The sequence below is a fragment of the Trachypithecus francoisi genome, unplaced genomic scaffold (assembly GCF_009764315.1).
Source record: "Trachypithecus francoisi isolate TF-2019V2 unplaced genomic scaffold, Tfra_2.0 Lachesis_group1, whole genome shotgun sequence".
In the NCBI taxonomy this organism is placed as follows: domain Eukaryota; kingdom Metazoa; phylum Chordata; class Mammalia; order Primates; family Cercopithecidae; genus Trachypithecus; species Trachypithecus francoisi.
The window spans coordinates 1,347,254-1,410,293 of NW_022681454.1; the positions used below are offsets into that span (position 1 = coordinate 1,347,254).

A 63,040-nucleotide genomic window follows, 5' to 3' on the forward strand; every position below is an offset into this window, starting at 1 on the left:
ATCATACCACTGCACTTCAGCCTGGGCGACAGAGCAAGACTCCGTCTAAAAGAAACAAAAACCAACCAAACAAAAAACCCATTAGGGAAGGGTAGGTGTATGTAAAATAGGTGTTGGGTGGGGACCAATCAGAGGAAAGAATGCCAAGCAGGAAGACAGGTTCCCAATCCAGTCCATGGATTTACCTGGGACTTGTAGGTAGGCTTTAAACTGTCTTCAGCTTGAAGGTTACATTTCACTGGGTAACTGCTCTGCCTCCTGCCGCTATTAATGGGAAGGGAGGATCGGACATGCCTCAGTATCCCCTCCTCCCTTTGGAGTTCAAGCACAAAACTTACCAGCATTAACATTAAAACAGAGATCTTTTTTTTTTTTTTTTTGAGACAGAGTCTCGCACTTTCGCCCAGGTTGGAGAGCAGTGGTGCAATCTCGGCTCACTGCAAGCTCTGCCTCCTGGGTTCACGCCATTCTCCTGCCTCAGCCTCCTGAGTAGCTGGGACTACAGGCGCCTACCACCACGCCTGGCTAACTTTTTGTGTTTTTAGTAGAGATGGGGTTTCACCGTGTTAGCCACGACAGTGTTGGATCTCCTGACCTCATGATCCACCTGCCTCAGCCTCCCAAAGTGCTGGGATTACAGGTGTGAGCCACAGTGCCCACCCAAGTCTAGCAGCTTTTAAAGATCTAGACAGGAAACATTTGCCATCTATTGCCTCTAATGGTGGCCACCTATGAGACTTCATCTACATAATAAGAACCTTGGTCTTCACAACCCCTTTGAACCCAGATGCTCCTTTCTCTTGATTCCAGATCTTTAGATAAGAACTCTTTCAACCAATTGCCAATCAGAAAATCTTTGAATACACCTGTGACCTGGGAGCCCCTGCCCTGCTTTGAGTTGTCCTGCCTTTTCAGACCAAACCAACGTACATCTCACATGTATTGATTGATGCCTACATCTCCCTAAAACATATACAATCAAACTGTAACTCAACCGCCTTGGACATGTGTTCTGAGGACCTCTCGAGGCTGTGTCATGATCCTTAACCTTGGCGAAATAAACTTCTAAACGGATTGAGATCTGTCTCAGTCACGTTTTGGTTTACAAAAGGATCCACTAATTCAAATACAGTTTTATCTTCCAATATAAGAAAACCTAGAATGAATGATCCAAAGGTTGTAGAGGGTCAAACAACCTCTCCAATGTGCAAACCTCTGCCTTATCATTCCTAAGTATTGCTGATTGTAGATGGTACTAGGATGGGATTATTTTGCCATGGAAATGAAACCTGTGTCCTGTTCTTTAGGTTAATCTTGAATCCCTGGTGAAGTGAACGCAAAGTCTCTAAAGAGGACGGCAGTCCATCCAACTGCTGCAGTGCTCCCGTGTGTTACTGGGACCATCCCGGAGAGTGGCAGACACCATGTGAACTGTGAAGAGACGCAAAGAGTACAGAGTGCATGCTTCCATCTACAGGAAGGTCAGGAATGCTGTTATGGGGAGCAGGGTTAGAATGATGGGGATATAGCCCGGGAAGGGGCGGGGGAGCTTTCTGTGCCACGGGAAATGTCCTAAATCTCAACCCAGAACATGGTTAGATAAAAGTGCAAATATGGGTGAAAATTCATTAAAGTTGTATAGTCAAGATTTGTGTACTTCACTGTAAAACTTACTTCAAATATCTAAAAGACTGGAGTCTGCAGCCACACACTTAAGGAATAACACTTTGCTTAGTCCCAACTCCTGTTTAAGTAAGACAGAGAAAGACTCCACAGTGCGGGTCAGATGTCTTACATTCTGGCTGTAACATGTAGCAGCCTCCAAGTGGAGGTTCTCGCTTCATCGCTGTCACCTTAGATATTCTTCCTTTGTTTAAACACCAAATATTTTAAAAATTGTTTAGAAATGAGTTACATGAAACACAAGGTGGTTTAATTGGGACGTCATTTCCAAAGTAATACAACCTAATTTCAGTTTTATTTTGGAAAGGAGGGAGACGGGTAGTGTTTGAAACGCTGAGAATGTGAAGTGGCTGAAATGAAGGCAGGGCACGACCCGGATGCCAGCGCTGCCCACCCTGCAAGGAGAGGGCGGAGAGGCCACAAGCTTCTCATGCTTCGGGAGTTTCTGTCCATAAATCAATTTTAGGTATTGGGCCTTTCCTTTTCCAATGGGAAGTCGGAGGTTCCACATCAGGATTCCAGCAGCTGTAAATCGGTGAAAACTACAGGCGTATGTGGCCAATCGTTTTGTCGGCGTTGGCCTTGGTACCGCAGGCACGAGGGACCCACAGGAGACCACCCCGCGGGAGCCCCGAGTAACTGGACGGACGCCAAGTCCCCCAGCCCGCTCGGCCCCAGCTCCACCCGCCCGGGCCGCTCTCCGCACCCCACCGGCCTGCCCCGGGCCCGGGAGCATCCCCAGCCCCGGCGTCTGCGGCCTGAACCTGGCAGCGAATTCAAGGAGGAAAGCGCCAGCCGGGGCTACCGTTGATTGGCTGAGCGGGAGGAAACCCGGCAGTGATTGGTTCGCGCCTTCTTCCGCCTCCGGCCGAGTGGGCGGATACGATTGGTGCAGGCGCATCGGCCCGCCCCCGCCCCGCTCCTGCCAGCGCGCGCGGCGTCATTTCCCGGCGTGCAGCGCGCTCGCGCGTCCCCCGCCCGGTAATGTTTTGGCCGCTTCAAGATGGCGGTGCAGGAGTCGGCGGCTCAGTTGTCCATGACCCTGAAGGTCCAGGAGTACCCGACCCTCAAGGTGGGCGCCTGCGCCGCGCAGGCCGAGGGTAGCGATGGCGCCTCCAGCCAGTGCCCATGGGCCGCGAGGGACCGCCCCGGGAGGGCCAGCGGCGAGGGCGGCGGGAGCTGGGCGCGGCCTGACGGGGCCGTGCGGGCTCCTCGGGGGCGTCGGGTCCGCGCCGGGCAGGTGTGACGGAGGCGGCGGCTTTGGCCCTGCCCAACGCCCGACTGTGGTCCCTCTGCCTGAAGAGCTGCGTGAGCCGAGGCAGCGACGACTCTGGCAGCGCGAAGGCTGGCGAATTTGGGGCTGGGGTGGAAGCCGGAGTTTGCGGGGCGTGGGATCTCTGGCGCTCAGGCAGACGGAATGCGTGGCGTGCCCGGCCGGTGCCCGGCCGCCCTCCCGGGAGCCCAGGGCTGGGAGGTGCCGGGTGCGCCGGTCGCTAGGTAGGAGCTGTAGGGAGAAACCTCACGGCCTGATGGCACCCAGCGACCTTTTTGATGGGCGTCACCAAACCTGAAATACAGCTCTTGCCGTCCGGCTGCCGGTTGCGTGACCTTGGGTGGTCACTTAGCCATGTCGCACTTCTTAGAATGAAATTTGTGCTCCTAGTAGAAGAAGCCGATACTTGCTCTTTACCTAGTTAGTAGAGGATTTCATATGAAGCACCTGGGAAGGAATCCTTAAAAGATCAAGGTCATAGCTTTCTCAGAGCTGCGGCTGAGCTTTGTGGTTCTGTGTTGCCTTCCTGGGGAGCTGCGTAGCTTTTCTCTCCTCCCAGGGCGCCCTGGTGTTCCCGTCCGTCTCAGGACGGACGGTGTGGGGACAGGTGTGGAGGATGCAATGTGGCCAGGTTGCTGTGCGTTCCCTCAGCCCCAGGGCCATTCGGCAAAGGGCTGAAGAGCACAGGCTGTGAGCCATCCTGCTGGGGTGTGAATCGGGCTCCTCTGTGTTCATCTTTACTGGGAGACATCAGGGCCCACTTAGTGATTGTTTATTCTTGTCAGATTTAAGCAATGGTAGCGCCTGTGTCACCTCAGGGTGAAATGAGTGACCACGTATTGTTTCAAGCAGTGCCTGGCATTCATTAAAAGGTCCCTGCTACAGTTAGCGCTGCTGAAGCCAGGCTGTACCCTGGTGTAGCTGGTCTTCATAGGAAAGCAGAGGCAAGCTTCTCCTCCTCTTCATTATCTGGCGGTTTATTTCATATTTTTAAAAAGAAACGGGGCCGGGCGCGGTGGCTCAAGCCTGTAATCCCAGCACTTTGGGAGGCCGAGACAGGGGATCACGAGGTCAGGAGATCGAGACCATCCTGGCTAACACCGTGAAACCCCGTCTCTACTAAAAAATACAAAAAACTAGCCGGGCGAGGTGGCGGGCGCCTGTAGTCCCAGCTACTCGGGAGGCTGAGGCAGGAGAATGGCGTAAACCCCGGAGGTGGAGCTTGCAGTGAGCTGAGATCCGGCCACTGCACTCCAGCCTGGGCGATAGAGCGAGACTCCCTCTCAAAAAAAAAAAAAAGAAACGGGGTTTCACTGTTGCCTCCGGTGGTTTTGAATTCCAGGGCTCAATCGATCCTCCTGCCTTGGGCTGACAGGTGTGAGCCACGCGCCCGACCCACTACTGGTTTCGCAGTGGAGTATCATGGTGCTTGCGATGCGTGTCCAGCAAGCACTTCATTTGATCCAGGAAGGGAGGGCAATGTTATTGACGTTACCAAAGGTCTAGCCTCTTGCTAGATCCCTCCAAGATGTAGGTGGTTGGTTTTTAACACTCAGCGACATTGGTGGATCTCTGTTGGTTTAGAGATGGAGACCCTGCAGCTGAGAGAGGTATGTATATACCAGGACATTGTGCTGCCGTTAGTGGGGAACCTTAACCCCTGACCACTTTGTCTCACGCAGTGCACCTCAAGGCCCGTCATTTCAGCTAACACACAAGAAGGCTTGAAGATCAGAACCGCAGTGGTTTGTCACTTTTGGTACTGGCTGGTGAATATGGGAAACACCAGATAGGAAAGGTTTCCAGAAATCCTTTCATTGTGTATTGAAGGAACTAGGAAGGGAGATGGAAGGTCTCTAGAAAGGATTCTTCTTCAGGTCTTCTGCTGTTTTGTAATCATGAATGTAATTTGCGTTCCAGAGTGATTGCATAGCTTCTGATTAAAATAGTCATGCAGATAGTCATACAGGTGAAGAAATCTAGTGTCGTAATTCCTCTGTTGACACTTGTGTCACTACTGAGTTAAAACTTTTTCTCGTAGAAGTTTTCAGGAGTGATTTCTAGTGCATAATGGAGGTGTTTTGCTGGGGAACTAGGGATCCTTGATTTAGAAGCATTTATTAGTATAGAATTAAACAGAATATGCTGAGCTCACAGCTCAAGGCCTGTACTCTTCAGTCTCCAGGAGGGGCCAGTGCGGATGTCAGAGAAGGACCCAAGGGCTGCGGGACTGGGGTTGTGGAAGGTATGGGGTGGATGTCGTGCTTCTTAAGTTTGAGAGCACATCCTCCTGCAGGGTGGTAGGAGCTGGCATGCTCTGGACTGGATCTTCACCTGGTAAGAGTTAAACTGCTTTCCTGCCAAGTGAGTCCTCCACAGACTCACAGAGGATTCCTTCCTCTTCAGAGGGCTTGGTAGCCCTAGGTGGGTTTCAGCAGTAGCACCCGGGATGTCTGCTTCCTCACAGCGTCAGGGCGGCTGGGGCTGGTGGGGCTCCTGGGTGCCTGGCAGGTACTTATTTTTCTATTTTCCTGGTGAAGTGGGAAGAGAATGGAACAGATGTGAATTGCTGCAGTCAACATGCACTGACCTTGGGAACCTCTTTCGTCACCAGCTTCTATTTCCGCCAAAGGGGTGGACCGGCCTGTGAACATTTGGGCTGGATGAGCCTTTGTTGGGGGAGGGGGGTCATGGGAGACTGTGCAGTATAGGATGTTTAGCAGCATCCCTGGTGTCTGCCTGCCAGATGCCAAGAGCATGCCCCCAAAATGTCTCCAGACATTGCTAGATGTGCCCTAGGGGCAAGCATATACCCACAAGAATTGCTGGGCCGGATCCTGCTTTAAGGGACTTATTTCTTCCTCTTACCCAACGGAGATGTGGCTCAGGAGGACTCACCCTTGCATCCTGGCTGTGGCTGTGTCTTTTTTGCTGTCAAATGCTGTGAATGCCATTTGGTGTAGGGTGGTGGGTAATGCCTTGTAGAGGAGGGGAAAGATACATAACTCACCATCTTTTTTTTTTTTTTTCTTTTTTGAGATGGAGTCTCGCTCTGTCGCCCAGGCTGGAGCGCAGTGGTGCAGTCTCGGCTCACTGCAACCTCTGCCTCCCAGATTCAAGCAGTTCTCCTTCCTCAGCCTCCCGAGTAGCTGGGATTACAAGCACCTACCACCATGCCCAGCTAATTTTTTGTATTTTTTAGTAGAGACGCGGTTTCACCATGTTGTCCAGCTGGTCTTGAACTCGTGACCTCAGGAATTCACCATCTTTCAATTCAACATGCATAGGTCACCATTTTGAATTGGAAGCCCTTGTTTTCATTATTTTGTAAAAGGTTTTTTTTTCCCCCGATTATAAAAGTAATTTGATGAGTTGGGTGCGGTGGTGTGCGCCTGTGGTCCCAGCTAATTGAGAGGCTGAGGCGAGAGGATCACTAGAGCCAGGAAATCCAGGCTGTGGTGAACTGAGATTGCGCCTCTGCCCTCCAGTCTGGGTGACAGAGTGAGACCCTGTCTCAAATAATAAATAAAAGTAATTTGTCTTTTCTTCAAGTTACCCTGCTGCACAGAGATAACTTCATTAACATTTTTGTGTATTTACTCCTACTGTTTTCCTTCAGATAGCTGAAGAAAAATAATAATTTAGAGAATTTCACATGGGTGTCTGCACGGCCCAGGGCAGGAAGCAGCGTTCATTACCTAGAGACACTGGTCTGGACCTGGCTCCTCTCTGTGAGCCCCACCTGGGCCCGCAGCTCCAGTGAGTCCTCTCACACCCCAGGTGGTGATGCTGTCCTCTCCCCAGAGGACAGGCTGAGAAACACCGGGCCTGTGGGCGTATTCTCAGGTATCTGAATTCTCTACAGGAAGGTTCGCATGTTCTGCCTTTGGTTTGATGACAGTCTGGTTGCCCAGGCACCGCCCTGATGCCTCACAGTCAGGGTTTGTACCTGTGGTAGGGAGTTTAGGTGCCAGCTGTGTGCCTGAAGTTTTAACTTCTCCTGCACCTTTTGCAGTTTTCTTAACTCCATCTCGGCTGGATTTGGAAGGATCATGTGTTCTCAAGTGTGAGAAACACAGGCAACCACCAAGTGTTTGACTCAAGAGACACACACATTGGGTTGGACTCTGGTGATGCTGTGTCTGAGGAGTCTTAGGCCAGGTCTCCACCTCTTCTGTGGCCAGCTTTTTTGATGTACTTTATCTGCAGTAAAGTCACATAACCCTCTAGAATTCTCCCAGTCTCTAGAGCACAGTGGAAATTCCTTCTGCCCAGAAGAGCCGTGACCTGTCCTTTGTGGCTCCCGGCTCCACTCCCCTCGCCTCTCCCACTGTTCACTGGTGGTTTGGCCCTGGGCCGGCTTCCGCGGCCTCCGCGCTGGCACAGGTCTCGCCTCCCGGGCCTGGGCCTTTCCAGCTGGATGGGCAAGGCTGAGTTGAGGATGTGGACTTGAAGTCACTGCTAGCTGGGGGGTGGTTTTGTGTTTGATTTTTTAAATATTATTTTTTAAACACATCTCAAGTCCAGAAAGGGCTTTTTAATGCCTGATTCACCGTAATGGCCGGGCTAGGCTGGAGGCAGCACCGATGTGAGGCCTGGAGCCACCCTGGGACCTGAGCAGGGCACCGCCGCCAGGCTGCAGAGCAGGGCTGCTGGTGCACTAGCTTCTCGCATGCCCTCCTCCGCAACAGCGATCTGAGAGCCTCCCTCGGCCAGGGATGGTCAGGCCTGGTATGGTCAGACCCTGCACAGTCAGGCCCTGAGCTGCCATGACGGGGAGACAAGTAAGTTCCCTGTCTACACTGCGGTGGGAGGGAGGCATCAGCACAAGTACACACAGACATTTCAGATCCTTTCAAGACACTGATGAGGTTGAGGTGAATGTTGGACAGTGGCAGGAGGTGGGGGCAGGGGTGCGAGGGTGAGCCTCCTCTGGTGAATACGATATTGTGAGCTGGTTGGCAGAGCTAAGTTTTGGGGTGAGGCTCTGTGGACCGTGTTGAAGTCCTGGCTGACTATCACCCCAGTAAGCACACAGCACCATTGGGGTGTTGTGGCTGGGGGTGTCCCAGAACCGTGAAGGGAGGGTCTCACAGCGAGAGTGAGTGCTGGGCAGTGACTCGGTCTGTGGGTACAGGGGTCGGCAGAATGAGAAGCAAGCCCAAGAATTGGCACTAGAATGAAGAGAAGGCCGGCTGGCGCCTGTAGCATGTGACTGCCCCGTCTGCAGGGAGACTGTGCGGCGAGCCCCACCCTCTGGGGGCTTCAGGCGGAGTGGGGATGTCTGGGTGCTGACCTAGGCATCGCAAAGCACACTTCCTGCCAGGGTAACTGCTGATGATTTTTAGGTCTGTTATTTCAGAATCATTATAGCTAGGGGCCATTATTTTGAAAACCTGAACAAAAGAATTATTCACTGTGTTAATACCACATGTAGTGACTGTGGAGCTGAATGTGGCTGAGCAGAAGGAAGTGCCTGCTGTGCTGATGGCTGTGGACCTGGGTCCGGGACCCTGAGTGCTGCCCCGCTCGAGGGAGGAGCTCAGAGCAGTCTCCTTCCTCTCCTCCCAGGCCAAACTTTCTTTTTTTTTTTTTTTTTTTTTTTGAGACGGAGTCTTGCTCTGTCGCCGGGGCTGGAGTGCAGTGGCCGGATCTCAGCTCACTGCAAGCTCCGCCTCCCGGGTTCACGCCATTCTCTTGCCTCAGCCTCCCGAGTAGCTGGGACTACAGACGCCCGCCACCTCGCCCGGCTAGTTTTTTGTACTTTTTTTTTTTAGTAGAGACGGGGTTTCACAGTGTTCGCCAGGATGGTCTCGATCTCCTGACCTCGTGATCCGCCCGTCTCGGCCTCCCAAAGTGCTGGGATTACAGGCTTGAGCCACCGCGCCCGGCCATCCAGGCCAAACTTTCATACCCGACCCTCAGACTTTGCCTCCTACTTCATGCTCACCGATGCCTGTCACGCAGACCCTGCCTGACCTGCACCTGCTTTCACACCCATGGTGGATGAGCCCCCTCAGCCGCGCCTGAACCCCCCTTACCCTCACCTGTACCCCCCTCACCCACGCCTGTACCCCCCTCACCGCTCCTGTACCCCCCTGACCCGCTCCTATAACCCCCTCATCTGTACCTGTACCCCCTCACCTGCTCCTGTACTGCCCTCACCCACGTGTGTACCCCGGTACCCGTGCCGGTACCCCCATCACCCGCGCCTGTACCCCCTCACCCGCACCTGTGCCCCCCACCCGCGCCTGTGCCCCCCTCACCTGCGCCTGTACTGCCCCCACCCGTGCCTGTACCGCCCCCACCCACGTGTGTACCCTCCCACCCGCGCGTGTACCCCCACCCGCGCCTGTGCTCCCCCACCCGTGCCTGTGCCCCCCTCACCCACTCCTGTGCCCCCTCACCTGCTCCTGTGCCCGACTCACCACTCCTGTGCCCCCTCACCGCTCCTGTGCCCGCCTCACCTGCGCCTTTGCCCCATCACTTGTGTCTGCACCGCCCTCACCTGCGCTGCCCTCACCTGCACCTTTGCCCCCCCGACCTGCATCTGGACCGCCCTCACCTGCACTGCCTTCACCTGCATCCCCTCACCAGCGCCTGTGCTACCCTCACCTGCGCCTGTGCTCCCCTCACTCGTGTCTGTGCCCCCCTCACCAGCACCTGTGCCCCTCACCTGCGCCCCCTCACCCACGTCTACACTGCCCTCACCTGTGCTGCTCTCATCTGTGCCCCCCTCACCCACTCCTCCCTCACCTGCATCTGCACCACCCTCATCTGTGCCCCCTCACCCGCGTCTGTGCCACCCTCACCCGTGCCTTTGCCCTCCCACCTGCGCCGTTCCTTACCTGTACCCCCGTCACCCATGCCCGTGCCGTTCCTCACCCATGCCTGTGCCCCCCTCACCTGCGCTGTTGCCCCCCTCCATCTGCGCTGTGCCCCCCTCCATCTGCGCTGTGCCCCCTCACCTGCGCTGTGTGCCCCCCTCCATCTGCGCTGTGGCCCCCTCCATCGCGCTGTGTGCCCCCCTCCATCTGCGCTGTGTGCCCCCCTCCATCTGCGCTGTGTGCCCCCCTCCTCTGCGCTGTGTGCCCCCCTCCATCTGCGCTGTGTGCCCCCCTCCATCTGCGCTGTGCCCCCCTCCATCTGCGCTGTGTGCCCCCCTCCATCTGCGCTGTGTGCCCCCCTCCATCTGCGCTGTGTGCCCCCCCCATCTGCCTGTGCCCCCCTCCATCTGCGCTGTGTCCCCCCTCCATCTGCGCGTGTGCCCCCCTCCATCTGCGCTGTGTCCCCCCTCCATCTGCGCTGTGTGCCCCCCTCCATCTGCGCTGTGTGCCCCCCTCCATCTGCGCTGTGCCCCCCTCCATCTGCGCTGTGTGCCCCCCTCCATCTGCGCTGTGTGCCCCCCTCCATCTGCGCTGTGTGCCCCCCTCCATCTGCGCTGTGCCCCCCTCCATCTGCGCTGTGCCCCCCTCCATCGCGCTGTGTGCCCCCCTCCATCTGCGCTGTGTGCCCCCCTCCATCTGCGCTGTGCCCCCCTCCATCTGCGCTGTGCCCCCCTCCATCTGCGCTGTGTGCCCCCCTCCATCTGCGCTGTGCCCCCCTCCATCTGCGCTGTGTGCCCCCCTCCATCTGCGCTGTGTGCCCCCCTCCATCTGCGCTGTGCCCCCCTCCATCTGCGCTGTGCCCCCCTCCATCTGCGCTGTGCCCCCCTCACCTGCGCTGTGCCCTTGCCTCGCGGCTGCTCCTGCAGTTGACTCTCCCTCTCCTGTTGGCCGGTTTTCCCATTGGCTGTGCGGCTCCCTGGTGTGCAGATGGCTCTTGAGTCTTCTTCTCGTGAACCAAACCACTTCCTAGCCCCATGTCCTCCTCCAGTTATGACTCCCTTTCTCTGCACCTTCCTTATGTCTCTCTTCCTGTTTTACCTCAATCAGGTTTTTGCCCCCCAACATTCCACCCAAATGCTTCTCTTGAGGACAGGATGACGCTCCTGAAAGTGGTCAGTCCACAGCGAACCGCACTGCCTTGAACATTCCCTTCACTTGTCTCCTGTGACACCATCCTCTGGCGCTCCCCACCCCTCGCTGCATGTCCTCACATGCCTGCGCTGTCTTCTCTAGTCTTGGGGACTTTTTGTTCTTTTCTGTCACCAGCCAGCCCTCCAGAGGTCGTGTGGCTTCACAGACGGTCTCCATGCTCCTGTCCTCACACTACTGCCCTCCCCAGGCCTCTCCCTGAGGCCATCTCGGGTAGTCACCTTCGGGAGCTCTCTTCGCATGTCTGGGAGGCAGTTCAAAGATACGATTCCAGGCGCAAAACGAAATGCTGTATCTTGGCCTTGGAGCCCCAGACAAGCCCCAGACCTGCCTTACTAAGCCAGCCTTCCGAAGTCAGTTGACAGTGATGTCCCCTGGCACTTGTTCAATGACAGCCCAGAACTTGGAGGTTTTCTCCATTTCTGTTTCTCACGTTTATCCTTGAGTCCACCATGGCTGCTGGGGCTGCGGCCTTCCAATCGGGAGGAGGGTAAGGGGGAAGGAACAGTGCCGCCCTGCGTGGCCAGCTCCCTGCATGGGCCCTTGGCAGAGATCTTCTCAAGTGTTTACCTTCAGCTCATTACCCAGAGCGTGGGGCTGGCCATTTCTAGCTTAGAAGGAGCCTGAAAAAATACATACATGTGTATGTGTGCGTGTGCGTGCGTGTGTGCATGTGTGTGCGTATGTGTATGTGTGTATGTGTGCGTGTGTACGTATATGTGTGTGTGCGTGTGTGCGTGTGTACGTATATGTGTGTGTGCGTGTGTGTGTTTGTGTGTGTGTGTGGTGTGTATGGAGAGAGAGTGCGCGCCTGAGTATGGGCTCATTGCTGCCCTAAATAAAATTGGGATGTGGTTCCTTTTGCCCTTTGTCCTTTGCCTGCCTGGTTTCCTTTGCAGCACTCGTCACAGTCTGACGTGGTCCCCTGAGTCTCTCTGTGCTTTGGTTGGGCGTCTCCTTTAGAGCGTCTGCTCTGTGAGGGCAGGGGTTGGCCTTTGTTGTCGTTCACTTCGCACGCATGAGTGCCTGGCACAGGAGTCACAGTCAATGGCTGTTGGCCCAACCAATTTCTACCCCGTCTGTCTGGGAAATTTCTAAACTTTGCCTCTCACTTTTCGTCCACTTGCCGCATTCCAGAGTACGTCTTGGTCTCACAGCCTGTCCCCTCATCTGGGTGTGGTCAGCCTCTTGCATTTCCTTTCCGCCTCCCCTCCACCCCTTGCAATGTAGCCCCAGCCCCTGCCCTTCTCTCCTTCCCATTGTTCTAGAACATTCCAGCATGGAAACCCCGCTGTGAAAGGCCCCTGCACTGGCCACAGAAGCAGCACCTAACTGCTGACGAACCTGGTTGCTGGCCTGGAGTGGGTGCGGAGTACTGCCTGGCAGCATGGCCATGCTTCTAGAGGCATTTTAGCACCCTGTACACCAGGTACTGTTCCATATGCCACCTGTTCTCCATGAGCGCCCCTGCGCCTGCCCCCATCCTTGTGCTGTGCTTGTGGCTTGGCCCTGTCTGTTCTCTGCCCACTTGTGCTCACTGTCCTTCCCATTACTGGGGATACGTCATCTGTGCTCCACCTAAGGCCAGCCTTTGTTCATGCACCAGACCCCCTGCCCCGTCCCTGTGACCTGAAGAGGCACACACCGTCTTCTGGTTAACCATGAAGAGGTACACGCACCGTCTTCTGGTTAACTGTCGGCGGGACCCACGGGTCCCCTCTCTCTGAGCGGGCACTGCCTTGGGGTCTCTGGAATTGCTTCTCATCTGGTTTTGCCCCCATCACAGTGCTATAGCTGGGGCACCAGGTAACCTCAAGACACTGCTGAGACCCATGCTGGATTCTTGCTGCCCATCTCGACCTCTCATGGGGCTAGAAGACAGTTCACCCCCTCGGGCTCCCAGAGCACCATCCTTGCGTCTCCCCGGGCTCAGTCCTTGGCCCTGAGTGTTGCTGTGAGTGCCGCTGCCTTGGTGTTCTCACAGGGTCTAGTGGACTCTTAGGACCCTCTGCGTATACTGATGACTCCCAGGCAGGTATCTTCACAACCCCGGAGCCCTGTGTCCGGTAGCCGGTAAAACATACCCACTTGGCAAGGCACCTTGGCATTAAAATTATTATTATTTTTAGAGATGGGGTATCACTCTGGCACCCAGACTGGAGTGCAGTGACATCATCACAGCTCACTGCAGCCTCGACCTCCTAGGCTCAGACGATCTTCCTGCCTCAGCCTCCCGGGTAACTGGCACCACAGATGCCTACCTCCATGCCTGGCTAATTTTTTTTATTTGTAGAGCTAGGTTCTCACTCCGTTATCTAGGCTGGTCTCCATCTCCTGGTCTCAAGCAGTCCTCCCTCCTGGGCCTCCCAAAGTGTTGGAATAACAGGTGTGAGCCACCACGCCCAGCTCCTTGGCATATTTAGATCTGAGCTTTTCATCTTAACACCTGTTGCCCAAACCAATTCTACCAGTCTCCCCTCCCTCGGTCAAATTCTACCAGGTCTCCCCTCCCTCGGTCAGATTCTACCAGTCTCCCCTCCCTCGGTCAGATTCTACCAGTCTCCCCTCCCTCGGTCAAATTCTACCAGTCTCCCCGCCCTCGGTCAAATTCTACCAGTCTCCCCTCCCTTGGTCAAATTCTACCAGTCTCCCCTCCCTCGGTCAGATTCTACCAGTCTCCCCGCCCTCGGTCAAATTCTACCAGTCTCCCCTCCCTTGGTCAAATTCTACCAGTCTCCCCTCCCTCGGTCAATTCTACCAGTCTCCCCTCCCTCGGTCAGATTCTACCAGTCTCCCCTCCCTCGGTCAGATTCTACCCGTCTCCCCTCCCTCGGTCAGATTCTACCAGTCTCCCCCTCCCTCGGTCAGATTCTACCAGTCTCCCCTCCCTCGGTCAGATTCTACCAGTCTCCCCTCCCTCGGTCAGATTCTACCAGGTCTCCCCTCCCTCGTCAGATTCTACCAGGTCTCCCCTCCCTCGGTCAGATTCTACTAGGTCTCCCCTCCCTCGGTCAGATTCTACCAGTCTCCCCTCCCTCGGTCAGCTTCTACCAGTCTCCCCTCCCTCGGTCAGATTCTACCAGTCCTCCCCCCCCTCGGTCAGATTCTACCAGTCTCCCCTCCCTCGGTCAGATTCTACCAGGTCCCCTCCCTCGGTCAGATTCTACCAGTCTCCCCTCCCTCGGTCAGATTCTACCAGGTCTCCCCTCCCTCGGTCAGATTCTACCAGGTCTCCCCTCCCTCGGTCAGATTCTACCAGGTCTCCCCTCCCTCGGTCAGATTCTACCAGGTCTCCCCTCCCTCGGTCAGATTCTACCAGTCTCCCCTCCCTCGGTCAGATTCTACCAGTCTCCCCTCCCTCGGTCAGATTCTACCAGTCTCCCCTCCCTCGGTCAGATTCTACCAGTCTCCCCTCCCTCGGTCAGATTCTACCAGTCTCCCCTCCCTCGGTCAGATTCTACCAGTCTCCCCTCCCTCGGTCAGATTCTACCAGTCTCCCCTCCCTCGGTCAGATTCTACCAGTCTCCCCTCCCTCGGTCAGATTCTACCAGGTCTCCCCTCCCTCGGTCAGATTCTACCAGTCTCCCCTCCCTCGGTCCGATTCTACCAGGTCTCCCCTCCCTCGGTCCGATTCTACCAGTCTCCCCTCCCTCGGTCCGATTCTACCAGGTCTCCCCTCCCTCGGTCAGATTCTACCAGTCTCCCCTCCCTCGGTCAGATTCTACCAGGTCTCCCCTCCCTCGGTCCGATTCTACCAGTCTCCCCTCCCTCGGTCAGATTCTACCAGTCTCCCCTCCCTCGGTCAGATTCTACCAGTCTCCCCTCCCTCGGTCTCGGTCAGGCCAGAACCTGCGGGTTGGCCTTGACACCTCTGTTGTCGCAGCTCGTGCCCAGCCCGTCTGGCCCTCCACCCTGGCGTCAGGACATGCCCAGGCGCAGCTGCTGCTGCTCTTCCCTTCTCTGCCCCTGCAGCTCAAGTCGCATCTCTCTCCGGAATACTGAATAGCCTTCTGGCTGGTCCTGCTCTGCCCATGCCCACCCCAGCTGCCCCAGCGCCAGATCCTGTCATCCTTTTGTTCTAGGAGTTTCCTGTCTTGGGGATGAAGGCCAGGGTTGTTACAGTGGCTCCCAGGGCCTTTGCCCTGTAGGGCGCTGGGCCAGTGGCCTTTCTGCCGCCGCTCAGCCAGGCCAGCATGCTGAGCCCAGGGTTTTAGTGCCACCCTCCTCTGTCTGGAGCGCTCCTCCCACAGATGTCTGTGGTCCCATGTCCTCACCTTCAATCTTTGCCATGTCCGTGGGCCCATGTTCTCACCTCCTTCAGTCTTTGCCGATGTGGGGCCCATGTCCGCACCTCCTTCAATCTTTGCCGATGTCCGTGGGCCCATGTTCTCACCTCCTTCAGTCTTTGCCGATGTGGGGCCCATGTCCGCACCTCCTTCAATCTTTGCCGATGTCTGTGGGCCCATGTTCTCACCTCCTTCAGTCTTTGCCGATGTGGGGCCCATGTTCTCACCTCCTTCAATCTTTGCCGATGTCCGTGGCCCATGTCCGCACCTCCTTCAATCTTTGCCGATGTCTGTGGGCCCATGTTCTCACCTCCTTCAGTCTTTGCCGATGTGGGGCCCATGTTCTCACCTCCTTCAATCTTTGCCGATGTCTGTGGGCCCATGTTCTCACCTCCTTCAGTCTTTGCCGATGTGGGGCCCATGTTCTCACCTCCTTCAATCTTTGCCGATGTCCGTGGGCCCATGTCCGCACCTCCTTCAATCTTTGCCGATGTCTGTGGGCCCATGTTCTCACCTCCTTCAGTCTTTGCCGATGTCCGTGGGCCCATGTTCTCACCTCCTTCAATCTTTGCCGATGTCCGTGGGCCCATGTCCTCACCTCCTTCAGTCTTTGCCGATGTCCGTGGGCCCATGTCCTCACCTCTTTCAATCTTTGTTGAGCTGTCACCTTGTGAAGCTTCTCTGACCCCACTGTTGAAACCGCAGCCCCAGCATCTCCCACTTCCGCCCTTTTCCCTCCTGAGTCATGACTGCTGTCTCACATACGGTATTTGCTCATTTCTGACCACTGGGATTATAAGCTCTTTTGGAGGATAGAGAAGAAATCAATTTTCCAATTAACAAATGAGCAAAATAATATTAAATATTATTTTGGCAATTCTGTCTAAAGCAGCAAGAATTGAAATAGAAGTAAATGTAATCATTGAGAAAGTCAGCACAATAACGGGGCACGCAGTAAGTGCACGAAACCCAGTCGCTGTTCTCTATACCACCGCCAGCCAGTTAGAACACATCCAATTCACCATAACCCAAAGCAGCAGAAACAGACGATCCAGCAGTGTCCTTCGCAGGGAGCCTGACTGCCATGGTGCTATTTCAGTAAAGGCCCGAAGGAAGATTGGCACTAGCAGAGGATGCCGTGTTTCTGCATGAAACCATAATGATACCATGTTGCTCTTTTTGTGTTTGATAAAACATTTCTTATTTATAATGAAAGGGACACCAAGAAGGGCTGGGCCCTGCCAGACACAACAGCCAGGTATGTAACTGCCGAAGTCGTGACCTTGTGGCAGAACAGCTGGCTCCCTTTGAAATATTTTATGGAAAGGTGAGGAAGGAAGCTCTGCTAATGTCGTGTATATGAACTGACATTCCTGCCCGCTTGTGGTCTGTGTGTCGTTTGGTCAGGGAGTGACCCGGGGATGAGGGCACTGGACTGCGTGGGGCACGGCCCCGGCTCTTCCACACTGCTGACTTCCGAATCTGGTGCTGTGTTGTGTGTGTATGTGCCACTGTCACAGGTCACATACCCTTTCCAAGATGGATCAGTGGCTTAAAAAGGTTCCTGCAAGGAAGTGGCTGGCTAAGGTTGAGCCTAACTGGGAGTGCGGAGCTCAGGGCCAACAGTGCTCTTCCCACCGTGAACTTTGTAGGGCGCAACGTCAATCTGGTCACATCCCCTCAGAAGTTGACTGGAAGGGTCTTTTTTTTCAAGAAGCCTCTTGGGGGATTTGAAGCATTTTTGTCCTTTGTGAGCCTCCCTCAGGGTATGTGCTGTGCTTGGGGTGATTAGCTCAGGATGGCAGAAAGCCACCGTGATTACATGCCCTGCACCAGAACATGAGACTGGGCCCTCCAGGACGGAGGGGGATGCAAACTGCCACTCAGGGCTTAATCCAGCACTTCTGGCCCTGTGATGAGCTTTGTGATCACTGTTTAGAAACCTCTTATGGTTAATTGCAAAAGACAAAGAGCCTCATGCCATTGGGGAAATTCTTCCTTCCTGTGTTGGTGAAAACATGATGATGACACACTAAAATGCGTTTCTTTTTGTCAGCAAATTCTGTCAGAGAAGCACAGCAAAGGCTTGAGAAGGTTTGAGGAGGCACATCCTGAAGCTGATGGCACAGTGTGGGGGCAGCGGGCAAGCAGGTGCAGACGTTTCACGCATGTCTCCACTCACGCTACTTGCCACATTCTGTTTCAGTGACGAAATCAGGGAGGATTACTTCTATGAGTCACCGAAGGGGAAGATGTACTGGAGAAAATGTAATTTAACATTCGCTAAGTTGAGAAATCCTGTGATTGTAAAAAGCTGTAATGCAACAAATTACTTAGGAAAAATTGGGGAGATGTGATAAATAAAAGTTTAATTATTTGGTATAACCAGATAAGATAGAACCAGAATTTAAAAGCAAATACCAAGCCAGGCACAGTGGCTTATGGCTGTAATCCCAGCACTTTGGGAGGCTGAGGCAGGAGGATCACTTGAGCCAGGAGCTCCAGGCCGCAGTGAGCTATGATTGTGTCACTGGGCTCCAGCCCGAACAGTGGAGTGAGACCCTGTGTGAATGAAGGAATAAGTAAGTGAATAAGTAAATAAAAACAAATAAGCATTGCACAAGGGACACAGACAAAATGTGTAGAAGGAAAAATGTATTAGGTTGAACCATATATAGTTGTTATTTTTGTAAGTTAAAAATGATGACTTAATAGACCTGTAACAGGTGGTTACTACAAAAAACCTCACAAAGAAAAGCCCAGGACCAGATGGTTTCACTGATGAATTCTGTTAAACATTAAAGAAGAGGCCGGGCGCGGTGGCTCAAGCCTGTAATCCCAGCACTTTGGGAGGCCGAGACGGGCGGATCACGAGGTCAGGAGATCGAGACCATCCTGGCTAATACGGTGAAACCCCGTCTCTACTAAAAATACAAAAACTAGCCGGGCGAGGTGCGGGCGCCTGTAGTCCCAGCTACTCGGGAGGCTGAGGCAGGAGAATGGCGGAAACCCAGGAGGCGGAGCTTGCAGTGAGCTGAGATCTGGCCACTGCACTCCAGTCCAGGCGACAGAGCGAGACTCCGCCTCAAAAAAAAAAAAAAAAAACATTAAAGAAGAATTTACACCAACTCTTCCTAAAAACAGTTAAGGAGGGAGTACGTCCCAACTCCTTCTGTGAGGCCAGTATAACCTTGATATAACCTTGAACCAGACAAATACATCACAAAGCCACAGACCATTGTTCCAGTTGAAAGAAAATAGATGCCATAATCTTCAACAAAATCTTAGCAAACTGAATCTGGTAACATATAGAAAGGATTATGCGTCAGGACTAAGTAGGATTTCCCCCAGAAATGCAAGGTTGGTTCAATGCATGAAAATCAATTTCATGTATCATATTAATAGAATGAAGGACAACAACCACCTAATCATCTCAATAGATGCAACAAAAGCACTTTACAAAATCCAACACCTTTTCATCATACAAACACTCATGCTGGAAAAACCGGGAATAGAAAGGAACTTCCTCAGTCGGATAAAGGGCATCGTGGAAAACCCACAGCTAACATCTTGCTTCATGCCATACAGTAACACTTTCCTCCTAAGAACAGCAACAAGATGAAAGATGTCAGTTCCCATTTACATTTGGCATCATCCTGGGGGCTCTAACTAGGACAGTTAGGCAAGGAAAATAAATAAAAGACATTCATACTGGAAAAGAAAATGTAAAGTTGTAATTGCAGATGACATGATCTTCTATATGGAATTCCTAAGGAACACACTTGGGAACTGGTAGTACTAATAAACTAGTTCGTCAAGGTTGCACAATACAAGATAAGTAAAAATAAGTTATATTTCTTTACCTTGGAAATGATCGAAAAGGAAATTAAAATGTTATTTACAACAGCACCAAAATAATAAGATACTTAGAAATAGGACTTACTGTTATTAAGACAGCAATACTCCCCTAGTTGACCTACAGATTCAATAGATTTTTGTGTCAAAATCTCAGCTGGCCTTTTTGTGGACATTGACAGCTGTTTTGAAAATTCGTGTGGAAATGCGAGGAGCCATCTTTGAGAAAGCAGTTGTGAGGCCTGCGTTTCCTGACTTCAGTGCTTTCCACGGAGCCGTGGTGATGAAGACTGCACGGTGCTGGCAGAGGGGTCGATGTAGATCAGTGGGGTGGAATCACAAAAGGGTTGATGCACGTCAGCGGGGTGGAATCAGAGTCCAGATGTGAACCCATGCATTCGTGGGAATTGAGTTTTAGCGAGGCTGCCAAGATAGGAAAGAATAGTGTTTTCAACAAGTGATGCTGAGATAACTAGATCTCCACAAGCATAAAACGAAGTTGGGCTTCAACCGCACACACTGTATAAAAAAATTAAAATAGGCCGGGCGCGGTGGCTCAAGCCTGTAATCCCAGCACTTTGGGAGGCCGAGACGGGCGGATCACGAGGTCAGGAGATTGAGACCATCCTGGCTAACCCAGTGAAATCCCGTCTCTACTAAAAAATACAAAAAAAACTAGCCGGGCGAGGTGGCGGGCGCCTGTAGTCCCAGCTACTGGGGAGGCTGAGGCAGGAGGATGGTGTAAACCTGGGAGGCAGAGCTTGCAGTGAGCCAAGATCCGGTCACTGCACTCCAGCCTGGGCGACAGAGCAAGACTCCGTCTCAAAAAAAGAAAAAAAAAAAAAATTAAAATGGGTCAGACTTACATGTAAGACCTAAAATTATAAAGCTCTTAAAGATGTAACTTTTCCTGACATGGAATTAGGCAGTGGTTTATTAGCTACAATGCCTAAAACACACACACACATGCACACGCACAAAATAGGTAAACTAGACGACTAAAATGGGAAGGTTGTATTTCAAACCTTCAAAGGACACTGTTGAGGAAGTTTTGCAGACTACTGCTGTGTGCTGAGTGTCTGAGTCCCTCCGGCTCCATGTGCTTAGACCCTAACCTGCCATGGGGTGGTATTTGGAGGTACGGCCTTTGGGAGGTAATTGGGTTTGAAGGTGGTCACGAGGATAGAGACCCAGTGCTGAGGTTAGTGTCCTCATAGGAAGACGAAGAGAACAGGGCACTCTCAGCATGCACATACCTGGGAAGGACCACGTGAGGACATCACCAGGAAGAGGGTCCTCACCGGGAATCCCACCGTGCTGGCACCTTGAGGTCAGACATGCAGCCCTTACAACTGTGAGAAATCAGTGTTTGCTGTTTCAGTCGCCCAGTCTGTGATATTTGTTACAGCAGCCTGAGCTGACTAAAGACAGCTGCTCAGAACAGGGAGAAAATCTTTGCCAGTCATATATCTGTTAAGGGTTTAGTATTCAGAATAGGTTAGGAACTCTTCTAGTTCATTAATACAAAGGCAAAAGAAACCTTTTTTTTTTTTTTGAGGCGGAGTCTCGCTCTGTCACCCAGGCTGGAGTGCAGTGGCGCCATCTTGGCTCATTGCAAGCTCCTCCTCCCGGGTTCACCCCATTCTTCTGCCTCAGCCTCCCGAGTAGCTGGTACTACAGGTGCCCGCCACCATGCCTGACTAATTTTTTTGTATTTTTAGTAGAGACGGGGTTTCACCATGTTAGCCAGGATGGTCTTGATCTCCTGACCTCGTGATCCCCCACCCTGGCCTCCCAAAGTTCTGGGATCACAGGCGTGAGCCACTGCGCCCGGCCAAGAAAACATTTTTTAAATGAGCACACAATTTTAGCAAACTTCTGCAAAGATATACAAATGACCTCTAAGCACATCATTAATCCTTGGGGAAATACAAACTAAAACCATAGTGAGGTGTTGCTTTATACCCCACCAGAAGGGCTGTAGGAAAATCAATGGCGAGTTGTTGGGTGTGAATGTGGGGAATTGAAATCCTCAAACGTAGCCACCTTGGAAAACAACCTGGCCGTTCTTCAGGTGACACACGGAGTTACCGTAGGACCTGGCAGTTCCTCTCCTCAGCTTATCCCCAAGAGCAGTAGAAACTTAAGAATGTCATCCTTGGGCCGGGTGTGGTGGCTCATGCCTGTAATTCCAGCACTTTGGGAGGCCGGGGCGGGTGGATCATGAGGTCAGGAGATTGAGACCATCCTGGTCAACATGGTGAAACACCATCTCTACTAAAAATACAAAAAAAATTAAAAATATTGGCCGGGTGTGGTGGCGTGTACCTGTAGTCCCAGCTACTCGGGAGGCTGAGGCAGGAGGATCGCTTAAACCTGGGAGGCGGAGGTTGTAGTGAGCTGAGATCACGCTACTGCACTCCAGTCTGGGCGACAGTGAGACTCCGTCTCAAAAAAAAAAACAAAAACAAAGAATGCCATCTCCTTCTCGATAGCAGCCAAAGGTCCATCACTTGTGAATTCCTAAACAAATAGGTATATGAATACCCTGGAAGACCGCCATGAAGAGGAATGGTGTTGCTGCATGCCACATCACAGGTGAACCTGGTAAACATGCTAAGTGAGAAAAGCCAGATACGAAAGTCCACATCCCGTGAGATTCCATTTATATGGAATCGGTTGGTGGTTGATTGCCTGGGTCTGAGGGGACTACAGTGGGTTCCTTTTTTGGAGTGATGAATCTTCTGGAAGTAAAGAGTGATTTGTACAACCTTGTGCTTATTCTAAAAACTACTAAATTGTACACATTAAAAGGGTGAATTGTATGACCTGTGAATTCTGTCAGTAAAAATTGGTAAAATTAAAAATGACATTGGGATTTTTTGTATGATTCAGCTTAACAGACAACTGAAGAGCATGCTTGCACCATGCTGGCAGGGCAGGGGGCTCCGACGGCGGGGCGGGGGTTCCAGCAGGGCAGGGGGGGTCCATGGTGTGTAGCTCTGCACATAGGAGTGGGGAGTTTTTAGTCTTGGTCCATAGAAGTAGAATACCTGGGTCAAAGGGTGAGGCCCAGGTTCTGTAGCTCCTGTCAAACCCCACCCACCCTCCTCCCCCTGTTGGTAGTATGGCTCCAGTTTCCTTAACCTCACCCGTGTGTCTTCTGGGAGTCCCATGTGGCTGTCGAGTACTTGAGATGTTGTTGGTCCAAATTGTCGTGTGCTCTCAATGTAAAACACACCCTGGCTTTCCAAGATTTAGTACCAAGAGGGTAAAGAATGTAAAATATCTAATGATTATTTATTATTGTTTTATTTTGTATATTATTTGTAGAGACGGGGGTGCCTATGTTGCCCAGGCTGGTCTCCAACTCCTGGCCTCAAGCAGTCCTCCCACCTTGGCCTCCCAAAGCACAGGGATTCCAGATATGAGTCACCGTGCTTCGCCCTCAAATTGTTTTATTTATTTATTTATTTGAGACAGAGTCTCGCACTGTCGCCCAGGCTGGAGTGTAGTGGCGTGGTCTCCACTTACTGCAAGCTCCGCCTCCCGGTTCACGCCATTTTCCTGCCTCAGCCTCCCGAGTAGCTGGGACTACAGGCCCCCGCCACCTCGCCCGGCTAGTTTTTTTTGTGTTTTTAGTAGAGACGGGGTTCATCGTGTTAGCCAGGATGGGCTCGTTCTCCTGACCTCGTGATCCACCTGCTTCGGCCTCCCAAAGTGCTGGGATTACAGGCGTGAACCACCATGCCTGGCCCCTGATAATTATTTATATTGTTTAAATGAACGTATTTGGGATGAATTGGGTTAAATAAAATATATTAAAATACATTTCATGTGTTTCTTTGTACTATGGCTACTAGAAAATATGAAACTATACAAATGTGGCTCACGTACTGTATTGAATGGTACTGCTTTGTGGCTTTATCCTTTTTTTAATCTGCTTCGGCTTCTGAGAGATGTTTTAAAAACAAAAAACTTGTACTGATATTTCTGTCTTTCCGTAGCCGTCCAGATTTACGATGATTACTAATACTGTGGACCTCTCTTCGCCGTCTGATTTTGCTTTCTGTTTCCTATACTTTTGTCTTTGGTTTTTCATTTCTTTCGGTGGATCGATAAGGTTTTCTTTGTTCCAGTTAATTTCCTCTTGTGGTTTGTCCAGTTCACAGCCATGCTTCAATTGTGGCAAATCAAAAAGGTCTAGATGTCCTCTGGGGAGCACGTTGTCCCTGTGGAGAGCCGCTGCAGTAGGTGAGCCCGGCCCTGGTTAGGGTGCCTTGTGAGTGAGCCCAAGTGTGCTGCTGTGCCCAGCTGCTTCCAGGCGGCACGGCCCTCCCTCTGATTGCTGGAGGACTCTTCTGTGTGGGCACACCACGGTTTGTTTACTCGTCCTCCTGGTCAATGGACATTTGGAACTGTGGTGAACAAGCATTCCTGCACCTGTATGTGGATATTCTATGTCCATTTTTCTTGGGAGTGGAATGGCTGAGTCATCTGGTAGGTGTCTTTACCTTTTAAAGAACTAAGTGCTTTTTCCAGAAGGATCATTAGAACGGCGGCCAGCAAGAGTCCAGGTATCCTGGCTCCACAGCATGTGGTGGCGGTCTCTTGACTTGGAACTGTCCTTCTGGGTGCCAGGGTTCTCCAGAGAAACAGCCAGTGGCACCCGTGCGTGGGTGGGTGTGTGCGCGCGTGCGTGTGGGTGTGTGCGCGCGTGTGTGTGGGTGCGCACGCATGTGGGTGTGTGCGCACCTGTGTGGGTGCGTGCGTGTGGGTGTGTGTGTGTGCGCACATGCGTGCACGTAAGGCGATGTATCACAAAGAATTGGCTGGTGCAGTTATCGAGGCTAAGTCCCAAGCTGGAGACCCAGGAGAGCTGAAGTGTAGTTCCAGTCTGAGTCTCATGGCCTGAGGACCAAGAGGGCTGACAGTAACAGTTTTAACCCAGAAGCTGTCAGGCGGGCGGGAGATTCAGGAAGAGCCACGGTTTAGTCCAAGTGCAAAGGCCAGAAAAGACCATGCCCCACCCACAGGAGGAGTTCCTTCTTACCCAGCCTTGCCCTTCCCTTCAGGTCCTCAGCAGATGGGGCAGGCCCTTCCCCAACGAGAAGGCTGTGGGCTTTCCTCAGTCTACCCATTCACATATTAATCCCATCCCAGAATGCTCCCACAGACACACCCAGAATAATACTTGGCCAAATGTTTGTTGGGGAACCTGGCAGCGTCAAATGGACCCATAAAATTCATCATCATCCCTTCCTCTGTGGTCTAATTTGCATTTCCCTAACGACTCATGATGTCGCATGTCTTCCTAGAGATGACCTGCCCTTCATAGAACTTTTTTGTGATGTTCCTGTTCAAACCTTTTCCCCATTAAAAAAATGGGATTGCTAACTGGGCGAGGTGGTGGGCGCCTGTAGTCCTAGCTACTCGGGAGGCTGAGGCAGGACAATCGCTTCAACCCGGGAGGCGAAGGTTGCAGTGAGCCGAGATTGCGTCATTGCTCTCCAGCCTGGGTGATGGAGTGAGACTCTGTCTCAAAAAAAAAAAAAAAAAGGGGTCGGGGGAGCTTGCTTGTCCTAATACTGAGGCTGCAGGAGTTGGCTCTATTTCTGATGGAAGCCCTTTGTCAGGTGTGCTATGAAGGCCTTCTCCCAGTCTATGGCTCATGTTCTATTTTCTATATTGTTTTCTGAAGAGGAGAAGTTTTAGTTTTGATAAGGTTCAGAGGATGGATTTTTCTTTTACAGTTGGTGCATTTTGTATCCTTCTAAGAAACCATTGCTTGTCTCAAAGATGGGAAGATTTTCTCCCGTGTTTCCCTCTAAGGAGTTTCACAGTTTGAGCTTTTATGTTTAGGTCCGTGATCTATATGGACGCCCTTGTCGTGGGGATGTGAGGTTTGGGTTGAGGGCCATCCCTTCCTTGTCCTGGCTGTTGCAGAGACTGTCCTTCCCCTCAGTAGCCTTGGCCCCTTGGCTGGATGTAACGGACCCTGCCTGTGGGTCCTCTTCTGGGCTCCCCACCTGCACTGGCCCTGTATCCGTTTCTGGACCAGTGCTGCACTGGCTTGATCACTCTAGCTTTATAAGAAGTCTTGCAATCAGTGCCATTTACCAAAATTCATTAGAATTTTTTTAACATTTTTAAATTTAAGATATTATTAATGTTACATATATATAAAATTTGCCATCAACCATTTTATACAGCAACCACTTTATCCATTTATAGCGTAGACACTGTACCATAAGCACACAGTACAGTCATACCATCTGTATCACTAGGACCCTCTCGTCTTGCAAACTGGAAACTCCATAGCCATTGAACAAAACTGCCTCCTCCCCACCCCAGCCCCTGGCATCCACCATTCTGCTTTCTGTGTCTAAGAGTCGGACTGTGTGAGATACGTCACACAAGCAGAGTCATGCAGATTTGTCTTTTCATGATTGACTTTTTTCACTTAGCAGAATGTCCTCAAGATTCATCCATGTTACAGCGTGTGAGAGGATTGCCTTCTTTTAAAAGGCTGAATACTATTCCACTGTGTGTTGTGTTAGTTTTCCCCAGGGAGACAGAATTCATACTGTATATTGGTAGATGAGGGGATTTGTTGGGGAATCGGCTCATGTGATTACAGAGGCTGAGTCCCCCAGCAGACTTGCACCCCGGAGACCCTGGGAAGCTGGTGCATGGCTCAGTCCAGAGCCAAAGGCCTGAGAACCCTGGGGGATGCTGGTGCAAGTCCCAATGTCCAAAGGCCAGAGACCCTGGAGTGCTGATGCCAAAGGGCAGGGTCCCAGCTCCAGGAGGGAGAGGAAATTGCTTATCCTCTTCCTTTCTCGTTCTGTCTGGGCCCCAGCGGGCTGGGTGGTGCCACTCACCTGGAGGGCATCTTCCCACTCATCCACCAGTCTCCTCTGGAAAACCCCCACCGGCACACCCAGAAGTAATGCTTCACGGGTTCTCTAGGTATCCCTAATCCAATCAAGTTGATGCCTGAAATGAACCGTTACATGTGCAGATACAGTCACGTGTCACTTACATGGAAAAGCTCTGAGAAATGCATCATTAGGCGACTTCACTGTGCGAACATCGCAGAACTCACTCACTCACAGGAGCCCGGATGGTGTGGCTGCTGCCTGCTCACACCGTGGTACAGCCTGTGGCTCCTGGGCTGCAAACCTCTACAGCATGTCACTGTGCTGAATACTGCAGGTGGCTGTTCCACGGTGGTGGTTTGCATCGTACATATCGAAACATAGAAAAGGTGCAGTGAGAATGCAGTGTCCTAATCTTAATGCGACCACCATCACCTGTACAGTCTGTTGTTGACCAAAATGTCGTTACGTGGCGTGTGACTGCCACGTTGTCTTCCTTCATTCCCCTGGCGATGGACATTTGGGTTGCTTCTGCCTCGTGGCTGCCATGAACACAGCTGTGCAGATACCTCCTAGGACCCTGCCTTCAGTTCTCGTGGCCTGCTGGGGACTCAGGAGCCTAGTGCCTAATGTTCTGAGGAATTGCCTCTGCTCTCCACACTGTGCCGGGCACATTCCCTGGCCCTGCACGCGGGTCCCGCTGCTCCGCTTCCTGCCGTGGCGTAGCTTTCGGTGTTTAGCAGTCGCCATCCTAGCAGGCACGAGGTGATGCCTCACGTTTGCACTTGGCGTCTGCCAAGTGGTTGGTCGTGTGGAGCATCTTGTCATGTACCGCTTGGCCATTGGTTTATCTTCTCTGTAGAAGTGTCTTAAGTCCTTCACCCGTTTTAAAATTGAAGATTTCCTTTGGTTGTGGAGGTGTGGGAGTTTTTAAAGTGCATTCTGGATAGTAGCTTCATATGCAGATCCTGGATTGCAGCTATTTTTTCCCATTTTTTACTCTATTGGTTTTTCCTGCTCTGCAGTTTTGAAGTTTGATGTAGTCCCATTTGTCTCTTTCTGTTGCCTGTGCTATTAGGAATCTATTTTTAATGCTTTGCCCCTTTTCACAGTTCTTCTTGTGATACAGTCTGTTAGGTTGCCTGTCCTCATTTGGGCGAGCTGTATTTTCTGCTGGCCCCTCTCTGCAGTGCTGTTTCTTGTGTCTTACATTGTCTTTCTCCATGGATTTGTTGTGTTTGGTCACTAAGCAATATTTCTGAGTAGTTTTTCTCCCAGAAAGGTTTGTGTGTGTTCAGCTTTCAGCCCTTGCATATCTGAAAGTAACTTCAGTTTGTCCTCATACTTGAGTGATAATTTGGCTCGAGTTAGAGTCTTCAGTATTTCTGAAATTCCACTCACTCGGTCACCAAATGCCCTTTAAGGAGCCTGTAAAGGGGGTGTTGCTAACCAGCCAGCCCAGGCCAGTGTAGGGGAGCTTTTAGGGCCGGGAGTCACGTGCTGGGTTCCCCGGAAGAGGAGGCGTTGCTTTCCGGGGCTGGCTTGGCGTCTCTGGGGGGTGTGGTCAGCAGCTGCCCAGCTGGAGTGAGAGGGTCTGCGGCGCTCATCCCCTGAACGCAGATTGGATAGCCCCAGGCCGGCGCTGGAGGAGGAGCAGGAGGAGGAGCGGAGGCAGGGAGGTGGGAGGAGCGTGCACAGAGGCGTGGGAGGCCTGAGGAGTAAGCGGCTGGATGTGGACCCTGAGAGCCGCTGGCAGGGAGGTGGGGTCTTTCCAGTTGGGAAGACACCGTGGCCCCGGTGAGCCCCTCCTGGGCTTCCTTCATGCTCGTGTCCTGCGTAAGCGTGGCGAGTTCTGTGCAGGGCCTCTTTGCCTTGCGCTGGGAGTTCCTGCCCGCAGCACATCAGCTGCCCGGAGCTCTGCCCTGTGCCTGAGCAGCGTAAGCACTGCGGTGAGGGGGATGGCCCGCCAGGGATTGGACAGTCCGGAAAGGCCCCGTTCCCGCGTGGAACTTGAATGCAGCTGAGGGACGTCCAGAGAGGCCTTTCCTTTCCTGGTGGCATTCTGGAATGTGCTGGTGTGTGGATGCTATGTGGGTTCCTCCGTGCGAGCGAGGGTGGTTGTGCCTCTTTGTCTATCCGTCTAATGGCAAAGACTTTCTGTCCTGCTTGTGTGAGACCCCGGCATGGCAGAGCGAAGACTGAGTGTGCTTTGCGTCCTTTAGAAATTACGCCTCGTGGCAGGACACGCTCAGATACGGTCTCCAGTGGGAGAGTCGCGCGGCGCAGGCCGGTGTCCAGCTGTGGTGTCAGGGCCTCGGGGGCCTTTGGGGCCTTCCCCAGTGGGTCTGGTTGAACTTGCTTGCACTGGTCAGGTATTTATGGAGAGCTGAAGTGCTGTCTGCTGTGACTTCCCATCACTGGATGTAGAGCAGAGAAAAATAATTTCTCCCATCTTTCCTAAGGGGTGCTGAATCCTTGGGAGAAATCTTGAAGGTGGGCAGTGTGGGTGATGGGACCCCAGGCCGCATGGCACCAGTAAGCTTGGTTCTGGATGGCACACACGGTGCCTGGCTTCGAGTCCGTCTCCTGTTGTCACTGCTTTGTGAGTTGGTTAAACGTGTTGTACCTTGACAGCTTCCCTGCCTTCCTTCTCAACATCCTAAGACTCATTTCCTCACCAGTAAGTGTGAGTCCTGCTCGGTAGCAGACGGTGATGCTGGCTGCCATTTGCATGCCCTCCTGTGTGGCTGTCTGGTGTGAACGAGAGTGTGTGTACACTGTCACCTGTGGTGGGTCCACGTCGGCCCTGGGGGATGTCTGAGTGGAGGGCAGCTGGGGCCAGGCTGAGTGGGGAGTGGCAGCCGGGGGGAATGGCTCAGAGCTGGCCTTGCCATCTGCCTCCTGCCCCTGCTTTTGGGGGAAAGTCTGGGGAAGAACCCTGCTGTGTGACTCCTTCCTTGGCTGAGGCCAGTCCAGTCTCTGTTGCCCTGGCTGTCCCAGTCCTGGGAAGCCCAAGTGCTGAGCTGTGTCCAGGTCTCCCTCACTGCAGTCCTGCCTTCCTCACGTGACCTCACGGCTAAGCACAGTGGCTGACACGAGGTCAAGGCCCGCCCAGGGCCAGGGGAGCAGGCAGTGCCCGAGAGTCTGTCCCCCATGGTTGGGCACGGCTGGAGATGCGGCAGAGGTGGAGTGCTTGTTCCAGCACAGCTGCGATGGCAGAGTTGGGCCCAGTGCTCCCGGGCAGCAGCATGGCCGTGTTGCTGACGCGCTGTGCGGTGAGCTGCTGGCTGCCAGCGCAGCTAGGACCACGGGCAGTGTTTCCTGCGAGAGCCCGGCCACGGCAGCTGGGGAGCGCTGGGGCGTGATTCTGTCATTCATGCTGCTTTCAAACCGTAGAGCACAGGAAACGGGCAGAGAACTCAGCAGCGCTTCTCTCCAGAGGGACAGAAAACTAACGATGACGTTAAGATTCTCCTTGATACACTTATTTTCCATAGGGAATGGATGATTTTCATGAGTGGAAAGGCAAATGCTCTTGTGCAGGAGGGTGTGAGTTGTGCGCTGTGGCTTCACCTGCGTGTTTGAGGCTTGCTGTGCCCAACCCCAACCCGTGTGGAGCCCACACCCCGTGCACTCTTGTCCCTGCCCGGCCCGGCCTCATGTGGTGGTGCCTGCAGCCGCACCAGCCTAGCTGATCACCGGCCAATCCTGTGTTTTACCGTCTGATGGCCTCACGCCCTGGTCACTCCTCTCCTGTTTGGAAATTTCTTGGACTGTTCATTATTCTGGATGAACTTTGGGATTAGTTTGCCTACATACACTTACAATGTTTTTCGCAAAAATTGGGGTTGCTTCTCATCCAGGGATGTGGAGTGGCTCTCCGCTCACCAGGGCTTTTGTGGGTCTTGGTTGAGGTTTAGAGTAGATCCTTTGAGACCACGAACCTCCTGAGACTTCTGCCTCTGCAAGTGCCATGAGGAGACGTGGTGTGTCCTGGGTGCGGGGCTGGTGGGGCTCACACCAGGGGAGCGGTTCCTCACCATCCTCCTTCCTCTCTAGGTGCCCTACGAGACGCTGAACAAACGCTTTCGCGCCGCTCAGAAGAACATTGACCGAGAGACCAGCCACGTCACCATGGTGGTGGCCGAGCTGGAGAAGACACTGAGCGGCTGCCCCGCCGTGGACTCCGTGGTCAGCCTGCTGGACGGCGTGGTGGAGAAGCTCAGCGTCCTCAAGAGGAAGGTTGGTCCCGCCCGGTGGTCCCTCTTTGGCCGGGGGCATGGACACCCCTTTTGTCTTGAAAATGAGGCCTAAGACAGGCAAGCTGCTATGGTGGGAATGTGGGAGGTGTGGTTGGGGGCCCTCTTCCCTGCTGCTTGCCTTCTGGGGCCACTGTCGGCTGAGCAGGCCAGCTTCCTGTTCCTGTAGGGACCGTATTGTCTTGTTCCAGGAGTGTCCAGAGCCCAGACCACAGGGAGGCCAGGATGTACAGCAGGTTGATTGATTTTTTTTTTTTGAGATAGAGTCTCGCTCTGTCACTCAGGCTGGAGTTCAGTGGTGCAATCTTGGCTCACTGCAGCCTCCATGTCCTGGGTTCACGCAATTCTCCTGCCTCAGCCTCACGGGTAGCTGGGATTACAGGTGCGTGCCACTGTGCCTGGCTAATTTTTGTATTTTTAGTAGAGATGGGGTTTCACCATGTTGGCCAGGCTGGTCTCGAACTCCTGGTCTCAGGTGATTCACCTGCCTTGGCCTCCCAAAGCTGGGATTACAGGCGTGAGTCACTGCACCCGGCCTGATTGATTATTTTTAGATGGAATTTCACCTCCAAGGAGAGTGTGGAGTTCCTTGTCACTGGGATTGGTGGACAGCGGCATTGGGACTAATCTGGCCCACTGAAGACACCCAGAAAGTGGGATAAGATATCTTGAAACATCGCACTAGAATATGAAACAGAAAGGAATCACCAGGCCAGAACCGGCGGGCAGGGAGTCAGAGGTGAGCAGCAAGAGACTGCTGTTGCCCCCAGAGTGTTGGCCAGGCCAGATGGAGGTAAGGACCGATGACTCAGGCCATGGAAAGTGGGGCCCAGTGGAGAGAAGCTGGGACCCCACAGTATTACAGCTCGGGGGAGGTGTACCAGCAGTGGACTGGCATTGACACAGTGTTGCAGCTTAGGTTCAGAGGACTGGGGTGATCGGAGACCCTTAGCCTTCACTCCAGTGAGGTGGTCCCGGCTGGAGTCTGGTGGTGCCTTCCAGCTCCGGGTAGAGTCAATTCAGATTCTTTCATGGGGAGAATACCTTCAATATGGGCATACGATGATTCTTAGATTCTGAGTTTTCAAGTACAACATGCAGCACAGAGACAGCCTGGGTGCCAGTGATACCCTGTTTCAAGACACCACGGTGGATTGGAGACCCAGCAGACAGTAGACAGAGGGCTGCACGGACTGCAGGTGTGGGGGCTGCCAGGTGCCACACCTTACTGTGCTTAAAGAACAGAAAGAGGCTGGGTGTGGTGGCTCACGCCTGGAAAGCACTGTGGAAAGCTGAGGCAGCAGAATCACTTGAGTCCAGGAGTTTGAGACCAGCCTGGGCAACATAGGGAGACCCCATCTCCACAAAACATAAAAAAAATAGCCAAGGGTACTGGTGACCTCCTGTAGTCCCAGCAGTTACTCAGGAGGCTGAGGCAGAAGGATTGCTTGAGCCCAGGAGGTCAAGGCTGCAGTGAGCCATGATCATGCCACTGCACTCTCTAGCTGGGCGATAGTGAGACCCTATCTCAAAAGAGTTTGAAAATCTCTGCAGGGAACAGAAAGTATAAAAAGTGATTTAAGGCTGGACGCCGTGGCTCACTTTGGAAGGGCGAGGCAGGTAGATTGCTTGAGCCCAGGAGTTTGAGACCAGCCCGGGCAACATGGCAAAACCCCATCTGTACAAAAAGTATTAGCCAGGCGTGGTGGCACACACCTGTAGTCTCAGCTACTTGGGAGGCTGAGGCAGGAGAATTGCTTGAGCCCAGGAGGTCGAGGCTGCAGCAAGCAGAGATTGTGTCACTGTACTCCAGCCTGGGCAGCAGAGCGAGACACTGTCTTAAAAAAAAAAAAAAAAAGTGATTGGCCAGGCACAGTGGCTGGTACCTGTAATCCCAGCACTTTGGGAGGCCGAGGCAGGTGGATCACCTGAGGTCAGGAGTTCAAGACCAGCCTGGCCAACATGACGAAACCCCGTCTCTATTAAAATACAGAAAAATTAGCTAGACATGGTGTGCGCCTGTGGTCCCAGCTACTCGGGAGGCTGAGGCGGGAGAATCGCTTGAACCCAGGAGCTGGAAGTTGCAGTGAGCTGAGATTGCACCACTGCACTTCAGCCTGCACAGAGACTCTGTCTCTTAAAAAAAAAGGGAGAGATTTAGAGTTTAAAAAGAATTAAAACTTCAATAAATGGGAAATATAATAACAAAAGTGAAAAACTCAACGTTTGCCTATAACAGTTCAACAGTTAACAGCTAGACAAAGCTAAAGACGGAATTAGTGAACTGGAGGGTGGGTCTGAAGTAATGATCTAGAATGGAACACAGAGATTGAAAAATCAAAGTGGCTGCGAGAGTAAAGCACAGAATAGAGCAGAAAGCTGCGGTGTGTTTCACCAGAGCCCACGCGTGGGCGGGGACAGAGGTGGTGCTGGGAGAGTGAGCAAGGCTTCAGAACTGATGAGTACCACCAGGTCAGAATCCTACACAGGGTAAGTGAGAATAAACCGACATGGTGGAATCAAAGAAAACAGACAGAGAAATATTTGAAAATCAACTAAGGGCAAAAGATCACCTCCAAAGGGGCAGCAGACAGCAGGGACAGCTGATTTCTGCACAGCAGTTGGAAGCCAAGATTCGTAGAATGTGCTGAAAGAAGCCAGCCCGAGTCCTGGATCTGTCCAGTCGTCTGTTGCCGTGCGTGCTGTTAAACTGTAATGAAGAATTCAGTTCCTCAGTTGCACCACTGCCCTTCAGTGTGTGGCAGCCACGTGGGCTGGCGGCAGCTGTGTTGGGCAGCACAGGCCTGGAACGTTTCTATCTAGCTCGATTCATTTTTAACGAAATTGACTTTAAGAAAAAAAGCATTGCAAAAGATTTGTTAAAGTCACCTTGTAACGATAAACAGTTTAACCAGAAAGGCATAGCAAATGTAAAGCTGCGTGCATCTGGCAACATGGCTTCAGGGTACGTTAATATAACGCCAGAACTGACGGAGAGAAGCTGCAGACCCAGGTGGTGGATTTTTCACTGCCTTGGTCTACAGCTCTTGGGCCGGGCACACCTGCCTGGCGGACTCGGGAGAGCGTGGTTTTTCCCTGTCCCGCGATCCCCGCTTTTCTCCTTGTGAGTGTTGTGGGTTGGGGCAGCCTGGCCTCCCGTGGCGCAGGGCTGCAGGGCGTCCCTGTCCTGACCGGGTGTCTGCTGTGTGTGGCTCAGGCGGTGGAGTCCATCCAGGCCGAGGACGAGAGCGCCAAGCTGTGTAAGCGCCGGATCGAGCACCTCAAAGAGCACAGCAGTGACCAGCCAGCGGCGGCCAGCGTTTGGAAGAGGAAGCGCATGGACCGCATGATGGTGGAGCACCTGCTGCGCTGCGGCTACTACAACACGGCCGTCAAGCTGGCGCGCCAGAGCGGCATCGAGGTGGGTGCCCATGTGTGTGTGTTCCCCTCCCCCTGTGTGTCCCCCTTCCCCCCATGTGCATGTCCTCACCCCCGTGTGCGTGTGTTCCCCTCCCTCCAGTGTGTGTGTCCCCCTCCTCCCATGTGTGTGTGTTCTCCTCCCCCCATGTGCGTGTCCCCGTCCCCGCCATGTGCGTGTCCCCCTCCATGTGCATGTTTCTCCCGGCCCCGTGTGTGTCTGCGCGGTGGTGAGGGCCTCCTCCCTAGCTGAGAGGCCCTGACCCTTTGTGGAAACGCAGCGGGGGCTTCGTCTTCTGAAGGCAGAAAGTCAGTGTCTAAGCGGCTCTCCAGGTTCTTCTCATTTCCCTGTGGCGTCTCCACACATCCTGCTTAGGATTTTCCCACCTGATACCTGCACCCTGGGTTTCGCACTGGCACATGCTCCCTTGCTGCCTTGTGAGGGCTTTGCCTTTATCTTAGGCAGGGTGCGTTTTCCGTGTTTTCTGTGTCACCCTGGTTGGCTGTAGAAACATGTGGCACCCTTGCCCTCCACGGGTACAGCTGAGCAGACACCGGACGGTGCTGCCCTCTGCCCTCGGCTGCCTTGATAGACTCTTCCGCACCTTTGGGCCAGGTTAACTGGGGCAGCCCCTCCGCCATCGGGCATTTGTCCACCGCCGTGGGGGCCCATGGCAGTTGGAGCCTCCTAGACCAGCACTTGGGCCCATCGCCCTTGCCCCTGTCCAGATCCCGCTGTGGGTGTACGGCCTCACCTGACTCAGGTTAAGGTGGCATCCGTGTTCCATTTGACTAAGATGACAACGCTTGAGAACCTCTCAGGCAGCATTTGTGTGAGAGGAGCGTGCCCCATGGCTTGCCATGAGCCCAGCCTCCCCATGCCCGGCCATGCACCTGGCCCCACAGGCCTCCCTCCCATGCCACTCCCTGCCACGGCTCCTCAGCCCACCTCCTCCCTGCTTCTGCCTAACCAGGGGTCTTCTCTTTCCACGGCTTAAATCCCACCCACATGTGTGTGGCTCCCACCTGGGGCATGATGGACCTCAGTCCTGGCCACATTCAACCCCAGCACAAGGCTCCCTTCCCAGCCATGGAGGCGGCTCACATTTTGCAGTGCAAGGTCTCAGGTGCCTGTGGGGCCACACTCACGTCCCCATGCGGCCATCTGCAGGCCCTGCTGGCTCACAGCCTCCCCCACACTCCCATCCCACTCCTGCCCAGCTCCCCTGCCCTGGGGCACTCCAGACTCACCCCCAGGCCCACCCAGCCCCACACTCCAGACTCATCCGCAGGCCTCACACTCCAGACTCACCTGCAGGTCCACCCCGGCCCCCACACTCCAGACTCACCTGCAGGTCCACCCCGGCCCCACACTCTGGACTCACCTACAAGCCCCACATTCCGGACTCACCCAGAGACCCACCTGGCTCCGCCTCTCACTGGCTCCTGTCCTCGGCATTTGTCCCGAGCCTGGTTCAGCTTCTCTCAAATGCTGCCCTCCCACCCGTGCCTTCTCCCCACTGCTGCACGGCCTCCCTGCTCGTGTGTGTGCAGTGTCCATCCTGTCCTCCAGGAGGGGAGTGGCGAGCAGCTGCCCAGGGGGCAGGGTGAGCGAGTGAGTCCTCGTGTCCTGGAGGCACTCACCTGCCCAGACCCGCTCAACGCTGTTACTCTCGACACCCCTGGGGTGCGGCATCTCGGTTCACAAACGTGAATGTGACGTGTCATAGCTGTGCTGTGAGTGGATCTGCCAGATGGCAAAGTACACTGGTCCTCTGCGGTGGCCAGGGCTGGTGCCCCCAGCTGCCCTGCGGTCTTGTCAAGTGTCTGAGGTCTCCAGATCATGACTCACAGCTGCTCCGGTGTGCACCGAGCATTCTTGTCGCTGGACGAGGTCGTCTGTGTTGCCTCTGCTGCGTTGCCTACTGGGCTCCTGTGGCCTCCATCTGGTGCCATGTTTCCTCCACCTGGGTGTCAGGGAAGGGCATTCTCACCTGCACCTGCCAAGGCTCACGTGACTGACAGTGGGGCAGGCACATGTCAGCTCTGGTGCCCCTGTCCCACGTGCCTGTCCCACCCACCTGCCTCCCTGGCCCTGTGTGCCTGGCTTCCCCCAATGCACAGGCCCTCACTCTGTGCTGCCCACATGTCCTGGCTGCTTGGGGCGGCCCCTCAGTGTGTTCACAGATAAACTGGCTCTCCTCTCCTAAACGTCCAGCACACTGTCCTTGCAACCTATGGGGTGTGGCCAAGCACATCTGGCGGTGCCTGCTGAAGCATAAGCTGTGGGTGCCCCTGGCCCCAGGGAACTTGTGCTGTGTTGGGGGAGAGAGGCGTGAGGTGAAAGAAGGGGGTCCTGTGGTGGGCACAGGCCGCGTGTTCCACAGAGGTGCGTAGAGCAGGGTGGATATGGGAGGGCTGATGATTCTAAGGCCAGCTGGAGTAGGTCTCAGCAGGATGAGACAGGCTAGACTCGAGGTGTTGGGGCACCCTGAGCGTATCTGTCCCAAAGAGGGCCTGGAGCTGCTGTATGGAAGAAGGCGGGCGTGTGCAGAGTCCACGAGGACCGGGTTGCGGGGGAGGAGTTATTCCTGCTGAGATGCTCCCGAGGGTATTGAGCTGAGGAATCGTTTTTGACCACAGGCGACCACAGCACTAGGAGGCCCCGGGGAAGGTGCTGCTGTGGCCGAGGGGGAACTGCCAGGCTGTGGAAATGTAAACCCCTGCTGCACTGGTCAGACCTGGACTTCCTGTAGGGGGCGCCATGGAATTCCCTCACGGGACCCCTGGTTTCATACCTGTGCACCAAAATTCCTGTGCACCAAAATTCCTGTGCACCAAAATTGGAGACATAACAAACTTAGGAAAATACCCTCATGCTCTGGATTGGAGGAAGGTCCCAGACGAGACAGGACAGGAAACTGCTGCCAAGGGAAGGCCACCCAGGAACAGGACAGGAAACTGCCGCCCAGGGAAGGCCGCCCAGGAACAGGACAGGAAGGCTGCCGCCGAGGGAAGGCCGCCCAAGAGAGCACCAGGCTGCCTTGAGCCCAGGAGTTTGAGACCAGCCTGGGCAACAAAGTGAGAAGCCTTCTCTACAAAATTTTTTTCAAATCAGCTGGGAGTGGTGGCGGGCACCTGGGGTCCCAGCTACTCTGGAGGCTGCAGTGCGAGGATCACTTGAGCCCAGGAGGTGGAGGCTGCAGTGAGCCAAGATCTTACCACTGCACTCCAGCCTGGGCAACAGGACGACACCCTGTTTCAAAACAAACAAAAGTCAACGTGAGCATTTTGTGTGAGACAGAAAACCACTTCACTTAGACGGTTTCCAGTTTCAGTTGACGTACAAGTCTGCTGCCAGCTGGCCTCACATCTTTCCTGTGACTCACAACCAGAGACCCGGACATTGGAGAAACCCTCAGTGAGAGAGATCCAGCTGGGTTCAGACCCTGAGGCTGTGTGAGGATGGGACTTGAGGCAGGAGACAGACCAGGAGCCACCTCCTGAAATTTAGAGCAAAACTACAAAACAAGGCCGTTGGGAGACCAGGGTGGGAGGATCACTTGAGCCCAGGAGTTCAAGACCAGCCTGGGCAATGTGGCAAGACCCTATTTCTATAAAAACAAAAAATTAACTGGGCATGATAGTGTGTGCCTATAGTCGCAGCTACTCAGGAGGCTGAGGTGGCATGATCACTTGAGCCCAGGAACTTGAGACAACAGTGAGCCATGATCTCACTATGGCATTCCATCCAGTCTGGACAAGAGAGCGAGACCCTGTCACCAAAAAAAAAAAAAAAAAATTTTTTAAGTTGCAAAACAAAGCAAGACTTTGTGGGAGACCCAACATTCGCCTGCCGTGAAGGGGCTTCAGCAAAGAGAAATCATCAAAGCAAACATGCAAGAAAGCACGATGAAGGGGTTTCAGAAAAGAGAAATCATCAAAGAAAAGATGCAAGAAAACTACGCTATGAGGGGTTTCAGAAACGGGAAATCATCAAAGAAAACCGCGCGTCTGTGAGGCCGGTGTCCAGACATGGGGCTGTGGGACCCTCTGTGAGGCCGGTGTCCAGACATGGGGTTGTGGGACCCTCTGTGAGGCCGGTGTCCAGACATGGGGTTGTGGGAGCCGGGGGTGATCTGTGGCCTCACCCTAGGCCGTTGGGTCTTGGGCCGTGTGCAGGTGGAGGTGCTGCCCTTGGTCCCACTAGGGAAAGTCGGGAGTCATTGCTGCTGAGGACCACGTGGGCGCTCACCCCCAGCCTTGCGGTGCCTGGTGGAGTCCGGGCTGGCTGCTGTCCTGCCTCAGCCGGTGACCATGGGTTCCACTGCTGGGCACTGAGCACCCACCCGCTGTGCCCGGCCACTCGCGGAGCCTCGATGCTAAGCCTGGGTTACTTTGGGTTTCTCTTTTTTTATGTGTAAATCATGGGTTGTAACTACCGTGATACTAGCCATAATGTGTTTATATATTATTTAGCATGTTATTATTCACTTACTGTTGGTTTTAAAATGAGGGGGCTGCCCAGGGAGGGGCTGTAGATGTGCTGGGGGGCTGTGGGGAGTGGAGATAAGGCCGCCTGGCACGTGTCCTGGCCCCACCTGGTACGTGTCCTGGCCCCGCCTGCGTATGTGTCTCGGCAGCTCCTCTCCATGGGACAGGCGAGGCCAGCCTGGCTCCCTTGCCCGGCCGTGGCTGCTGTCCACGTGAGCGTCTGACCTTTTGGTCCTTGGGGGCTATTCTGTTCCTCGGATCTCAGAGCAGCCCCGAGTAGTCCATGAGTGCTGACTCACGGTGTGGACTGGAGATGCATCTCGAGTGGGGGCTGGTGCTGGGCCCTTCCTCGTGGAGGCTGGGGTGCGGGAGGGTGGCATGGGGGCCTTGAGCCAGCACATTCTGACCAGGAGCTGCTTCCTTCTTCTAAGGACCTAGTGAATATTGAGATGTTCCTGACGGCCAAAGAGGTGGAGGAGTCCCTGGAGAGGCGTGAGACGGCCACCTGCCTGGCCTGGTGCCATGACAACAAGTCCCGGCTGCGGAAGATGAAGGTGCACAGACTCCCAGGTTGGGGTGGGGTGGGTCGGGGCCGAGGCCGCGCCACCCGCCCTGCAGCCAGCACCCCCTCGCCTGGTGGTTCACAGTAGTGTGGTTTTGGTTTGTAAGGTGGGGGTTGGGTTTGGGAGTTTTTTTGGTGGTTGTGTTGTACTTTTAGGCTAAAATCCGGAAAAGTGCACCTCATTTGGCATTGCAGTTTGCATACACCTGGCATGAGGCTCAGAGGGATCAGTTATGGGAGGCTGACCACGTGCACATAGCATGTTTGGGGCTGCTGGACTTGGAACCTGGAGACACATCAGTCCTGCTCCATGGGAGCTGCTCCATGGGCTCCCTGCAGTCAGTTATAGACACAGAAAAGCTGGTTGGAAAGCCATTCTCCATCTGCGAGGCTGCAGCGCTCTGGGCTGTGATACTGTTAATGAATACCCACTTTTCTTTTTTTCTTTTTTTTTGAGACGGAATCTTGCTTTGTCGCCAGGCTGGAGTGCAGTGGCGCGATCTTGGCTCACTGCAATGTCTGCCTCCGTCTTTAAGCGATTGTCTTGCCTCGGCCTCCTGAGTAGCTGGGATTACAGGCACGCGCCACCATGCCCAGCCAATTCTTGTATTTGTAGTAGACATGGGATTTCCCCATGTTGGCCAGGATGATCTCAATCTCCTGACCTTGTGATCCGCCTGCCTCAACCTCCCAAAGTGCTGGGATTACAGGCGTGAGCCACTGTGCCCGGCCAAGTACCCACTTTTCTAGAGACCAAAAGAGGCTTAAAAAATGGACTGTTAAATGACAGAATTTAAACCTGCTTGTTAAAAGGCATTGTCACCCTAGGGGCTTGCAGAAATGTCTTATATTAACACCTCTGCCTCCATTAGCAAAACTCTTCTGTTTTCTAAACTGAGCGCTGCTTAACCCCACCCCGGCCGAGTTTGGCAGGGTGCACACAGTTACCAGCCAGGAGTGACACACTGCCACTCAGGGCCACCAAAACAAGCACAAAGCAAAGACGGGGTGAAAAGCGGAGCAGCCATGGCTCCCCTTAAGAGAGTGAGGATGTTGGTGTGGAAACCCTGAAGGGAAAGCCAGAATTGATATGTAACCCACGGCCCCAGCACACAGTGCCGGCCCCACATTCTCTCCCAGAGAGCCGGCACACGCCTCACGGTGGGAACTCTGCCGGGGCCATTTCATGTGGACGTCAGAGGGAAGATAGGTTCTTGGTGCTGCCAGGATATTTCTGCAAGCCCTAGTTACCTACCAGACAGTGTTGCTGGAGGGTGTTGGGGGCTTACTGCAGGCACATGACCTGTCTGAAGCTGCTATGGGGACAGGCAGGGCCAGGACTTGGGGCCCTGAATGCGTGCCTAGGGGATAAGTATGCCTGGTGTTGGATAAAGTTGAGATTGGTGTTGGATGAGTTGAGATTGGATGCCTGGCAGATGAGTGTGTCTGGTGTTGGATGAAATTGAGATTGGATACCTGGTGGATGAGCGTGCCTGGTGTTGGATGAGTTGAGATTGGTTGAGCGTGCCTGGTGTTGGATGAGTTGAGATTGGTTGAGCGTGCCTGGTGTTGGATGAGTTGAGATTGGTTGAGCGTGCCTGGTGTTGGATGAGTTGAGATTGGTTGAGCGTGCCTGGTGTTGGATGAGTTGAGATTGGTTGAGCGTGCCTGGTGTTGGATGAGTTGAGATTGGTGAGCGTGCCTGGTGTTGGATGAGTTGAGATTGGTTGAGCGTGCCTGGTGTTGGATGAGTTGAGATTGGTTGAGCGTGCCTGGTGTTGGATGAGTTGAGATTGGTTGAGCGTGCCTGGTGTTGGATGAGTTGAGATTGGTTGAGCGTGCCTGGTGTTGGATGAGTTGAGATTGGATGAGCGTGCCTGGTGTTGGATGAGTTGAGATTGGTTGAGTGTGCCTGGTGTTGGATGAAATTGAGACTGGATGGGGCCTGAATCCATGTTTGGATGCTGTCCAGAAATGAGCCCTGAAGACTCCAAATGATGCGAAAACATGCCCGGTATGAGATGCAACTGAGCCAGGCAGGGTACATGGCTGTCTGTGCGGTCTGCTCACATGTGCACGCACGCCAGGGAGCATGTGGGGAGACAGGGAGGAGCGAGACGGTGCCCTCATGGGTCCCTCGGACCAGCCATGAGAGCCTCGATGGGAAAAGAAACTTGAGGCCCAAGTTTCACCTGGCTGGGAAATGGATTTCACAGGCCTGGGTGGGCGAGTGGTCCTGAAGCCCATGAAGCAGTGATTTGTGTGCCGCACGTCTGTACGAAAGCCACACAGAGCCATCAGTGTGGGCGCCTGTCTCAGGGTGGGCACAGCCTCGGTGCTCCATGCCGTATGGGACAGTGTAGACTCGGTGTTTTAGATTTGGGTCTGAATACCTAAGTTTCACGACATAGACACACGTGTTAGTGGACCAATTGAAAGTAACCTACTAGAGCAAAAGGTGCCATTGGAAAGCAGGTTTGAGGTGTCCACTGTGTGAAGCGGTAACCTAGAGTGGGCGCAGAGTCCTGCTCTTCTAGAGCACCCCCTCGGCAGCTGCTTCCTGCCTTTAGACAGAGCCCCAGCACTCGCCTGCTCTAGACATGGCAGCCATCAGGCGGCCCCTGGGAGGCAGGTGGGGCCCTGGTGGGGAGCCTCTGTCTTTTCCCGCTGGCCCTCCCCTTGCTCTCCGGCCAGGCTGGCTCTGAAGGGAGTGGAGTGCTGACCAAAGTCTGTCTACTGATTAGTGGGGTGGGGACTGGGGACCCTTCAGTGACCTTGTGCCTCTGGGCTGGTTTGTACCAAACCTGGCACTCGCCACCCAGAGCCTTTGCCACTGCTGGGGTCAGAGACAGTCCTCCTGCCCCAGTTTGGAGCAAACCTGTGAGTTCTGCGTACAACCTGTTGACCTGTCTGTCTAGGGACACAGGGCGGTGAGGGGCCGAGGGCACAGGGCAGGGGCAGCAGGGCAGGGACCTGAGCCCCTCTGAGCCCCACCCTGGAAGGCAGGTAGCTCTCGGCGCCTTGGCTGGCCCCCCGGGAGTCTGGGCAGCCCCTCCCCACACCCACACGGAGCCACTGCTGTGGGTGCTCTGTGTGTTGGGGCAGCAAGGCTGGCAGGCAGGGTGGGCTGGAGCACAGGTGGCCTCTCAGAAAGCTCAGTGGGAAAAGCTCTGGGAAATGGAGGTGATGAGCTTCGACTTCAATACAGTGATCCGGGGGGGATTCATTTGCCACGTAGAGTTTCTGTTCATGCCATCCTGAGATCCAGACCCTGTGAACTCAGAGTGACAAACGTGGCCCCCAGCCCAAGACGTGCTCCGTGGTGCCCCCGCCTAGATCCTGTTTGCGGGGTGAAGCCCCGAGAATGTCCTGAAACCACACGAAAGATCTTACGGTTTAGACGGACATGGCCCTTCTGTGGAATCCGCGTCTCGTCTTGGATGACTTTGGTTCATGTTGCCGCTGCTCCCACCCCAGCCACAAGTCTCGGCCCACATTGGACTGAGGTTGCTGAGATTTCAGAGTGAGAGTTGGGCTTCCGTGGGTTTCCCTTAGCTGCACGGGAGAGACTCGTAGGCAGACACATGTGGGACTTGGTCCTGCAGGAGCTTCCCCCCAGCCCCCGCCTCAGGCACGCTGCTGTCAGCCAGCAGCCCCGACCCAGCCTCTCTCCGTCTGCCACACATCCTGGAAGCACGCTCCCTTCGCGGGAGCCGCCCCTTGGCCTCGCAGCCACCCAGGACCTCAGGGTCCCCTGGGCCAGGCCTCCGTTCCATGTGCCACCTGCCTGGGGCCTCGGTGCTGGCCCTGGCTTCTGCCGGCTGTGTTCTCACCCAGTGTCTGTGGGGTCCCCCGTCCGTAACCTCGGCACAGGCGTTCCCTGCCCTGCTGCCCTGGGTCCTGCCTGCTCCAAGCTTGCTTCTCTGCCTCTTGCTCCTGTGAGGCACCACCCAGCACCCCCATGTGTGGTCACTGTCTCCTCCCCGCCCTGGGCATCAGTGCCTCAGGACAGGACTGGCTCACGTTCTCCCAGAACAGCCCCGGGCTCAAGCCAGCATCCAGTCTACACTCGGGATAGATGGGTCCAGAGGCCCAGTGGGGGTGTAAAGGAGGAAGCAGTGGCATCAGGGCAGGACCCAGGAAACTGCTTTGTCCTTGCAGAGGGCTTGGTGCCTTTGGTCCAGTGGCCGCACCTGCTACTCTGCCCTCCCAGCGTCTCCCAGGCTGGTGCTCCCGGGAGCACCCTGAGTGCCCCGGCCTTCGAGTTGAAATGCTGGGTGGCTGCACACCCCACTGCAGCTGCAGGAGCAGGGGCGGGACTCACGTTCAGAACCCGTGCTCCCTGGAAAGTCTGCTGCAGCTGCAGGAGCAGGGGCGGGACTCACGTTCAGAACCCGTGCTCCCTGGAAAGTCAGCTGCAGGCTGAAGTGGCAGCTTCAGCCTCAGCCTTGCCTTCCCGGTGCCTGTGAGAGAGGGTTCCAGAGCTTTGCTTGTGGGGTCTGCTGGTAGACGTGTGGGTGCGGCACCCGGGCACCCGGGCTCTGTGGGATGTGCTGTCTAAGCCTCGTCTTGTCTTTGCCTTCAGAGCTGCCTGGAGTTCAGCCTCAGAATCCAGGAGTTCATTGAACTCATCCGGCAGAATAAGAGACTGGACGCCGTGAGGTAGGCATCGCGGTCGTGCGGCAAATCGAGGGAGGGCAGGATGTTCCGCTGCGGCCCCTGCCAGCCCTCCCCGTCATGGTCTGGGTTCTGGGACGTCCCCTGGGTCTTGAGTCTGACCCCTGCCCGCTCAGGTGGCTGCTTCTCCCACTGTTCCTTATTGGGACTTGGGGAGTGAGGCCTGGAACCTGACAGGGCCCCCACCAAAGTGTGGCCCCAGGTGGGCACCCAGACCCCCATAGCTGCCAGGGGAACCAGCTTTGACGTCCGACCATCCGCATAAAACACACGACTCCTGGTAGCCCCTTTCCATGCAGGAAAGTGCCGCCAGCCTCTGTAGTTTGGGCATGTCTCTGACGTGTGGTCCTCAGGTAGCTCCAAGTGCCCTGAGCTTGGGAATGTTCCTCAGGGTCATTGGGGAATGTTGACAGCGTGTGGCAAGGGCACTTCTGGGTTCCCTGGCCTGTCTCCAATGTAAGGGTGCTGTGCAGTGGGCTGAGGCCAGTGGCGCCCTGGCAGTCAGGCCTGAGGAGGGGATGCTGGCTGTCACTGTGGCTCAACCCAGTTAGGGTGCACGGCGTCTGCAAAGCAAGAGAGGCTGTCCGCTGGCTTCCCACTGGCTCTCCAGAGCGGGCATCGTCAGGCAGCAGTGGGTGCCTGGCCCGGGCGGTGTCGGCCAGTCGTGCTCACCCCGTCTCAGGGCAGGGCTGCTCCTTGAGTGCTGGGTCATCTCACTCACTTCTGTGGAGGTTCCTGAGCAGCCAAGCCTCGCGGTGACGCTTGAGTTGCTGTGTAGGGCGGGCCCAAAGCTCCCGGGTGAGTGCCCAGCAGGTGTGTTTGCCAGGAGGGGCCGCCTGTCCGTGCCCACAGAAACCCGGCCGCGACTCCATATCCACCTGCAGCGGGCTGGGTGGCCGAGTGTTCCACAGAGGGCTGATTCAGAGAAGTGGGCGTCTCGTGATGAGGTGCTGAGGGTAGTCCCCACGACGCACGGCAGAACCGTGGCGAGTCCCTGCCCCTGCATGGGCCCTGGAGAGGCCCGGGGTCCTGCTCTGGCTCCTGATGCCAACCTGGATGCATGGGGGCAGATCAGGCCTCGTCTTCATGCACAAGTGAGCCAGGCCCTGCGGCAGGGGAGCTCACTGCCCTTCTGTGCCTGAAAGGGCTAAAGCAGGGGTCTCAGGACCCAGCCCAATGGAGAGCGGCGTGTGAGTGTTCCGGGGACACGGCCAGGGGCGCCCTGTCAGGAGGAGGAGCTCTTGCTCTGCTCTGGCCTCCTCCGTGCAGCTTCGGTGCCTGTGTCGCTGGCCTCTGTCCGGCCGCAGCCTGCTTCCATCCTGAGTCAGCCTCCGTCTCCTTGAGGGCCCCGGCCACTGTCAGCCCAGGAGTCTGAGAACAAAACATGTCCATCCTGGAGTCCCTCCCTGCAGCCCCTCCTGTCACAGGTGTCTTCATCTGGGTGGCAGCTGGCTCCGCGAAGGGTCTGTTTGCCTGTGTTACCCCCGCTCCGCATAGAAGGTCTATTTGCCGGTGTTCTCCCCGCTCTGGGTAGGGTTTGTTTACCTGTGTTCCCCCTACTTTGGGTAGAATCTGCCCTGGAGACTCGCAGGGCCTGCTCCTCATCATGTCTGGAGCCGAGCTCAGAGCTGTGCCCTCTGCGGCCTCATCTGTTGCAGAGGAGCAGGCAGGTCCTAGGAAGTGCGTGTCCTTCCTCCCCCACGCAGACGCGTGCTGCCCTGAAGCCTCCGCACCCGGTGGGGCAGGCATGGCAAACAGTACCCCAGTGCTCTGGGGCAGGCGCAGTGTGAGCTACGTCCTCTGCTGGGGCCGTCTTGGGAGTGGGTCTCCAGGTGTCAGGGCCTGGTCAGGGAAGTCCGACCTCAGCTCACTGTGGCCCTGGAGGTACCCACAAGGCACACGGGAGCTGGGCTGGGGTGGCAGGTGGGGCGTCGGCAGGACCTTTGTGGGGTGAGGGAGTACAGGTGTCTGGCTGGGAGCGCAGAGGGTGGTATGTGTCCCTGAGGCTGGACAAGAGGGAAGGCGGAGAAGCCTGGCCACGCGTCTGCTGAGGGTTCCAGGCGGGGCTCTCTCGCCTGCTGCCAGGGTCCCAGCCCGCAGGAGCTTCCTGTCCACCACTGAACTCATGGTCCACGTGGAGCTGGGGCATGGGGCACCATCTACAGGGCTTGAGGCCAGCAGCCCAGCCTCTGGGTCCACTGGGGCAGGCGAGGTGGGTTTTGTCTGTGGAGCCAGCGTGCTGGGCCGGGCAGGGGGCCTCATTGGCTGGGGTAGCTGCAGCTTCACCCTGCCTGGGGCATTTGTGGGTTTGCCATATGCGAAAGTACAGCTGCTAGTGATTAATTTTTAACGTTTTTAATTTTTAGTAAATGAGTAAGTGAATCCCTGACCCCAGGCGGCTGGGACCTGGCCTGCACTTCGGGGGCTTTGTGTCAGCGGCTCCGTGCCGTCTGTCGCACACCCACGCCTCAGCCTGGCCAGGCACAGTTTAGGAAGTTTGTCTTCTGGGTGTTTTTTCTGTGTGTGTTTGGTTTTTTTTTGTTTTGTTTTTTTTTTTTTTGAGATGGAGTTTTGCTCTGTTGCCTGGCACAATCCCAGCTCATCGCAACCTCCACCTCCGGGTTCAAGTGATTCTCCTGCCTCAGCCTCCCGAGTAGCTGGGATTACAGGCATAGGCCACCACGCCTGGCTAATTTTTGTATTTTTAGTAGAGACAGGGTTTCACCGTGTTGACCAGGCTGATTTCGAACTCCTGACATTGCGATCTACCCGCCTTGGCCTCCCTAAGTGCTGGGATTACAGGTGTGAGCCACTGTGCCTGGCCCGTGTGTTTATATTTTTAAAGAAAAATTGATGTCTTGGTGTTTCTTATGTTGGCTGCATTTAGTCTGTTAAAAGTCACGGTTTTGTTTCCCCTGTTTCCTATGGATGCACACCGTGCTATTCTCCCCAGATCTGCTCTGAGGACCCCATATCTGGGCTGCGGTTCTCTGTGTGTTGGGGCCAAATGCTGACATCACGCGATCCGAGAAGAGCCAGCCGCCACTGTTAGGTTTTCTGTTTCTGTCTTGGGGTCAGGATTTGCGGATCAGGGACCTGGGGTGCAAGGCGAGGCAGCTTGTCAGGTGGACGATGTCCGTCTGGGGTTTGATTGATAGATAAGACGCGTAAACCAGGTCACGCAAATGAGATCTCATAGATGTCAACCACAGAGATTAAATTCCCTCTTCAGCGGCTCTGGGAGGAGGTGAGATGCCCGTTGAATGAAACAGCCCTGGTGGGCTGTGTTGTGGGCAAGTCTTGGCATAGGACGAAGGGTGACTTGTCTCCAGAGATGGAATGAGGGGGTTGGGTGGGGCTCCTCCTGGACTCAGACACGCCCCCCCACATGCTCCACGATGGGAATGCACGGGCACTGGAATCTCGGATGGCCGTCCCCAGCCCCTGTACATGCACCCTGTGGGTACTGGGAGACTCACCCCGACTCCCAGTCCCTGCATATGTCCTGTGGGGTCAGCCGTGTGGACTCCCCAGGCTGGGTCCCGAGCCTGGGCACCCCCCACTCCCTGCTGCCCCAGGCTCCCCTGGTGGTGCCCCCACCACATGGTCACTGTGCCATCCATCAAGGGGCTGCGGGGGCACCTCCTGCACTAACTCCAGTCTCTGCCAGTCACTGCCTCTTCTCTGAGGCCACCGTGACCGCCCGGCACCTCCTCAGCCCCATGTTCCTGGGTACATCCCTTGTTCTGGACGGCACAGGGCTGACTCACACGTGGGACTTGAGGCCCCTGGTTCTGTGCATTGGGGTCGCTTTGGGGGAGAGCCCCTGAGGGCTGAGGATGTGGGGTGCACAGGGACCCATGTGAGGGTCGGGATACGGGGGTGCAGGTCCTCAGGACAGCCAGAGGGACTGTGACCCTGTGTGTGTGGGGGGGGGCATGAGAATGGGGGCCCTTGGGGTGAGCAGGTGCCCTCTGATCAGCTCGAAAGGGACCTGTCGTGACTGGAGTGGGGTTCTGGCCTGGAGCGGGCCTGTGTGCATCCTGCAGACTTGCCTCAGGAAAAATCGTGGCTGCATGTGGTGTGTGGCAGGCTCAGGGCTGAGAGGGCTGGGCCGGGTCTGCAGGGAGTCCAGCCTGTGGGCTGAGGGAGGCTGTTCTTTGGAAGCTTGTGCTGGGCGTCACTGCCGAACAGCAAGGACTGCAGTCGAGAAGACCACACGTTCTTGGTCCACTGGGGGCACAGGGGCCACAGAGGCAAGCATCCAGGGGCAGTGGGAGTCCTTAAGGTTTGGGTTCCTTGTAAACCAGAATCGCTTTGGAGAGGCCTCAGGGGCAGGTGCCATTTGCAGTTCTGGTGTTTTCCGTGGGTTGTGTGTGTGGCTTGGGTGCCCTGTCCCTGGAGGAAGGAGTGTCTGGTAGCTGCTTCTCCAGCCTCAGGTGAGCTGCACCTCCTGCCATCCCAGCCCCACCCAGCAGGTCGGCTTGGAGTGAGGCGATTACTTTGTACCTAGACTCTGACATAAACGCTGTTAGCTCAGATTTTTCAGCTTAAGAATGCAGGCCGGGTACAGTGGGTCATGCCTATAATCCCAGCACTTTGGGAGGCTGGGGCAGGAAGATGGCTTGAGCCCAGGAGTTGGAGACCAGCCTGGGCAACACAGCGAGACTCTGTCTCTAATAAGATATTTTTTACATTAGCTGGGCATGGTGCTGCACATCTGCGGTCTCAGCTTCTTGGGAGGATCGCCTGAGCCCGGGAGTTCGAGGCTACAGTGAGCTGTGACTGTGCCACTGCACTCCAACCTGGGTGACAGAGTAAGACCCTGTCTCTAAGAATTAAAATAAAAACGCAAACTTAAATGTGCCAAAATGTTGTTTTTTAGACACGCGAGAAAGCACTTCAGCCAAGCAGAAGGGAGCCAGCTGGACGAGGTGCGCCAGGCCATGGGCATGCTGGCCTTCCCGCCCGACACGCACATCTCCCCGTACAAGGTAGGGCCTGCGTCCCCGGGGTCAGTGTCGTGATGGGGTGGGGATCTAGGGTGTGTCTCTGGTCTGTAACTGCTTCCATACATGGGACGGGACGTGAGGGCCCTGTCCCAGCCACACAGCCTGTCCAGCCTGCCAAGACAGGCTTTTTTTGTTTGATTCCCATTTTGCTCATAAGAATTTTGAATCAGGGCTGTGTGTGGTGGCTCACCCCTGGAATCCCAGCACTTTGGGAGGCTGAGGTGGGAGGATGGCTTGAGCCCAGGAGTTTGAGACCAGCCTGAGCAACATAGTGAGACCCCATCTCTACAAAAAAATTTTTTGTAAATGAGCTGGGCATGGTAGCACCTGCCTATAGTCCAGGTACCCGGGAGGCTGAGGTGGGAGGATCACTTGAGCCCAGAAGGTTGAAGCTGCAGTGAGCCGAGATTGTGCCACTGCACTCCAGCCTGGGTGACAGAGCAGGACCCTGTCTCCAAAAAAAAAAGTTGAATGAGAAAGGTTCAGGAAGCTTTTAAGCCTGGCGTGTTCAGCCGGGGCCCAGCTTCCTTGCCCGTTTCCCTGGTTCTCCTTTCTCTGCAGCCCGAGTCAGATGTTAGGCTGTACCATCTTCTGTGGTTTCCGTGGTCCTCTTGCTGACGCTTTGTATTTTACCTGTAAATATTGGAGCCTCCAAGTCTCCGTGGTCACTGGGGTAGGGGTGGGGGTTCTGCCATCACTAACCAGCACCCTGTGCTCAGACCTGGCCCCAACCCAGCAGCCAGCTGCTCCTGGGTGAGTGGCTCCGCTCTGCACCCGTGCCCACCCCTGCACCCACCCTACCCCCACCGTGTGCCCACCCCTGCACCCACCCTGTGCCGTGTGCCCACCCCTGCACCCACCTCTGTGCCCACTGTGTACCCACCCCTGCACCCACTCACATGCCCGTGTGCTCACTCCTGCACCCACCCCCATACCCACTGTGTACCCATCCCTGCACCCACTCCCGTGCCCACTGTGTGCTCACCCCTGCAGTCATCCCCGTGCCCACACCCATGCCCACCCTGTGCCCACCGTGTGCGCACCCCTGCACCCACCCCCATGCCCATGTGCCCACCCCTGCACCCACCTCTGTACCCACTGTGTACCCATCCCTGCACCCACTCCCGTGCCCACTGTGTGCTCACCCCTGCACTCACCCCTGTGCCCACCCCCATGCCCACCGTGTGCCCACCCCTGCACGCACCCCCATGCCCATGTGCCCACCCCTGCACCCACCCCCGTGCCCGTGTACCCACCGTGTACCCACCTCTGCAACCACCCCGTGCCCGCCATGTGCTCACCCCCATGCCCACCCCTGTGCTCATCACGCTGGGAACAGTTTCAGTTCCTGGAAAAGGGGGAAGCGGATGAAACCTCCTGGAGTCGACCGTTTGTTCTTTGAGCTGGCGCCGGTCTCTGTCAGAGGCGGGGGTGTTTCCCAGCAGCCCCTACCCTGTCCCTGTAGGGACTGCAAAGCCCTGGGCAGACCTAGACCTGCTGCCTTCTGAAAGCTGCTGGAAGCTTTCTCAGCCTGAATTCTCCTGGATCTCAGGCGTTTGGGACATCTCACAATAAACCATCATTAGGTTAAGAGGATCTTCAGGGGTGGAGTCTAAGCTTCCCAGATTGTGAGTTGGCACCTTGTTTCTCTCGCTTGCTCTAGAGAGGATTTTGTTAGAAATGCAAGGAAGGCTGACACATACAGGGCGCTGAGACTTTAGGCCTAGGCCAGGTGGAGCGTGCACCTCGCCGGACGCAGCCCTGCAGTACGGTAAAGAGGGAGGCAGGCAGTTCTAGCCCCAAGGCTCATCAGTTGCCAGATTCAGGGGGCAAAACTGTGTCTCGTGGCAAGAACATGGGCCCTGTTGCCACGGGTCAGGCAAGAAACAGGAGGAAGCCTTCGTTTTGTTCAGAGAATGACAGAAGCCACCAGAGGCCCAGAGGCAACCGGTCCTGGGGAGTGAGGGTGCCGGGAGCTGTTACTTCTCAATGCGGACCTTCTGGACTGTGGACTTCCTCTGTTGTAGACTTTGATTTTTAGACAAGAATGAGATTAAAAGCAGCCTTTCAAAATGTTGGATTTAAGTGTGGCATTTACCCTAAACTGAGACTGAGAAGCTTATGGAGACTGACGGGTGACGTCCCCTGATGACCACCTCCCCTCCCTCCAGGTGTGGCCGTCTCCCCCAAGCTAGAGGCTGAGCGGCCTTTCTGGGTTGATGTAAAGGTTTTTCTCTCCCGTGCTCACACATGCTGTCTCTCCAAGTCTAAACCTGAGGCTATTTAGGGACAGACATTAATGAGGTTTAATTTTCTGTTCTGTGATGCTTTAACCTAACATGGACTAGCCATTTTCTGTTTCATACATGATTTCTCTAAAGTAAGAGTTTTTACACCTAATGCTCTGAGGTGCTCTCTGCACTGAGCTGTCCTTCCAACTCTGTGAGTCCATTTTTGTCACAGTGTGCAGCAGAGTTAAGTCAGCACCGGCCCCGCAGCTTGTTGAAATCACAGAGTTAAGTCAGCACTGGCCCTACAGTGTGCTGAAACCACAGAGTTAGCACTGGCCCCACGGTGTGTTGAAATCGCAGAGTTAAGTCAGCACTGGCCCTGCAGTGTGTTGAAGTCAGAGAGTTAAGTCAGCACTCATCCCGCAGCATGTTGAAATCAGAGTTAAGTCAGCACTCATCTCACGGTGTGTTGAAATCAGAGTTAAGTTAGCACTCGTCCCACATCATGTTGCAATCAGAGAGTTAAGTCAGCACTGGCCCTATAGCGTGTGGAAATCAGAGTTAAGTCAGCACTCATCCCGCAGCATGTTGAAGTCAGAGAGTTAAGTCAGCACTCATCCCGCAGCATGTTGAAGTCAGAGAGTTAAGTCAGCACTCATCCCGCAGCATGTTGAAATCAGAGTTAAGTCAGCACTCATCTCACGGTGTGTTGAAATCAGAGTTAAGTTAGCACTCGTCCCACATCATGTTGAAATCAGAGTTAAGTCAGCACTGGCCTCACAGCGTGTTGCAATCAGAGAGTTAAGTCAGCACTGGCCCTATAGCGTGTGGAAATCAGAGTTAAGTCAGCACTCATCCCGCAGCATGTTGAAGTCAGAGAGTTAAGTCAGCACTCATCCCGCAGCATGTTGAAATCAGAGTTAAGTCAGCACTTATCTCACGGTGTGTTGAAATCAGAGTTAAGTTAGCACTCGTCCCACATCATGTTGAAATCAGAGTTAAGTCAGCACTGGCCTCACAGCGTGTTGCAATCAGAGAGTTAAGTCAGCACTGGCCCTATAGCGTGTGGAAATCAGAGTTAAGTCAGCACTCATCCCGCAGCATGTTGAAATCAGAGTTAAGTCAGCACTCATCCCGCAGCATGTTGAAATCAGAGTTAAGTCAGCACTCATCCCACTGTGTGTTTCAGTCAACACTTGAGGGAGTTATGCTTTGTGCTGACCCTTAGTGCAGAGTGTGTGGGTCATTGGGGGATGGCTGTGGGCCGATGGCACCTGCCCCACCATGGCCCACGTTTTTAAGCTGTTCCAGGAGCTTCCCTGGGAGCATCCCCAGCACCCTCTGCCCTCTATATTCCAGGACCTCCTGGACCCTGCACGGTGGCGGATGCTGATCCAGCAGTTCCGGTACGACAACTACCGACTACACCAGCTGGGAAACAACTCTGTGTTCACCCTCACCCTGCAGGCTGGCCTCTCAGCCATCAAGACACCGTATCCTGCCTCCTGTGCGTGGTGCGGCTTGGCCTGGGGTTCGCGTCTTTGGTCACATTTTAACACACTGACCCTGCACATTTTAACACACTGACCCGGCACCTTGCCACCCTTGTCCTCCCACCACAGACAGACCCGGGCTTCTGCGTGCTGCACCTGCACAGTGTCTAGATGGTCGGGGTGGGGCCATGTTGAGGGGCCTTGGATGCGTCGCACAGCCTTCACTCTGGGAAGTGGCACCCTTCCTCTCTCTCTCATCATCTCAGATGCCGCCATGGGCACTGAGCATTGATCTAAAAGCCTGACTCTGATGTGTTCTGGCGGCTGGGAGGAGATTACCATTCAGAATAGTTTCCCCATGTGATTACCAAGAACCTTGCCTGTGACTGACTTGGCCCCTGCCTGTGACTGATTCTGTCCCACCTGTGGCTGACTGTCCCGCCTGTGACCGACTCTGTCTGCCTGTGACTCTGCCCCTGCCTGTGACTGACTCTGCCCCTGCCTATGACTGACTCCGTCCTGCCTGTGACTCTGTCCCACCTGCGACTCACTCAGTTCATGCCTGTGACTCACTGCTCCTGCCTGCGGCTGACTCTCTCCCCACCTGTGACTGACTCTGTCCTGCCTGTGACTCATTCCTTCCTGTGACTGACTGTGTCCCACCTGCAACTGACTTCTTCCCGCCTGTGATTCACTCTGCTCCCTCCTGCGACTGACTCTGTCCCCACCTGCGACTCACTGTGGCCCTGCCTGTGACTGACTCTGTCCCGCCTTTGACTGATTCCTTCCTGTAACTGACTCTGTCCCACCTGCAACTGACTTCTTCCTGCCTGTGACAGACTCAGTCCCTGCCTGCGACTGAGTCTGTCCCTGCCTGCAAGTGACTCCATCCTGCCTGTGACTGTCCTCGCCTGTGACTGACTGTCCCGCCTGTGACTGACTATGCCTCGGCCTGTGACTGACTCTCCCAGCCTGTGACTGACTCCATCCTGCCTGTGACTGACTCTGCCCACGCCTGCAGCTGAGTCTGTCCCCACCTGTGACTGACTCCTCTCCTGCCTGTGACTGACTCTGCCCACGCCTACGACTGAGTCTGTCCCCGCCTGTGACTGACTCCGCCTCTGCCTGTGACTGACGCTGCCCTGCCTGTGACTGACTCTGTCGTTGCCTGTGACTGTCTCACCTGTGACTGACTGTCCCTGCCTGTGACTGACTCTCCCAGCCAGTGACTGACTCTTCCCCGCCTGTGACTGACTGTCCTGCCTGTGACTCTGCCCCTGCCTGTGACTGACTCTCCCAGCCAGCGACTGACACTTTCCTGCCTGTGACTCTGCCCCTACCTGTGACTGACTCTGTCCCTACCTGTGACTGGCTCTCCCAGCCAGCAACTGACTCTTCCCTGCCTGTGACGGACTCTGTCCTGCCTGTGACTCTGCCCCTACCTGTGACTGACTGTCCCTGCTTGTGACTGACTCCCAGCCAGCGACTGACTCTGCCCCTGTCTGTGACTGACTCTGTCCTGCCTGTGACTGTGTCCTGCCTGTGACTGACTCTGTCCTGCTTGTGACTGAATCGGCCCCTGCCTATGACTGTCAGCCTGTGACTGATTCTGTCCCTGCCTGTGGCTGACTCTGCTCTGACTGTTCTCTTGCACCTGACTCTGCTCTCACCTGTGACTGACTTTATCCCCACCTGTGGCTGACTCTGCCACCACTTGTGACTGACTGTCCTCCTACAACTGACTCTGCCCTCTCCTGCGACTGACTCTGTCCCTGCCTGTGAATGTCTCTCATGTGACCTGACTCAGGCCCAGAAGGCAGTGAGTGTTTCGGGATTGCGCTGATTCCTGGCTGTGCTGGGATATGAATGAGACTCAGGCCCCCTCTCGTGTCCCCTTTGTGGAACTCTGAGGGGGAGGGCTGGTGTGCTTGCCCACTGCCTGTTCTTAGGTGCCAGCAGAACATCCCTGCTGGGTGGCTCTTGTCCTGCCTGGAGAGGTTGCATGGCAGGGGAGAGGGTGGTGGGTGATGGAGCCGCTGTGTGCATGTGGTCCTGGCGCAGGAGGCCGGGGCGGGAAGGTGCGGGCTTCTTGTCTCCCCCAGGCCTTGGTGGGGCTGTGTAGCTGTCAAGTGCAGCTCTTCCTTTGCCTTGAAGGATAGCCTGTGTGGTCTGCACGGTGCCCACATAGCCAGAACGGCATGCAGCCCGGAGTAGAGTGGCCACAGGGGGCTTCACTCATCCTGGCTGCCCAGGGTGGCCCCCACCCTTCCTTGACCCGATGCACAGACAGTGCTACAAAGAGGACGGCAGCTCCAAGAGCCCCGACTGCCCCGTGTGCAGCCGCTCCCTGAACAAGCTGGCACAGCCCCTGCCCATGGCCCACTGTGCCAACTCCCGTCTGGTCTGCAAGATCTCCGGCGACGTGATGAACGAGAACAACCCGCCCATGATGCTGCCCAACGGCTATGTCTACGGCTACAATGTGAGGGGGCAGGGCAGGGGGGCCAGGCCGGCACGTGTTGCCATCGGAATAGGGTTGTGTGGGGCGGGCAGGGCAGGGGGGCGAGGCTGGCACGTGTTGCCATCGGAATAGTGTTGTGTGGGGTGGGGTGGGCAGGGCAGGGGGGCCAGGCCGGCACACGTTGCCATCGGAACAGGGCTGTCCTCTTGCCCACCCTGCCTTAGCTTCATTCGAAATGGATCGGGGCGGGAAGGACAGGCGGGGTGGCCCCCGGATTTCTTTGGCAGGTGTGCCTTCGGGAAGCAACTTTGCCTGAGAGGAGGCGTGATTCCCTGGTGGTTCGTTGTGGGGATTTTCCATGGAAATCTGTTGACGTCGTATTCGCTTGCCTTAACGCATTCCCGGTTTTATTTTTCAGTCTCTGCTTTCTATCCGTCAAGATGATAAAGTCGTTTGCCCAAGAACCAAAGAAGTCTTCCACTTCTCACAAGCCGAGAAGGTATACATCATGTAGGCCCCACGTCGCCAAGCGCACGCCTCGGGGACTGGCTGCAGCGGGCGGGGAGGCCGCGCCTTCCTCCTGCCTCGCGCTCCAGCCTGCCGCGGCGTTTCTGTTTCTTGCGACCAAAGATGAGTGAGCAACGAGAAATACTCTTAGGAAGAGAGAAAATAAGGTTTCCTAAGTTTGTACTTGAAAACAGCATTTTGATTGGTAGGATTTTGTAACACGTCAACCATTTGATGCTTCTGAAAAGTACTTTCAACTTTCGAAGGAAACTTTTCTTTAAAGACTGACCTAAACACTGAGGGAAACTTTAGAACGTTTAAAATATAGGAGTCCGTGATTTCCCTGTGTTTTCAGTTTCTTTCCTTCTGTGAACGATGAGACTTGGAGAACGGGCTGGTCCTTCACCACCTCCCGTTGGCCCTGGCCCGGCCGGGGAAGGTGGCAGTGGCACTGGGCTGACCTGCAGTGACCCGCGATGCCGCGCCACAAGGGACACTCACGGCTTCATTCGAGAGCTGCTGCCAAAATGCCTGGCGCCACCACCGTCGGGCTGGCTTCGAGGACGCCCGCCTGCCGCGCGGGCCGTGTCCGTGGGCTGTGTTCCTACGTGCGTAGTTTCGATACCACATCGCGGGGCTGTGTTCCTACGTGCGTAGTTTCGATACCACATCGCGGGGCTGTGTTCCTACGTGCGTAGTTTCGATACCACATCGCGGGGCTGTGTTCCTACGTGCGTAGTTTCGATACCACATCGCGGGGCTGTGTTCCTACGTGCGTAGTTTCGATACCACATCGCGGGGCTGTGTTCCTACGTGCGTAGTTTCGATATCACACCCTCCGTGTGCCGCCTTACTTCCTGCTTTGAGAATGTATAACGTGGAAATCCACGGGACCAAGTTTCTGCAGAGGCCTTGCCGGATGGTTCCATAACTGTAGAGTCTAAATACTATCCATTACAGAAATTAATCGTTCAGTTGAGAGAAGTACTGATGACTTTTCAAAACAAACGAACCATCGTAGTTGACAGAGAACCATATTGTAGAGGTTTGTAGTTAGTGCTTATTTTTGCATGTTGATGTTGACTAGCTAATAAACTGTAAATGTAAACCATGCGAATAAAATGGTTTTCTATTTCTCATTTCTGTGTGAGCCGAGGCTGCCGTGCGTTTCTAACACCGAGGGTTGTGTCCTGCTTCTCCCTAGGGCCCGGGCAGCACGGCGGGCATGTGCATAGCTTCTGGCACCATGGCCACAGGGAGTTGAGAAGCCGGCTGGAGGCCACTCCTGCCCAGACCGCACCAGGAGCACAGTCCTCCTCTCAGGCGCTGCCCTGAGGCATGATGGCCCCAGTGTCTTGCGGCCCCAGCTTGCAGCTGGGTGTGACTCAGACACTGGTTCCTGGAACCCGCAGGCCGTTGTCTGTGGTGGGTGGGGGCTCAGGCTGCAGCCACCAGCAAGCCTGAGCCTGCAGCTTGGGCTGAGTCTAGGCTTGGGCTGAGGAGGCTGCAGGCTATAGCCACTGGCCCTTCCCCCCACCGCCCACATCTGTTCTCTCCAGCAGCCCATCCCAGCTCTTGTGGCCAGCCGGGTGCCCCTTAGCCCGCCTCTTACCCCATGGTGGCTGCCCTGGCTCCTCCACAGCACCCGGCTGGAACCCACCACATTCCCACGTGCCCCACTTTGGAGTGCCCATCCCCGGGTCAGCCCTTGGCCGAAGCAGACCCTGTGGCCCCACTGCCGCACACACCGCTCCCGGGCTCCTGAGCCGCCCAGGCTCCACCGTCCTCACGTGCAGGGGCTTTTCTTGCCTTGTGTCCTGTTCTTTCCTTTTTAACTTGAGTAGAACATACTGGAGCACACACATTCTAAGTTCACATAACGAATTTCTGTGTAACACGCATGTAACCACCAAACAGACTGTTCCCAGCCCCTGACCTTGCCCAGTCAATATCCTGGTCAGTCATCATCAGAGTGGCTCACTCCGGCCACATGGCGTGGGTCCGTGGCTCAGTGTTACTCAGCAGCCCTGGCACGGCAAAGTCTTGCCTGGTTAAGGCCTGTGCTCTCCAGGCGGAAACAGCACAGCGGCCCAGCCCCTCTCGCGCTGGTGGACATCGGGCAGTGTCCAGGTAAAGCTGCCATGAGCACTCTGGGAGGTGACCCTTGCTGGACACATCATCCTTTTGTGGGAAGATTCTGAGGAGTGGCATTGCTGTGTCCACTCGGCAGACACGGTTTGCTAAAGCGGCTGCACCCGCTTCCGCCCACCTGCTCCACATCCGCACCAGCGAGAGGCACTGGGAGTCTTGAATGTGAGATGTTTTGTTGGTTGTGTTATCTCGCTGTACTCTTTCTCAGATGAGGCACAAATTACACGCACCAAAATGCACATATAAGTAAAAGCTACTCAGTGAGTCTCAATAAATGTACCTCCACATGACCACCACGGAAGCCCAGGTGTGGAACGTCCCCACGGCCCCAGAAAGGGACCCCTTGTGCCTTCTGAGTTATCCACAACCCCGGGGCACAATCATTGCTCTGATTTTTGTCACCCTAAGTGGGGGTTTGCCTCCATAGGCATCAGATGCTGGAGTGTGGACACTGGTGGGTCTGGCTCGTTTCACTCTGCAGATGCTTGTGAAGTTCATGCCTGTTGCACGTGTCAGCAGTTGCGTCCTTTGTGTTGCTGAGTAGGAGTGATAGTAATCCATGTGTGCACAGACCACAATGTACACCAGGCTGGAGTGCAGTGGTGCAATCTTGGCTCACTGCAATGTCCACCTCTCGGGTTCAAGCAATTCTCCTGCCTCAGCCTCCCGAGTAGCTGGGATTACAAGTGCACACCACCACGCCCAGCCCAGCTAATTTTTGTTTTTTTAGTAGAGACGGGGTTTCACCATGTTGGCCAGGATGGTCTCAATCTCCTGATCTCATGATCCGCCCGCCTCGGCCTCCCAAAGTGCTGGGATTACAGGCGTGAGCCACCGCGCCCGGCCCGTGTCCATTCTCTTGAAGGACATTTGGGTTCCCTATTTGGGGCTATGATGAGTAAACCTCTTACAAACATTTGTGTGCCAGTCTTCTTGCAGATGTTATTTTCATTTCTTTGGGAAGTAATTATCTGGAAGTAGAATGAACTGAGTCATGGTGTATTTATGTTTAACTGTACCACAAATGCCAAAGATTTATCCAAAGTTGGTGGTAGCGTTTTACACTCCAGCAGCAGTGTGAGGATTCCAGTGGCCCCACGTTGTTGTCAACACTTGGTGTTGTCAGGTTAGCCATTCAGGTGGGTGTGCACTGCAGCCTCAGTGTGATTTTCCTTTCCTTTTCTCTGATGTCTGATTTTGACCTCCTGATGTGCTGATTGTAATTTATATATTTGTCTGTTGCTCATTTTAGATTGCATTATCTTACTGATTTGTAGGAATTCCTCACATACGAATCCTTTGTGGGATATGTGTATTTATGCTTTATTGACTGTCATTTGATCAGCGGACTTTTTAAATTTTAGTGCAGTTCAATTTATTCTTTCCTTTGTGGCTAATGCTTTTCTACGTTCTAAAAAAGAAAAATCTGCCTGTGCCAGGGTTGCGATAATATTCTCTTATATATTCCAGAAGATTCCGTTTCAGCTTTTCTGTTTAAGTCTGTAACACATCTCTAACTCGTGTGTGTTGTGTGAGGAAGAGCTTGAGGATGATTCCCCAACCCATTCCATATGTTTATTGTTCTAACACCATTTGTTAAAAAGACATTTCTCATCCCGTTGAATAATGCTGGCTCCTTAAAAAAAAAAAAAAAAAAAAAAAATTCCTGGCTGTGTAAGTTGGGGTTTATTTCTGGACACTGTCTTCTGTTAAGTTGGCCTTTAGGTCTATCCTTGTACTAACACCACCACAGTATCTTTTCTTTTTTTTTGAGACGGAGTCTCGCTCTGTCGCCCAGGCTGGAGTGCAGAGGTGCGATCTCCACTCACCGCAAGCTCCGCCTCCTGGGTTCACGCCATTCTCCTGCCTCAGCCTCCCGAGTAGCTGGGACTACAGGCGCCCGCCACCGCGCCTGGCTAATTTTTTTATTTTTAGTAGAGATGGGGTTTCATCGTGTTAGCCAGGATGGTCTGGATCTCCTGACCTCGTGATCTGCCCGTCTCAGCCTCCCAAAGTGCTGGGATTACAGGCGTGAGCCACTACGCCCAGCCCACATTATCTTAATTACTGCAATTTTAAGGCAAGTCTTGAAACCAGGGAGTATGAGTCCTCCAGTTCTGCTTTTTCAAAATGGTCTCAGTGGTTCTAGGTCCTTTGCATTTCCACGTACATTTTAGAATCAACTAATCAATGTCTGCTGAACACCATAAAAAGTGTGCTGGGATTTTCACTGGAACTGCAGTGAACCTACCGTCCCCAAAGGGACGGTATTAGTTTGCTTGGCTGCCATAACAGAAGACCACAGACTAGGGGGTTTAAACAATGGACATTTATTTCTTCACGGTTCTAGAGATGCTGGCAGGGTTGGCTCCCGGTGAGGCCTCTCCTCCTGGCTTGCAGACGGCCCCCTTCTCACTGTGTCCTCTAGCGGTGGACTTCCTCCTGTGCACACACATCTCAGGAGTCTCTTCATGTTATGAGGATATCAGTCCTATCAGATGAGGGCTGTATCCCTAGAATCCCATGTAATGTTCACCTCTTTAAAGGCCTCATCTCCAAATAAAGTCCCACTGGAGGTTAGGGCTTCAACATAGGAATTTGGTAGGCAGGGGCCACAATTCAGTCCATAACAAGGACTTAAAAATCGTAACAATATTGAGTCCTCAACCCATGAATATGGCACATCTTCCTGTAGATTTAGATCCTTCTCTCATCTACGGTATTGCCACCTCCAGGAGGCAGATCATGAGGTCAGGAGTTCGAGACCAGCCTGACCAACATGGTGAAACCCCATCTCTACTAAAAATACACAAATTAGCCGGGCGTGGCGGCACGTGCCTGTAGTCCCCGCTACTCAGGAGGCTGAGGCAGGAGAATCGCTTGAACCCAGGGGGCAGAGGTTGCGGTGAGCCAAGATCTTACCATTGCACTCCAGCCTGGGTGACGAGTGAAACTCTGTCTCAAAAAAAAAAAAAGTATTTATAGAACTTTTCATTCCTTTTATAGTTTGCCTCTGGTATCCTTTTCCTTTCATCTGAAGAGCATCCTGTAACAGTTCCTGGACTGCAAATCTGCTGGTCATAATTCATGGAGCTTTTGTCTGAAAATGCTTTTATATCACCTCAGTTTTAAAAGGCTATATTGCTGCAGATACAGTTCTAGATTGATAGTATTTTTTCTTTTACCATCTTCCATTTTCTTCTGGCTTGCTTTTGTTGTTGTTGTTGTTGTTGGGGGTGGAAGGGACAAGAAATCCTTGGCTTCTTTGTGCCTGTATGTCATATGCCTTTTTTACTCTGACTGCTTCTAAGATTTATCACTAGTTTTCTGCAATTTAAGATGTGCCTTGGGTGGTTTTGTTTATACTGCTTGGGTTTTATCATCTCAAAGTTTCTGTTGGTTCTTTTAAAATATCTTTTAGAAGTATCTTCTAATTCTTGGCTGGGTGCAGTGACTCACGCCTATAATCCCAACACTTCAGGAGGCTGAGGCGGGCAGATCACTTGAGGCCAGGAGTTCGAGACCAGCCTGGCCAATATGGTGAAATCCTGTCTCTACTAAAAATACAAAAATTAGCTGGGCATGGTGGTGGCGCCTGTAATCCCAGCTATTTGGGAGGCTGAGATACAAGAATCACTTGAACCTGGGAGGCAGAGGTTACAGTGAGCCGAGATCGCGTCACTGCACTCCAGCCTGGGCGACAGAGCAAGACTCCGTCTCAAACGAAAACAAAAAAATAAAATATCGTCTAATTCTCATCATGATTTATCTTGGCTTTCTAATCTTATCCAGCATTCAACAAATATTGAGCACTACTTTGTGTCTGGCTTCATGTAACAAAACAAAGATCTCTATTTTTATGGACTGTATGTTTTAGGGGTGAAGAGAAAAAAGCGAATCAGCTAGTAAGATAGTAAGTCTGTGTGACACAAAGCCAGAAGTGCCCTGGGAACAATCGGAGCAGGTTAAGAAAACGGACGGGGGGTGCTGAGCCAGGGAGGCGGGAAGGTGCAGAAGTGTTTGCTCAGGGGTGAGACATGAGCAGTGGCTAGACAGAGGTGGGGAAGGAGCTCTGGATACTGGCAGAAGCTTCCCAGCAGAAGGATCCGCTCCCCGGAGGCCCAGTGTGGTAGCAAGAGCAGGTTGGAGAAGTCGACCGGTGGGATGTAGGGGGCGGCAAACGCAGGCCACAACAGGTTTTGCTTTGCCCTGGGATGGGAGCGGTGGGAGGATTCTGTGTGGAACAATCCTGTGATCCGACCTTAGACTTTCAAAGGTCCCTCTGGTTGCTGCATGATGGTCTAGGGGTACCAGGGCACAAGTGAAAGACGAGGTGACAGCAGTGACCCACTGCAGGGGTGGCCAGGAATTGGCAGCGGCAATGAGGCAGTGGGACCTGCTCAGATCTGGATGTGTTCTGAGGGAAGGGCTGTCAGGATTTGTGAACCAAATGGGCATGGAGTGAGCAAGTGAGAAGCCCAAGTGAGTCAGGTAATTGGTCCAAGCGAACAGAAGGATGCAGGGCAGGCCAGGTGCGGTGGCTCTTGCCTGTAATCCCAGCACTTTGAAGGCCGAGGCGGGCGGGTCACCGGAAGTCAGGAATTCAAGACCAGCCTGACCAACATGGTGAAACCCCGTCTCTACTAAAAATTCAAAAATGAGCTGGGTGTGGTGGCGGGCACCTGTAATCCCGGCTACTCGGGAGGCTGAGGCAGGAGAATTGCTTGAACCCTTGAACCCAGGAGGCGGAGGTTGCAGCGAGCCAAGATCGCGCCACTGCACTCCAGCCTGGGTGACAAAGCGAGACTCCGTCTCAAAAACAAAACAAAAAAAAGGCTGCAGGGCCATCAGCTGATAGGGGGCAGTGGACGGGCAGCTTGGCTGTGCTGTAGAGCCTGAGGGCTGAGAGGACACCCCGGGGCAGTGTAAAAGAGACTGGACTTAGCAATTGGTGAGAGAAGTTGGATAAAGAGAGGGTTTTGTTAGTATGGGAGAAACGGCACCCTTTTATGCTAATGAGAACTAATAACAACAAAAAAACCTGCTGTAGAACACAGAGGGAAACTGCTGGATGGGTGCCTTGGAGGAAGCCACAGGCCGGCGATTGGGTGCACAGGGCAAGGGGCGCTGAGGGAGGATCTGGCTGCAGCTTGCTCAGTGAAGCAAGAGGCTGGGTGAGGAAGGGGTGAGGCGGAGGAGCGGCTCAGGGCTGCCTGCAGGCTAGGAACTGGGAGCCACTGACGCCCAGGGACAGAGGCTGGTGCTGCAGAGAGGGGCGGCGCAGGGAGTCCCTCTTCTTTTCCTTTTAAAAGAATTGCTTTACTGAGATATAACTCACACATCGTGAAACCCACCCTACAAAAACACCATTAACAGGGTTGTGAGCTACCACCACTCTAATGCAAGGGCACGCCCATCCCCCGAAAAAGAAATCCCAGCCCGCCGCCCCGCCGCGGGCGGCCCCCGCCATGCACCCAGCCCCGGACGCCCAGTCGGGCGTCTGCTCTGCGTGGCCTGGGCCGGGCGCCCGCGAGTGGGGTGCACACCGCGTTCCTCCTAAGCCACGGTTTCCCGAGCCCGGTCTCTAGGTCGGTCCGTCCGCAGCCGGTCTCACACTCCCCTCCGTTCCAGGCTGCGGACCTCGGCGGCAGGACGGACGGCGCCTCTGCTCCTCATTCTGCCCGGGACCAGCCCGGGCCCAGGGGTACCTGCTGCGTGTCTGGCGCCGAGCTGGGCCCCGAAGACCCCCGAGCCCGCCCAGG

At 54.5% G+C, this 63,040-nt stretch overlaps 1 protein-coding gene across 4 annotated transcripts; it reads left to right on the plus strand.

Annotated features, from left to right (window-relative positions):
- The first annotated feature begins 2,625 nt into the window (after positions 1-2,625).
- MAEA (macrophage erythroblast attacher, E3 ubiquitin ligase) lies at positions 2,626-56,266 on the plus strand. Of its 4 annotated transcripts, XM_033213426.1 has the most exons (9): positions 2,626-2,755; positions 30,074-30,256; positions 33,491-33,694; positions 38,616-38,738; positions 43,332-43,408; positions 48,309-48,417; positions 52,026-52,159; positions 54,446-54,641; positions 55,039-56,266. In XM_033213426.1, the coding sequence occupies exons 1-9, from the start codon at positions 2,687-2,689 to the stop codon at positions 55,132-55,134; spliced, it is 1,191 nt and encodes a 396-aa protein (XP_033069317.1). In that variant the 5' UTR covers positions 2,626-2,686; the 3' UTR covers positions 55,135-56,266. The 4 variants fall into 4 exon arrangements, with proteins under 4 accessions (XP_033069317.1, XP_033069319.1, XP_033069318.1 ...); XM_033213428.1 differs by lacking the exon at positions 43,332-43,408; XM_033213427.1 differs by lacking the exon at positions 38,616-38,738.
- The last annotated feature ends 6,774 nt before the right edge of the window (positions 56,267-63,040 follow it).

Coding starts and splice junctions, on each gene's coding strand:
- MAEA (XM_033213426.1), top strand. CDS start 2,687: ATGGCGGTGCAGGAGTCGGCGGCTCAGTTGTCCATGACCCTGAAGGTC. Junction 33,695..38,615: donor CGCGCCAGAGCGGCATCGAG/GTGGGTGCCCAT, acceptor CCTTCTTCTAAG/GACCTAGTGAATATTGAGAT. Junction 38,739..43,331: donor CCCGGCTGCGGAAGATGAAG/GTGCACAGACTC, acceptor CTTTGCCTTCAG/AGCTGCCTGGAGTTCAGCCT.